This window comes from Saccostrea cucullata, unplaced genomic scaffold (genome assembly GCF_032062105.1).
Source record: "Saccostrea cucullata isolate Sc308-1 unplaced genomic scaffold, CSIRO_AGI_Scuc_v1 ctg955, whole genome shotgun sequence".
Classification (NCBI taxonomy): Eukaryota; Metazoa; Mollusca; class Bivalvia; order Ostreida; family Ostreidae; genus Saccostrea; species Saccostrea cuccullata.
Window position 1 is genome coordinate 137,377 of NW_026928431.1, and position 72,089 is coordinate 209,465.

Genomic DNA, 72,089 nt, shown 5'->3' on the forward strand with positions numbered 1-72,089 from the left:
AAAACGATTTAAGGGGGGGGGGGGGGGTAACATCTGTCTTCAAGTAGCCAATACCGGTTCCTTGATAAAATAAGACACTTCTTTGACATATACGAGCCTTTTTCTTGCTTTTAACGATATTATCGCTCTTTATCATTCATTTTATTAGGACAATAATAGGGATCACAAATAAAAGTTTCAAATAAAATTTTGAAGCGAGGGATCGTGTCAAAACCGGAAGTGCTATTGATAAAGCATCTACCCGTTGATAAAGCACAAGTTTATCCAATGACCTGTATCGCCCACACGTATGTTATATATATATATATATATATATATATATATATATATATATATATATATATATATATATATATATATATATATATATATATATATATATATATATATATCCAAAGTTTTTATATAATAAATTATATAATTGTCACAGTGTCCGGCAATTATAATTTAAAAAAAGAAAAAACGACAACACAAATTGTAAAACGTTAGCGCTTTCATTCAAATTCTTCAGACATTTTACTTTGAACTTTTGACGTTAAAATGTTATGGTAATGACGTTGTCAACAATACAATGACGTCACAATGAATGTTTGGGAAACAAGCAAAAGCGTATTATGTTGAACATATGAGAAATAAACATACATGTATATAAATTACAATAAACTATGCTAAACTGTTCAAAGTTGGTTTAAATACTTAATAAAATGTTTCTCTTTTTCTCTTCTTTCTACCGTACTGTCGGTAAACAGTTTGTAAAAGGGGAACACGGTGAAATGTCCGTTACCGCATTGGTCCAGGGTCGCGTCTTACAAAACTATCGTAAGATTTGTCCTAAGATAGATCTTACGATAATCTTAAGATCAGACTTATGACAATCATAAGATCTGTCACTGCTGTTTCACAAAACTATCTAAGTATAAGAAATCTTAAAACAAGTCTTAAGACAAATTCCATTCTTCAATTTCACAGGGATATTCTTTTAAAAATATGTTTTCACGAAGTCTTTCTTCAATTTTCTTTGAAATATTGAAAATGTTTGTCTCATATAGTTCTTTTTTGCAGATATACCCTCGGAAAAAACATTTTATTGCATCAACTTAGTGTGTGTTGGGAAGAGGGTCATCAAAATTAAATTTCAATTAATTTCATCACAAAAAATTAATAAATTAAATTTGTTTTAATGTCTTTTAACTCAGGAAATAGTTTTATTGCAAAATGCATGTGATTACTTTTAATTAAGACCACTAGTGTATCTAAAGCTTTGCAAATAAACGATTTTAACAATGACTCCTTTTGAAACACCAAATCCTGTTCATAAAATTAATTTGATGCAGGTGTCTTTGAAACGGTTCAACTATACTGCAACAAAATATTAATGTTAATAGATGAAGAAGAGAAACGAAAGTAAAAATTTCAATCAAAATTTTACGGTTTAAATACTATTGTAAAAAAGCATAAAGAAAGCATGTACATACAGCACAAAATATTACAGCATACTGAATTGTCATACACATTCCGATAGATTAATGAGGATACCTCAGAAATTAAACTTTTTGATTTTCATCTAATTTTGTACAACTGAATAAAATAAATCACCACCAATAGAGACATATAAAAACTATTTATATAGTGTCTGCCACAATGTAACAAAAGAATTAAAGAAAAATTCGTGGACCCATCAAATCAATAAAAATACACATGGTCCTTAGAAGCATTTTTTTTTTTGGTGGGGGTGCAATTTCAGTTGAAAGGGAGCAAAACCAAAGAAAAATGTCTTGACATGAAATGAATAAAGTGGAAAAACATAAAGTAGGTACATTTTAATTTAGTTTTTCTATCGAACATTTTTTTGGCAAATTATTGGGGAGGGGGGGGGTGGTTATTGTTCTGACTAGCCGGATATAGTCCAAAGTATTGTTCTATCTCTAAAAACCATTTTCTTTAAATATCCTTTGGTTTTTAGCCAAAATACATATTATCACAAGTTTCACTTTAGACTTAAGACAAGTATCTAGTTGTCTTAAGATTATGATAGATCTTAAGATTATCATAAGATATGACAGTTTTGTGAAACGGCTATGGTGCAATCTTACGATAATTTTCGGTCTTAAGACAGATCTTAGTAATAAGATTATATTGCTATGATTTATTCCTTATGTTACATACTGTGGGACTGTATCTATAGAGCAATATAAAAGTTCAAGATATATTTGAACCTGTGCCTCTATCAGATTAATTCGTCTATAAAATTATTTTATAAAAAAAAATCATGAGTTAATGCCAGATTATTTAAATTAGGCCTATTGACATCAATTGTTTTAGTACAAATATAGATTTTAATTTCAAACATCGAAACAATTCTATTTTCATTATTTTGACTCTGCAGAAATCTCCGCTAGGATCCCCGTGTGTTTACACTGTTGTTTATTCATAACTCAGACCAGCAGCAATAGCCTGTGCATGGCTATATATAGCCACCGAAAGTAGACTGAAATGTCATTAAAGAGGTTTTATTTCCGTTTTGAAATAAACTCAGCATATTTTGCTTTTTTAAGCAGGTAGTTTTATATTGTGACCATTTATTTGTTAGATTTTATAGTGATATATAAAGGACAAGCTTAATAAGCTTATCAATGTGACACAGCTTCTGTGTAGAAAAACTGATCAAAAATTGTTACTAAATTAATCCATATAGAAATGTTAATGGTGAAAGGTACATGTATATTATTGTTTAAGAAATTTTGAAACTTGAATATTTTTTACTTTAAATCTGACAGAAGATGTCTTCTTTGTAAGCACAGCACTGACACAGACAGTTTTAACAACCCTCAAGGTCAAAGGTCAATGGAATTAGTATCAAATAAAAGGTCTTGCCACATAAAATACTTTTGTAGAGCATGAAAGCCCTAGCCCTAACCGTTCAGAAGGTATGGTCAACGTTCAATTTCTTAAAAAGTAGGTCAAACTCCAAGGTCAATGTCAAAGGGTCAAAGTTATTGTTATCAAATGAAAGGTCTTGTCATAATGATCAAATATGTAACGTATGAAAGCACTACCCCTAACTCTTTAAAAGTTATGGTCAAGGTTTGATTTTTTAAAGTAGGTAAATCTCAAAGGTCAAGGTCAAAGGGTCAAAGTTTTTTTTTATCCAATAAAGTGTCTTCTCACAAGGATTTTATGTTTGAAGCATGAAAGCCCTATCCCTTACCGTTCAAAAGTTATGGCCAAGGTTAAAGTTTTTTCACAAGTAAGGAAATCTACAAGGTCAAGGTCAAAGGGTCAAAGTTGTTGGTATCCAGTGAAAGGTCTTTTAACAAACATTACATATGTGAAGTATAAATGTCCTGGTGTCTACTGTTCAAAAGATATGGCCAAAGTAAAATTTTAAAATTTTCATGTAAAAGTGGGTCAAACTCCAAGGTCAAGGTCAAAAGGTCAAATTTGGTGGTACCCAAAGAAAGGTCTTGTCACAAGGAATACACATATGAAATATGAAAGTCATAGCTTTACTAAATCAAAAGTTATGGGCAAAGTTTTTGAGGACAAACAGACAAACAGACAAACAGAGAGACAGAGAGACAGACAAACAGACAGACACGACAAAAACTATATGCCCCCGAAACTTTGTTTACGGGGGCATAAATATTAGTAGCATTACTCATTATATCTGTTCAAAGACAAATAAAGGGGCTAATGTATTTGTAAGGTTTTACGGTGAAATTATTTCAAGAATGATGCCGAATGACTTATCATCAATCAAAGCCTTTCTGACTAGTAGAAAAAAAATCCCACTTTTGACGGAAGGACCCGAGATGAGAAGATTGAAATTTTTATCAGTATTTAGTAAGGAGGACCATGATAATGTAAATTCAGTGAGATGTGAATTATGTTTAAAATGTTGATTTCTACTTTTTTATCAGTATTTTTGATAGTCATAATATACTTTTACAGTAGTTGGTCTAAAGCAGTTGCAGTCAGTTCTTTGAAACTATTAAAATTGAGACAGTGCTATTGGACTATTTCGAGAAGCGGTAACTTTTACACTGGGACATTGTATGGAAGCTCTTTTACGATATAGATATTTAGCTCGACTTTTATTTCAATGAATATAACGGATTTTTTAAATGCACAAAGAAGATGGGGGAATAAGGCGGACAGAATGCCTATAGCGCGAAATATAAGAAGTGAAAAAATTAATCTTAATCCAAATTTTATTTCATATTTCATCTAATATTAAAGTATAATTAATGTAAAATCTCTATAATTTACAAAAAGCTCACAAAGACTTAAAATTTGCCTATAAAAAAGCATACACAGGCTTTAAAGAACAGAAACGATCTTTTTTCATTCTTTTACAACATTTTTCAATTTGAGTGGGTCTTAGCTCCATTTCTTTAAAAGATAATCCTAAAAGTTTGCGATAAAATAAATATTTTGGGTTTACAAAAAAATAGAGCGAAGACCCACTATATCTTAAAAGTACATTTTTATGACAAAACATTCGCATCTTTCCAAGTCCATTAAGTCAATGGTCATATCACAAACATGACTTAAATGCCTGTAATCACCACGAGCCATGTAGCATAGTGGTTAGCGCCTTAGTCTCAAAGCAGTACGATACCTCGGTATTTTATTGCCGGGGTTCGAATCCCACGTATACCATCTTTTTTTCTAAATTAATTTTTTTAGAGATTCATTTTCTCTGAGAAAACGTTTTTTTTCTAATTTAATAAATTTTAATAATGAGAAGTTAATTTAAATACTCAATTTACATATCAAATGTGATTTGATGTAATATCTGACGCTATAATCATTCTGCCCGCCTTATCCCCCATCTTCTTTGTATAAGTTGTCTTTGAAGGAAACGACAAACACCCATGTACGCTTGTATGCTCTTAAAGCTTAAACATCAGTTTTTGATAAATAAATAATTAAAAATAACAAAAATTACTTGGAATCTAGAAAAAAAACAACATAAAAATAATTGAAAATCAAAACATAAAATACTGACCGACGTTTTTCACATTTATTGATAGACAATTCATATTTACAAGTGTGCCGAATTGTCGACAGATTTTTCCGTTATTTCCCGATCATGACAAGGAGCACACGGCGGGTGTGATCGGTGTTTGTTCTGCTCCTTATTTGTATTCTATTTGTTGGAATGGACTTCTTTGACCTCGGATCAATATATTTCATGTTTGAAAACTGCCAGCAAAGTTAATTAATATTACATAATATTAATATTATTAATATTTTTTTTATTTTAAATTGTAAAGATAGTACACATTACTGATAGTATTATTTTCATATATTATATTGAGTTTTATAATAATAAGTTCCTTTGAATAAGACTGTAAAAACTATTGAAATGTGGATAAACTGGGTCTTTCTAAATATATAAACTTTAATTGATCAAGGCAAGGACCTATATACTACTTAAAGTACATACGATTAGATCCCTGACATACATGTATATATGGATCCTCTTCACAAAATGTCTATATTTGTACATGTATATATAAGTGATTGAAAAATCAGTAATGTGTACTATCTTTACAATTGCTATCTTAAAATAGTAAAATAAAATGACAGAGATGAAGAAGTAATGTGAACAGATGGAGACTTCATATTTATTATGCATACTCCACTAATTAAGTTCTTAGATAGCAGTTGCCAATTTAAATTGTAAAGACCATAGATTTAGTCCATTTACCAGTTTCTATTCTATTAACTTATCAGTTGTAAATTTATGTCCAGTGTCTGTACATGTGTTGTTATAAGCATGTCTTGCAAGTTTTTCTAGTATGTAATATGAAAATCTGACTAATAACTTGTAATGAACATACTCATATTTTATATAAGAGTTAAAAAAAACAACTTAAGTTGCATCACTTTTAAAAGTCCGTCCTCTTTAGAGACAGGCAGGTTATATTTTATGTCTTCATTATGGTTATTAATAAGAACATTGGCATACTATTAAAAAAAATAATTCACTCATAATGGAAGAAATATATAACATTTCAGATCTGAAAAAAAATTCTTGTGTGATATGTATGATCTCTCTCAAAATTTTATTCACCTCTAAAAACAGCTAGGCACAACTAAAGGGACTTCTAGTAATTTCCAGTGTATTAAAAATACTGTCATTGCTACAACTATAGCTTCAGCATCACTCCTTTGTCAGTTTGTACTTCGATCTTTGGTTGTCCTTACACATGGAAACATAAAAAGGGAAAGAAAAAATAAGAGCTACAATCTTTTATCGCTGGAAAAGCCTTGTATTTATACATTTATATATAAACATTTTTTGCTGATGTTTTAATCTACTTGGTTATTTCCTTTTCCATGTATGGTCATTTAAACAAACTAAAAATCTGTATAAAGTTTTGGTTTTTTATTGTTAGCCTCCATATTTTCTTGTTCTAATTTCAAATTGATTGGTTTATGGTTAAGTTAGAGTAGATGTATACTTATTTTAGGGGGTCTGTTGTTGCTTTTTAATTTATTTTTTGCATGGAGTTTCAGAGCAAATTTTTAAGTAAAGAATTTTGTAAAGAAAATTTCTATAATACATTTGAGTTTTTTCTTCATTCTTAAATATGCTTGTGGTCTGTTGTTCTTAAAGAGATTTTTTACACCCTCCACTAAGTTTATAACTACTTTTACCAAAGATTTTAAAATTTGATCGCATTACATGGAAATTCATCCATATTGACTGGAATTTCAACTTTTTTAGTCCAGCTCTAGTAGTTAATGGGTGAAATTTTACATGGTTTTATACTTTGGTCATCTTTGCTACATGTGTAAGTATTCTCTTTTTTAACAATGACTTTTCCTTCACGTCAATCTATTGATTGTCCCAAGTTTGCTATTGTAATAATTGTTCGAATTGAGTTTATGGTTCTGAAAAATATGTTGGAAACACAATTTTTTCACATTGGGAATGAGGTTATAAATTAAAATAACTACAAGGCATCAATTTAAGGATCAGGCTATATTAAAAACTTTAATTATTTCATTGAAATTTATACGATGTTATACAAAACTTAAATTATATCTACAAAAAAAGAAAAAGAAACAATATGAAAAGAAACAAAGCAAATACGTTTAAGTATGTTTTGAAAAGTGTTATACATATATTATATGTCAGCAGGAAACACTTAAACATGAATAACAAGTTGTATCAAGTTACCAGTCATCTACATCTTATCCTCTGAGTATTATCTAATTATGTAAGAAATCCGGGGAACAAAATTTCCTTTCGCTTCCTGTGCGTAATCCGAAAGTCAGTAGTTTTTTAACAGATATGTGATTGTTTATAGATATTTAACAACCAGATAGATAGTTAAACAAACTTCTATACACTAGGTATACCTACAGTCTACTTCTTCAAGCCTCTACTTACATGAAGTAGTACTTAATATGTCCTTTAAAATAATTTGCGTATATCTAAAACATTCTATTTTAATTTATAAAAGTTCTATACCGGAGTAAAAAAAAATCGGAAACCTTGTACATACCAGACAGACAACCTGACAATATTATTACTACACCCATATGCATGCAATAGAGGTTGTTTTAAAATATATAAATATAAATATCATACTTTTTATTAATATTTATTAAAATTACAAATACTTAAAAAAAAACCACACAAAATACAAATATATATATATATATATACCGAAATTACGAATTAAAACATTAAATTAATTTCATGCATGAATTGCTGATGCTCATTGGGATTTATCACTGCCAAAGTTATGATAATTTATACGGCATTTAACGCGAAAATTATCATTGAGAAAAAGGTATAAAAAAAATCTTTACATGTTCTTAATTCGCATATGTCTTTTCTTCGAGACAAAAGTATAAATAATTCAGTTGGGATATTTTGGTTTTAAATCAGAGAGATAAATATTGAATATTTACGAATTCTGTAACGGTCCATACAGATATAAATGTCATGATATACATACAGAGAGAAGTATCTTGGTGTACATACAGGATAAGTACCGGTATCGTTATTTACATCAAATAAACCTAAAAAAAAATATATGCTTAAAAGAACAGAAAAATGTCACTTTATTAAGATAAAATTTATTTAAGGATATCCGATCCTCAGCCAGGAAGGATAACTCCAAAAATTAAAATTTAATTAGAAATACATCAAAAGGAAGCTTGAAAATGAAATTGGTTCATGCAACAATTTTCATTTTATTCATCTTTATATTAAGATTCAAGGTCTTTGGAAGTCTTAGAAAAGGTCTTATAAAAGCTGACATTTGTACCCTTTAAAAGGAGAAAAAATTAATACAGTTTTAGAAAAATAAGATTTTCTTGAATCCAGCCTTAGATACCAATGATTATTAACATGATATGAAATGAGGAGTGATCTGTGGTGTCTTGCAATGATAACAAAAGCCTTTTACACTATGTATTATAAAATACATGACGGAAATAGAGGATAAAAAATAAGAAATAAGTATGAAAATCATGACAATTTCCCTGAATGCCTGGATACCTATCGTTTTTTAACCTAAAATATATTTGCTGATCAGTTTGCAATTAGAAAATGCATTGCTGATATTCCAATTTGCCTTTTCTGCAAAACTATTGGAGATATGACAATTTTCACTATATAATATGATGAACTTTAACCTAAAAGTTTAAAGAAATATTGTGGATAAATTTACTTAAATTTATGGATTCAGAAATACTGTTATGAGTATTTTTGATTACTTAACTGCTAATTTTATATACCTGAGGATCGGACTACCTTAAGTATTGTGATAATTTGTCTTGATGAAATTGATAAATTAAGTTTCCAAGGAATATTTATAGTTACTTATATTGAAAAAAGAAAACATTTATACAAAGAGAATTAATCTTTTAGAGAAAAAGAAACCGTAACCGTCATAGGTTTAACAAGATGTGTTTGTGAAATACTAATGCGCCCGACGGCAACAAAGTTCGAAAAAGCTATTTTTCGCATATTTGTAACAGTTATAGTTGAAAGCACTTCATTATTGGAGTATGCATTGTTGCAACTACTGTTAAAATATAATGTTCAAATTTGAAATAATGTTATCAATAGTATTTAAATAATGACCTCAAACGTGATTTAAATAATTATTTTGATAGTTGCTGATGATTAATACTAAAGCCACATTGCAAGACTTATAGAAATAACTTAACTATTAAAAATACAAAGCTTAATGTTTCCTTATGCACTCCAACATTTTTAATTCCTTTATTGGGTTTACTATTAAATTTTTGACTACTTGTGAAATGATTCTTTTAAAAGAAGTTGATAATACGTTTCAAAACACTGTACCACCACATTTTAATCACTATATTGAAATAACACCCACCATTTTAATAAACCTAATACAAACTTCCCGAGAAATTTTGCTTTTTAATATCTTGACGAGTCGACATTGGTTTTTTATCCGTATTTGTAGTGTAGGTAATCCCATGGATATGAGCGACAGTTTAGTTCTTCTAATTTTTTAAAATTAAAAATATCCATATTTTCATCAGAAAGTTTGTACACAACATTAACAGTCTTCTTCTTTCATTTCAGTGTAGTCTACATATTCTAATTTCTACATCTACATGTATTTATGATCCTTTCCTTTCAAAATCAATGACAAAAATGAACTTTATATAACAAATTATTTCAAAATTGCATATGTTAATAAATTGCAATTGTCTGTTGGTTTTAGTCGATTCGGACAGATTCAGTGGGAGTTTTCTTATAACATTTGCATACATGTTTTGATTATAGGTAAGTCAGCATTATAAAAAAGGGTCCGTGTATTAATTTAATTGAAATTTTTTACAAAGAAGGAAAACAAAACAACTTTAGTTATCCAATTATAAACTTTAATTAGATTAAATTTAAATTAGTTTAAATATTGTGTTAGAATACAGAATGTGTTATTCATCCTTATATTTGTTTTAATATTTGGGATACTTCTATAGAGCTTGCAATGTGGTTTTGGTATTTAAATTATTGTCAGCGACTATTAATTATTTTTTTTATCTACTGGAATCATTATTTAAAGCCCCATTGAAATCAATATTTCAATCATTTCTGAAATCTATACGTTAATCGCTATTCAAATATTTATTTCAAAAGTGAATATTATTTCAACAGTTGTTGCAACCTATGTTTTGGTATTGAAATGCACTCCGCAGCAAGTTAATACAGTGACGTTTTATACGTCACTGGTTAAGGTAACAAAAAGGAGGCGGAGCCTAATTTGTGCGGGGAAACTTTGACATCATACACAATATACGTCATAGAACATTTCTTTAAAATACCACAAAATGAGTTTATCTGCTAATATAACCAGGAAGAAATCATCAAACTACATAAAAACTTTCTACATTGTTTTGTTTTGTCGAACAGTTAAATCCCACATAACAAGTTAAAACAAGTCACTGATCGCAATACACTTGTCAATATGACGTCATTTCTTACAACGTGACGTAGTTTGTATGCAGTGAGAGACAATCAAGCAACAAAATGTGTATTCTCCAATTAAATAAAATATTATTTACAGATATTCTATGGGCCAATAACTTGAATTTAATGACTATTTTATTATGCATTTTCTTCACGTATTTAATTGACACTGCCGTATATTTGTATGCAAGTAGGGTAGTCTTAATAAATCGATCAATAGTGCAAGGGCATACACTATAGATCAAAGTAAGCTTTTACATTTCAACTTGGAACTATAAGGTAAATGCATCTTAAAATCAATTTAATTATATCAATATTTCATGCCGCTTTCCAGCAAAAAATATAGCATTCAGTCATACAAGTATAACTTTATCAATGAAATTGCAGAATTTAGACAGGATCGCAGCACATTTTTGAAACTACAATGCGTGCTAAAAATATTTATATACTAAACTTGGAAATTTAACATGGTTATGCCCTTGCACTAGTGATATTTATATGTAACATCAATACTTCAAGTCAATGTGCTGAAATCGCGTGACTTCAGCATCACGTGACTAGTCTAAATATAAAATATAATCGTCCTCGATATGTTGTTATTAATCATAATTACAATTATCCGATATATATAATGTACTAAAAATAATCGCCATCCCGATAAATACATTTTTAAATACAAAATTTATTTGATATTTCCATTGCGCACCTTAACTGTACTGCGTGTCAACCACTATTGAAATAATAATTTCAGTAGTGGTCGTATTTCAATAGTAGTTGCATACTATATTTGTTATTGACATGGACTCTCAACCACTTTTGAAATAATTATTTCAATAGTGGTTGCATACTATGTTTGTTAGTGGAATGCACTCTCAACCACTATTGAAATAATTATTTCAATAGTGGTCGTATTTCAATAGTGGTTGCATACTATGTTTGTTATTGAAATGCACTCTCAACATCTATTGAAATAATTATTTCAAAAGTGGTCGTTATTTCAATAGTGGTTGCAACAATGGATACCAAATATGAAGCCTCTATCCCCTATGGTTCAAAAGTTATGACGAAAATTCGAAAAAAACTATTTTAAGCATAAATGCTACAGTCAAGTCACAAGGTCATTGACCTTGTTGGCATTTGAAATAACTTAATTAGTGAAGGTCACAAGAAAATTGTCCTTGGCGTTATTTGAAAGACCTTAATTATCGAAGTTTGCATGCCAACTATAAAGTTTCTATCTAATATGGTTCAAAAGTTAGTAAATGGCAAAAGTTCGAAAAAGCTATATGTTTAGCATATAGGTCACAGTCAAGGTCACAAGGTCATTGACCTTGGTGTTGAAAGTGCTTAATTAGTGGAGTATGCATATCAAATATGAAGTCTCTATCTCTCACTGTTCAAAAGTTATGGCGAAGAATAAAGTTGACAACAGACAGAGAGACAGACAAATAAACAAACAGACAGGACAAAAACGAATCTATCGATTCGGACGCATAAAAATCCAAAATCAAAAAGATTTAACCCGAGGGATTTACACTGAATAACCTCCAAAACTTGTTTTTCGGTACACATAAGCATTAGATGCAAGTGTTACTTTTATCCAGACTTTTGATCCACTCAACAAGTTATAAACGACTGAAAACGATACAATGTTAAACACATTATCACTAAAACAGGCTGTTTCTCCAACTCTTCTGTCGTCAATAATGAGACTAATATCTACACGTTCAACTTTGCACTCGAGTGAGACAAAGAAAACGAACATTCCGGGTCTGTCGCTCTGGAATACCCCTGTATCCTTGTCATATAAGCCTCCAATATTGCTTCTAACATCTGTATAAACCAAAATGTCATTTGCATTTACGCTGGGTTGACTACCAATATACGCAGTAAAGCCAACCTTTGTCGAATAGTTTTTACCTAGAGAAAAAGAATTTAAATTCAAAATACATAAAAGAAATTATTTTGAATTATGAATTTGGTGACAACTATTATTTATAACTTGAAAATTCGTTGAAGTTAATAAAAGCAAACAAAACTGGAGGTACTGTGAGCAACGAGGCCACTAAAAAATACATTCCCCCCCCCCCCCCCGCCTCCCATATGATTATAAAGACAAAGTCCATGTTTTGCTCTGGGAGACCCAAAATAATTGTCAGATTGAAAAGTAAAATCGAGGGTGCACAATGGTATTGTGTAATAAAGAATCTGTGAAAGTATCATGAAATATTATTGAGTGGTATAGGAGGAGTTGCGGATAAGAGATGGGTACCCTTCAATGTTATAGATAAAAATGGCATTGTCTTGCTCTGGAAAAAACAAAATATGTGTCCGATCAAAAAGTAAAAAGAATACATATTTGCAAAAACACATGCTGATGTCCCGCTTTTCAAGCGGGGGGTATTATTATATAATGTGTAATGAAAAAAGTTGAAGATTTATTATTTACGAACAAACAATACATATTTGTGAAAACACATTGTCTAACAATGTGATACATTAATAACTGTAAACAGAAGAAAAATATCTTATTAAACATGTTAAACAAGTTACACTTACCAAGAGGATGGTAACTTTTTAAGTCATTTATTTCAGTCCTTAGTCTCGTTACTTCCTCTCGCAATCTCTCTGTGTCTTCTACGTTGCAGCCATCGTTTGGAAAAAGAGCTTGGCAATTAGCTCCTCTCTGTAGATTCATCACGCTCATTATAAGCGCGTATGTAACAATGTACATCCTCATGCTATGCCTGATTGTTTACATATAATGTTAAAAGAATTTGACTGTTTCTTAATATAAAGCATACAGTATAGGCAATCAGATCAGTTTCGCGCATGCATTCATCAAGTGGATCACAGTTAAAAATAGACTAAATGTGGAAAACTTTTGGAAAAACTCTGGAAATAGACTTTAACATTTTCAACTCTTAATACATATATATCAAATCAGAAATGCTTTATAGTAAGATGTTTTATTAAATGTATATATATTTTATTTATCATTTGTCAACATACAGTGAATATATATATATATATAACAGACAAATTACATTACAAATGTAGCGGGAGCAGTAATACAGACAATATTCTAATTCACTGGATGATGTTTATTATAGTTGAATAAAATGATCATATAGCATCATATTGTAGATTATGCAAAATAATATAAAATACATTTACTCAATTTCAAATCACATATAACAGCAGAATCTACTGTCATCATAAAATCAGATAATTACTATATATATTTAATTAGGTAATAAAATAATAAATATTGATTTGACACATGTCAATGAGTTACATGTATATCTCTTGAATTTAAATACAAATGATATTTCTCTTTACACATTAACTTCATAATAGTGGATAATAACTATTTAAAATAATATAGATATACAAATAGCTACATGGGTATGAATTCATCTATATTGTATAGGTCTATTATACAGTATTGTCTTATGGATTATCTATAATTCATAAATAATATTCATACACTATATACATGTATTTTGTGTCATATAATACATTCATTAAAAAGTTTAAAATCAACTAGTTCATCAGCTTTTGACAAACTTAAATAATTAAATAAATTCTTTTATATGCCTCTTTCATTCAGTAATTAATAGGAAAGTATTAATATGAAATAAAAATGTCAAAAAGTCAACTTACTTCAGTGGTCATAAAATTTTCCAAATACTAATAAACACAACTAAACACTGTGACTGTTCCTGGGCTAGTAATTAGCTGGACAGACAGGAAAAAGGGGATCAAAGGTTTTGGCGGGAAATATTGACCAAAGCCTATTTTCACTTATGTATTTATTCATGGTTAAAAGTTAAGTTTTAAGTTTAGGGCTCTAGAGTTTTCTAGACTTTAGGTATAGGAAGTTGTTACAAATTCATTTACATGTTTAATGTTTAAATGAAACATTTTTATTTTAAATCAAGTTCATTATTGAAAGTTATTATATATAACTTTCAATGGCATCTGAAAGAAAAATACAATAAATTAAAATCACTATAAAATCAATACTATCACGCAAACATAAAACAATGTGACAATTTTACCTTAAGACCATGTAAAGCAAATGAAACATGTATTAAGAAATATTTATGCAATTTTTTTTTAAAAAATCTGTATTCTACAAGAGAGTTCAAATTTTACAAAATTTTCATAGTAAGAGATTGAACAAAAAAATTGGAAAATGTTTTTTTTTTCAATACAATATTATTGACATTGATTACATTCTCAATAATGAATGTATTGCATATCAATTTATCTAATAATTAAATAAGACACGGGAAAATACAGATTTTTTTCTTTCATATCCATGGCTTTTGTTTACATTCCTTTATTAAAAGTCCATAATATAACAATGGCTTTATTTTTTTTTCGTTCGAGAACCAAAACAAAGCTTAATCACAAATGTTAAATTACCTTGTATACTAGTATCCCAGTGGCTTAATATATTTTTCTGTCAATTCACAATAGAGTTATTTCCATTCATATGTCGACACGACAGTCCAAGTGAGCTTGATAGGTATACCAACGTCTAACACATCCGTTTCACACTTGTTTTTTGTTTTACCAGAAATACCCACAGGTAACAAAAAAGCTTTACGTTAAACGTCAACTAATGAAGCAATATACCCTTATCACCTGCATATACGGTTTATATCTCTCAGCTGATTCGAGCATGCTCTACGCATGAACATTCAAGTTGATGAAACGAGCATATCAATATCAGTCTCTTTTAAAGTAATTCTTTCGTAAGTTCTTTGCTCTAAAAAATGACCTGTCAGCAAATATAGCTCAACAAGCTTTTTAAGCTTACATGGTTTTTCGCACAAATAAGGTCACATTGTTAAGATGTAATATTGTGTATCTAGACAACAAAAATACATTTTAAAAGTATTTGCTTCCATAATTTGAGTTTTATTCCATTTACTGAAACATAATTCACATAAATCAATTGGTAGAACTTTGATATACTCATGGCTGAAAAATAACAACTATTCTCATTGGAATTTATGTGGGTTCTTGTCAATTGCAGCTGTCTTTTTATCCGTTCTTTTGAAAGCAATAGCTCTTGGCAGAAACGTAGACATGGGAACAGTACAGCTACTGTAACTTGTATTTTCTGTACATTTTGCCTCTTTAACTCAGAGTGGTAATTTAGTATTTTTCATCTGTTTGACTGCTTTCTATGTTAATAAAGTGGGCGAAAAGAATTGGGAATACATAAAAGAAATCAGAAAGAACCCAAAGCACAGTATGGGCATGCGAAGAAGTTAGAAGGAAGGTAGGATAAGTGTGTGTTCATTTATCTTGGAGATACATTTACACAGGTCCTCGTGCCATCACGTGACCTTGATACGTATCTTCAAGTTTGTTTGCTAGAAATGCGGATAAAAACACAATATTTTACTTATATTAGGTTAAAAAGGAAATAATACGAAAGCATTAGTACTCGTAGATTTCAAAATGCTCATCTTTCATCCCCAAATCCATATTTTGTCTTTTCTGGAAATGTACATGCATTTGCCACATTTTTCACACCAGATTTCAAATGAGTCCAAGTTCTCTTTAATTCTTGACATTTTGTTCAGGAGATTCGAATTATGTTTTTCAACAAATTCACAGCGTTTTTCGTATAACTGGGCCTTGTCCTCTGGCAGAAGCATTTTGAAGCTTTCTCGGTTCTTATAGGTGTTAACAGCAACGGACCTCAGATTCTCCAGCATTCTATTGTAAAGCTCATCAAAATTGTAAACTGCAGCGATATAAAAACATTTTAAATGGAAGAAAACGTCTTTTGTTTGAGATTCTGCATCTACCAAAAGCCTCTCATGGAAACTTTTCATCAAAGCGTCCATTCCATACTCTCTTGCCAGAGGTAAGATTCTCTCTATTACAGAAACTACAACAAAAATGTCAGATTTAAAACAAGTTAAAACCTACATCACTTTTAGTTTATTATTTTGAATTGTTTTAAGTCTTTCTGGTGACGAGGAAATGCGCTTATAATGAATCAAAATCATTCAACTTAAGTGATACTAGTATTATGTTTCGTATATATTTTATAATGCCTCTTCTTATAAGATTGTAAAGTGGGACGTGGAGACCGGTCCTTCAGATGAGAAAGAAAAACCAAGGTTCCGTGTCGTAATAGGTGTGGGCACAAATAAGATCCATCCCTTTTCAAAGGCCCAAAGTGCCGATTATAGGGCAAAAATCGTAGGTTTCCATCGGGAAGTGGCGGCGTCTCCATATGAATGAAAAATTCCAGAAAGGGTCGTTAAGAAAACATACAAATAATCAATAAATATTAATCAAACTTTTATAGGAGGTTTTTTTTTCAATTAACCTAGGCAAATTCTTGGATCTATGGTGACTTGTCTGCTTGATGTCAACAAGTAAAGTATTTTTTAAAGAGGGCATTTCATAGATTTCATCCCATTCCTAGATTTGAAATAAAAACCCAGACTTTTAAAATATGTTGTCCTTTTTACCCATACACCACAAACACTGCAAATTGATAATAGCTCTTCCTTGACAAGATTTTTGAAAGATTTTTTTTTATTTACAGATTCTAATACATAATTATACAATGCAAATATACATTTTCTGTAAATTTTTTATAAGAGAGAGAGAGAGAGAGAGAGAGAGAGAGAGAGAGAGAGAGAAGTAGAGCAAGAGAGAGAGGAGAGAGAGAGAAGGGATAGTAAGAAAAAATTACAAAAACAGATTCTTCCAGGGTTTCCAGGCTTCGTCAAATGTCACCTGATTATTGTTCTTATATGCAATGTACTTGTTTGTTTCATGCATATACATTTGATGGAGGATATCAGTCCATTCAAGGAGAGGTATTTACCACTACATCTCATTCTATAGATAAAATATTTAATCTGAAGAGCAATGAGATATTTAATTTTGTCTAATTTTGCAAAAGATCCCAATATGAATTCTTTCTTCGAATATACAACATTAATATGAATCTTTCTAAAGCAATAACTATCAAAACTATTCAATAAGTTTTGTATTACTTCACATTCCCAGAAGATGTGTTCAATAGTTTCTGTCTCAGTTTCACAAAAAGAACACTCATATGTACCTATTTTCTTAATTTTATGTAAAAAGGAATTTGTTGCTGATATTTTATGATTAATGCGGAACTGAAACCACTGAAGTTTTGTATCTTTTGTGAGCTTAAAAGAAAATGAAAAAACTTTTTCCCATTCACTATCATTCAAGTTGAAAATTCTATTCCAGTTGACCTAATGGCTTAATGTCATTGCTTTTCAAAATTTCATATAAATTTCTTGATTTCTTCGCATTTAATAAACGGAATATTTTTTGTGTAATATATGTCATATACACAGTTGGCATAGAAATTATATTTTTGGTTTTCATCCATTCTCTGATAGCAGCTGTAAGTCCATTGTACTCAAGAAAGTTTGTATAGATTCCATATTTCAATTTAAACATATCAAAATCCATAAAGGAACCGTCTTCTCTTAAGAGATCATTTATGAAAAATACATTATTTTCAAACCATTTCTTATAAAAAATTGTTTTCTTGCCAATCAGAATTTTTTTATTAAAAAATAGTGGTTCCATAGAGGCACTTTCTTCAGGTTCTGGTAATTTTTTAGAAAAAAAAATAGCCAGGTTTCTAAAACATTTTTCTAAAACATATTTTTTACATCTTTTATTTTCTTGAGAATGTATTCTTCTCCACAAAAAACTATTTTTTTTAAAATCTAAAGTTAAATATGAATATTTACCTTGCAGTATGACATTTTTCATCCATACAAGTTTCAGAGACATAATAAACTCTTTAATACTAATCATCTTTAAACCGCCATCTTTAATATCTTTAATACAAACTCCTTTTTTAGTCTAAAAGCATTACTTCCCATTACAAAAGAATAAAAGGTGTTTTCTAAATCTTTTATATATTAATCAGTGGGATTTGGAAGGGATGCAATAATATGATTCAATGTTGACAATAAAAGTGTTTTCAAAACCGTTAATCGTCCTAGTGGTGTGAGATTCCTACGTTTCCAATGTCTTATCATTTTCTTTATGTTTTCTTACTTTGAACTGAGATTCCTCGAAAGTATCTTTTGCAAATCTATATCAAATTCAATACCAAGTAACCTAAAGATTTTCTTTCCCCACTCAAGAGGTTGATTTTTACATAAAACCTCATCACTACCTTTTTTGCTACCTATCCATATTACTTGTGTTTTATCATAATTTATATGTAAGCCGGACATTTTTGCAAAATCTCTAAGGGTACCTAAACTTGATTGTAAAGCTTTCTCACTGCCATCTAAAATAAGAGAAGTGTCATCAGCGAGCATTGAGATTTTATTTTCTTCATCAATGAAATATATACCTTTGATGTCTTTGTTATTTCTTATCTTAATAGCAAGGATTTCAGCACATATCAAGAATAAGTATGGGGATAGTGGGTCTCCCTGGCGACATCCTCGATGCAAAGAGAATGTTTCTGATAAATTTCCTCCCTGATTTACTGCTGATGTAATGTTTGAATGAAATAAACTAACCCATTTCCTCATAGACTTTCCAAAATTAAAGAATTTAAGTGATTTTTGAATAAACGCCCAAGAGACAGAATCAAATGCTTTTTCAAAGTCAACAAGAAGAAGATTTTTGAAAGATGACCCAATTTTTAAATCGGTGCACAAGTCTAAGGATGAATTACGACGAAAAAAATGAATAGATATTCCAGTGATTCAGGTGACCTGAATCATTTAACACAACATGAAAATAATATCATATATCCAAACCGTTAAGCTCCAAAAGTTCCCCAGGATAAAAACTTCGTAGAAACAGTACAAAATCTTCATAGGATTTTCCTGGAAAGGTAACTCTGCTTTCGCTTTTCTCTTTGAAATCATCAGTAAACATGGCCCGGAAAACAGGAGAAGAACGCATGAGAATTACTTTTGTCACATGGATCTCTTTGTCTTCCACCGTGAGAATTACATCTGTAACTCCAGAATCCTCTCGAAAGTACTGAAGTTCAGAGGAACATTTCATTTCTTCTGCCTTGTCCGCCATTTCATCGGCTTGTTCCTGGTAGACTCTAGCTGGTTTGAGTAATTTACGGAGTGGAGTGAATTTACTGAGTGGAGTAAGTAAACAAATCTATCCAATTTCTATAAATGGCAACATTTAAGAAGAAGGGTGAACAAGGCGAGCGGAATGCCTACAGAACAACAAGAAGGTGAAAAAATCTCAATCATTACAAAATCTCCTTTCATATTTCATCTAAAATTAAAGTATACTTTAAATAAGATATCTCCAATTTCCCCTCTCGAGAATTTTTCACTCATATGGATATGCCATCACTTTCAAGTGGATAGCTACAAATTTTGTCCAATACTCGGCACTCAGGGCCATTGAGCAGCGGGGGTTCTTTATCGTGTCAGCACCTACTGCGACATGGGACCTCGGTTTATACGGTCTCATCCGAAGGACCGGTCTCCACGTCCCACGGTGGGATTCGAACCCGTGACGTAAGGATCAACTCCTCACTTCGCGCCTCTAGAGCAGACGCTTTAGGCACTGCGCCACGCGGGCGACCACAAACATTGAAATTATTTGTCTTTGAAATATGAAAGAAAAAGCCATCGTAGAATAACATTATCTTTGTCAAATCTTGACATTTATTTGGCTACAAGTTTGATAGTTTCCAGAATGAGAGTGGTTACCTGCTAAATAAACTAAATCGAGCATTTGAAACCTTGGTTAGTCAAGAGGAGCAGTTATATATCTGTGATATTGAATATCTCAATTTCCTGGATCATTTCACAGTATGCATTGATGAAGATATATATTATACTTAGCTGCAGAACTGTATCTCTCTGGTTGAGAAAATTCGGACAGATAAAGCAGAGAGCTACAGATCCATGCGTTGTGAAGAAACCTTTGATTTGCGCCGAGGATTTTTTGTCTCTACTTAGGTATTTATTTTGTGTAAATTAATTAAGCTTTGTCTGGCTTTTAGAATGGTACCCTATAATTAATCATACATTTAACTTTTTAATAAGGCTATACTTTATTTACCTTTTAACGGTCCGAAACAATCCTGTATATATTTTTGTAATGTCGGTTTAAAACAGTCCCATTTCAACGTCCGTAACCACAAACAGCCATTTGTTAGCCTTAAAAGGTAAGTAAATTATCGTAAATTGAAGTTAAATGTATGATTGATTATTAAATACCATTTTTAAAACTGGGGAAGGTATAAATTACAAGAAAAAACACCGAAAGTTTGCAACAAAAAATCGTCGGCGTAAATCAAAGGATTTTACAACGCATGGATCTGTAGTTCTCTGCTTTATCTGTCCGAATTTTCTCAACCAGAGAGCTACAATTTTGCAGGTATATTATACTGACAGCTTTGTAGAATGATACAGATTTTATTTAATTATTCCGCTCCACTCTATTTCACGCCAGTGCCCACTCTAAAAAATGGCAAATAAAACTTCAAATTACCCGCCCCTGAATATAGGTGGCGTATGCACCGTTAACGTTCAAGACTCTTTTTACCTCTGCGATTAGAGATCACTTTCAATATCTCAAGGTATCAACTGTTTAGTCTCGTTCAACCAGACCCTCGGCTGTCTCCGTAAATCTCCGACCACCCAGAGGGTCTGGTAAAGATACGTGATATCGATTGTAACGCCAAAGCGAGGCTTACCGAAATTCTGGTAAAGTTTTTGATTGGCTGAAGAGAACACACCTACAAGATTTAAACAAATACATGATAAATCAACAGAAAAATAACTTAAAGATGTAAAAGTTATATGTCTAAAAGTTAAAAGCGTTAGAGAGGAATTGTTTAAGGCAATGCCCACCAGTTATAGGTAAGTGTGTTTTATAATGTCTTGCAAATATTCTGCACGAAAGCAAAAGTGAAAGTAGTGTAGCCTTACCTGCGTAATACACATTCTTTCGATTGATATTGTAATTTCTCGTTTGGTATCCCTAATTAAAGACCAGTTTATTAATATAAAGTAACAATCAAGCAGAAGAAACGTATATAACGTTTGCTTACAAAAAGGATTTTTAAAATGAAAACAAGAGAGCGCCCTCTGACGGTTACAAACGCTTACGTGATTCTTTACCAGACTCTCTGCTGGTCGGAGTTCACGGAGACAGCCGAGCGTCTGGTTGAACGAGACTATCAACTGTTGAGAAAATATACGTAATAGAATGACTGATTACGGTGTTTCGTGTCTTAAAGTATCAAAAATGAATAACATCGGCGACGTGCACGATACTTTGATCGAAATTGGAGCTTGTGGAAAGGTCTGTTCCCTATTTTGAGATTATAATCGTAATTTCCTCAGTCAAATAGCTATCGCGTTTAGCATAAAAAAACACTGATAAAGGAAATAAAATAGATCGGAAAGAAATACGCCTGCATTTACAATGTTTTATAAACATTAGAAAGTAAATCCACTGTATTGTTTTAGATTTTTATTCGTCTTACATTATTTTTTAATGGGAATAACAAGTTATGTAATCATGCACATTACACATACGTAGCAATCGGCTGTTAATGTCTGGGACAATGACACTGAGTGCAGTGTGTACGTCCCTAGAATCTGAGTACTCAGTATATGAAAATAAACAAGGAAAAAAATTATTTTGTGTACATTTTCTGAGATGAAGCGTTTCATATAAACATAAACATTGGTAGATCTAACCGAACATGTTGAGAGAGAGAGAGAGAGAGAGAGAGAGAGAGAGAGAGAGAGAGAGAGAGAGAGAGAGAGAGAGAGAGAGAGAGAATAGATATGGGGGAGAAGTGATTTCAAGTGAGTGCTAAGATTTGCCAGATTGGGGCTTGCTCCCGACGTGTAATAATTATTTTTAAAAAATCATATACACTTATAATAAAACAACACATTGTATATGATTTTTTTAAAATTTTACACACCGGGAGCAATGTAAGCCAATGACAACTCTTTGTCGATTTCAAAAGTTTATTAAATTAATCCAATTTACAATTTTCCGTGATCGTATAGTTTTCTAATTTGAAAAGTGATTCGTATAGACCAATGTACAATAATGTTCACTATATCCGTCCCGGAATGTAAAGAGTTTTAAGACTGAACTCTAAATAGCAAAATTTATCAAAAGTCCGAAATAATGATTACCAAAATAATAAAATGCCAAAGAGGTGTAATAATTTGAGAATAAAACCGGGAATGAAAACGGGAATAGAAATGAGAGCGGGAATAAAAGCGGGAATAAGAACAGGAATAGGAATGAGAGCGGGAATACTCTTTTCTGACCAAAACAGGGTATTTTGTGTTCGGTGGGTATCCATGGTCCCGGATATAAAAATGCATTTCAATGACTAATTCACCATCACTAACCACCTACGCTTTGTCCGTAGGTCTGTCCGTTGACCTATGAACCCCAACATGGCACCACCCCCGAATACAGGTAAACACTCATTGCTAATATTTATGGGCCTTAAGCTCTTTTACTTATTTACTTCAAAGTTCCCAATTTTATTGCGCTTAGTCAAAACTCTTAATAATACCATTGTATTTCCGTTCAAATTTTATTACATACTATCGATGGGCTTGATTGGTCTATTCGGATCAATTTCATTACAAAATGATCTACCAAATTATGGTGCATTTGAACAACAACAAAATCCAATTTGTTTCGACAAGATAATAATTGTTTACAAAATTAAAGTCCAATTTCCAATTATAAAGTCAACGAATCTGCGTCACTAATACTATTCTAATACTATTAATACATTCTGATTTAATAAACCTTTATATCATTTTATTTTCACTGCTAAAAACTAAAAATGATTATGATATTAATAGTGTCTAAGTTTAAAATGTTCAAACAATATATTTGTGCTAAACCCTATAGGTTTACAGCAAGCCCCCTTGATCTAGTAAAATATATAAAGATGACAAGGACATCTTAAGTCACTTTATCTAACTGTCTTATGCAAGATTCTTCCGATTCTTACCACCAACTTAATGAAGAAAACCCTTTATCAATTAGAATTTTCGACATGAAAATTTTTTGAATTGAAGACTTTTGAGATTAAATTACACGTAGGGTAATAAAAAAGGTATTTTTACAATATTTCATTATCAGAAGTCAAGGTCAGATTATTTATTTTCTCTGTAGTGGAGGACAGATTTATTATTATTAACATTTTCATGGACAGATCATTTATTTCCAAAATCTGCCAGCCCCCCCCCCCTCTCAGAATCAAATGGTCGTCCCCTTAGTCACATTTCCCGGCCGGTAGTAATCGGTGATATTCTGTGGTTGAGCAATGCCCCAATATTGGTCCACATCGGCCTCGAAGTCCTAAAAGTATATCAGTCACATTATCCAGCGATGAGGTATACGATGGGCAACCAATGGTTTAAAAAAAAAAAAAAAAAAAAAAAAAGAGGGAGTGGTTGCTTATGCCTAGGTCACATTTCCCGGTCGATAGCCGTAGACCGGTGGTAATCGGTGGTAATCCGTAGTGTTGGCGATGCCCCAACATCGGTCCACATCGGCCTAGTAGTCCTTAAAGTATCAGTCACATTATCCAGCGATGGGATATATGATGTGCAACCAATGCGATTTTTAATAAAAATGGCGTGGTTGCCGGCCGGACTTACAAGGGCCCAGCGATGCATTGCTAATCAAAAAGCGATGTTCCAGGATAATCGGCCGATGTATATTACATCGCTCATACATTGGTGAACATCGTTCGTACATCTGTCGACTACGGGCCGATGTTTGGTCGAAAATCGACCGGTGATCGGCAGTTATCTGTTGAACACCACTCAACCCCCCGATGACCTCTGATTCAACGGATATTGGACGATGCTCCGCCATACATCGGCCGATCCTTGAAAGATGTGTTAGTGATGGGTTACCGATGAGGAGCGATGTGAGGCAGCGTTGGAGACATCGCTGAATTTTAACTACGAATTATTTCTTACCGATGACCCCACCGATTCGCAAAATGGCCTCAGTCACCGTCCAATCACTAGTGGTGCCCGACCGGCAACCATGCCATTTTCATCAAAAAACGCATCGGTTTCTCATCGTATACCCCATCGCTGGATAATGTGACTGATACTTTATCGGACTTACAAAGACCCAGCGATGCATTGCTAATCATAAAACGATGTTCCAGTGTAATTGGTCGATGTATATTACATCGCTTATACATTGGTGAACATCGTTCGTACGTCGGTCGACTATGGGCCAAAGTTTGGTCAAAAATCGACCGATTATCGGCCCACCACTCACCCCCCCCCCCTTGACCTCAGATTCAACGGACACTTTACGATACTCGGCCCTACATCGGCCAATCCTTGAAATATGTGTTGCCGATGAGGAGCAATGTAGGGCATCGGTGGAGACATCGCTGATTTTTAACTACAACATATTTTATACCGATAACCCCCACCGATTCGCCCAATGTCCTCAGTCACCGTTATATTACTATTGGTGTCCGGCCGGCAACCACGCCATTTTTATCAAAGAACGCATCGGTTTCTCATCGTATACCCCATCGCTGGATAATGTTACTGATACTTAAGCCTCTACCGCTGACCGGTACCGCCCGCTGCAGACCTAAAGTGTCAGTCACATTATCCAGCGATGGGTTAAACGATGAGAAACCGTGGCGTTTTTTTGATGAAAAAGGCATGTTTGCCGTCCGGGCACCACTAGTGATCGGACGGTGACTGTGGCCATTTTGCGAATCGGTGGATCATAGGTAGGAAATAATTCGTAGTTAAAATTCAGCGATGATTCCAACGCTGCCTCACATCGCTCCTCATCGGTAACCCATCATTAACACATCTTTCAAGGATCGGCAGATGTATGGCGGAGAATCGTCCGATATACTTTGAATCAGAGGTCATCGGGGGGTGGAGTGGTGTTCAACAGATAACTGCCGATCACCGGTCGATTTTCGACCAAACATTGGCCCGTAGTCGACCGATGTATGAACGATGTTCACCCATGTATGAGCAATGTAATATACTGTATATCAGGATTTTTTCGCGTGTATCCAATTTCCGCTTTGTTCGCAACGAGTTCTGAATCGCGGAAAATAAAACAGCGTAAATTTAATACAAAGTTTTCTTCTTGTAGTAGGATTATTTCTTGATGCTTATATCGTAGAGGGTAGAATAGCGGGATCAGGGGGAAAAGCGCAAGATACCGGTAATAGGTACAAGCCCATTTTGTTTGTTTACTAATTGACAAGCTAGCTAATTATATATATGGGTCACGTTTCTTGCGAGAAGCTATTAAAACTAATTATACCTGAGCTGCTAGTCAGTTTGGAACAGTAAATGAATTATAATTGTTTAAATCTTAAAAAATAATATCTGTGCACAGTGGATTTGAGAGTTAGTACGCAACACAGGTGTGTAATCAGCCGAGCGGGTCTTCCGGAATTGACGAGGTGAAGGTCGATAGATCTATTTATCACCCGTACGAAGCTTTTAAAATGACATTACATTTTACATCCAATTCCTTTATAGGCTTAAACAATTGTTAATAATAAAATCACTGGGACTTTGAAATAGTGAAAATTTGATTCGCGTAAATCTAATACACTGATTTAGGTTCTGATTCGCGGAAAAAAACATGACGCGGAAAAAACCTGATATACGGTACATCGGCCGATTATCCTGGAACATCGTTTTTTGATTAGCAATGCATCGCTGGGCCTTTGTAAGTCCGGCCGGCAACAACGCCATTTTTATCATAAAAAGCATTGGTTGCCCATCGTATACCAATCGCTGGATAATGTGACTGATACTTTAAGGACTACCAGGCCAATGTGGACCGATGTTGGGGCATCGCTAACACCACGGATTACCAACGATTACCACCGGTCTACGGCTACCGGCCGGGAAATGTGACCTAGGCATAAGTAGTGATTAGCTAAACTTTATAGTCCGTACATTCAGAATGAAATTGTACGTGTAGTGCAGAATAAATCATTTGTCTAGCAAATAGTATAAAACATTTTCAGTATGAAATGCCTAAATTTATCCCTGCGATAGAGAATATTCGCAAGAAAGGTCATAACACGATCTTAGATATGAAACATATGGATGTAACAAACAGTATTCAAGATCAAAAGTCCATAAAACAATACAAAATAGGAGCAGAGCAAACATGTACCTTAAACACATTGGAGGTGGGATCAGGTGCCATGGAGGAGTGAGCATCCCCTGACATCCGGTCACACCCATCGTGTGCTCCTTGTCATGATCGGGGAATAACGGAAAAATCCGTCATCAATTCAGTAACTTTATCCAGCGATGGGGTATACGGTGATAAACCGATGCATTTTTTTTTATAAAAATGGAGTGGTAGCCGACCGGACACCTATAGTAATAGGACGGGGACTAAGGCCTTTGGCGAGTCGGTGGGGGTCATCGGTAAAATATAAGTTAATTGTCGTTAAAAATTAGTTATGCCTCTACCGATGTCCCACATCGCTCTTTATCAGCAACCCATCATTAACATATCTTTCAAGGATTGGCCAAGCATCGTCAAGTGTCCATTGAATATGAGGTCATTGGAGGGTTGAGTTACCCTGATTACCTTGGAACATTGTTTTATTATTACGCCTAGGTCACATTTCACGGCCGGTAGCCGTAGACCGGAAGTAAAAGATGTTAATCCGTGGTGTGAGTGATGCCCAAACATCGGTCCACATCGGCCTGGTACTCCTTAAAGTATCAAGTCACATTATCCAGCGATGGGTATACGATGGACAACCAATGTGTTTTATGATATAAATGTCTTGGGTGCCGGCCGGACATTCAAAGGTCCAGCGATGCATTGCTAATCATAAAACAATGTTCCAGGATAATCGGCCGATGTATATTACATCGCTCATATATTGGTGAACATCTTTCATACATCGGTCAACTACGGGCCAATGTTTGGTCGAACATTGACCGATAATCGGCAGTTATCTGTTGAACACCATTCAACCCTACGATGACCTCAGATTTAACGGATATTGGACGATGCTCCGCCATACATCAGCTGATCCTTGAAAGATGTTTTAATGATGGGTTGCCGATAAGGAGCGATGTGAGGCATCGTTGGAGACATCGTTGAATTTTAACTACCAATTATTTCCTACCGATGACCCCACCAATTCGAAAAATGGACTCAGTCACCGTCTGATCACTAGTGGTGCCCGGCTGGCAACCACGCCATTTTCATCAAAAAACGCATTGGTTTCTCATCGCATACCCCACTGCTGGATAATGTGACTGATACTTTAGCAATGCATCGCTAGGCCTTTATAAGTCTGGCCAGCAACCACGCGGATTTATGAAAAAACGCAATGATTGACAATCGTATACCCCATCGCTAGATAAAGTGACCGATACTTTAAGGACTACTAGGCCAATGGGGACCGATGTTGGGGCATCGCTCACACCAAGGATCACCACTGTTTACCACAGGTCTACGGCCACTGGCTTAGAAATGTGACTAAGGCATAAGCAGAGTTTTATTATTAGCGGTTACTACATAGCCCCATCCTACTCCATGGTATATATGATTTCATTCACACAGATGAGCAAGTAGATAACTTTTGCACTTATAAAGAATAATATACCCATATTTAATATTCCTCTACTTTATTTCATATCTGTAAATAATAAATACATATACATGTGTGATATATATGATCTCTCTAAACAATCACTTTTATCTCAGAAAGGACAGGCTTAGGTATATCTAGGAATCCAAGGTAGAATAGGCAAGGTTTTAAAAATAATGTCATTGCTTCAACTATTTATTGTTTTAGTTCTTTGTCAGAAATTAATTTGTGCTCAGGTCTTTGGATGCTTACATAATAGGCTCTTTCTTAATGAAACCACAAACAAATGAAAAAGGAAAGAATAAATCTTAACAGAGCAAACAGAAACAAAATATTCAATTTTCAAAATTTCTTAAACAATAATATACATGTACCTTTCACCATTAACATTTCTATAGTGTGATTAGTAACAATCTTTGATAAGTTTTTTCTACACAAAAGCCGGCCACAGTAAGCTTATTAAGCTTGTCCTTTATATATCACTATAAAATTCAACAAGTAAATGGTCACAATATCAAGCTACCTGCTTCTCAAAAACCAAAATATGCCGAGTTCATTTCAAAAACAGAAATAAAATTCTCTTCAATGACATTTTTGTCTACTTTTTCTTTAGTACATAATTTTGTTGTTTTATTAATAAATGCTATGAGAACCACAGGAGCTTACATTGAAACCACACATAAAATAATAAAATCAAGATATATCTCACAATTAAAACAACTTCAGCAAAAAGCAACATCTCAAGGGAACAAGACAGCACTCTGTACTTATCACATACACAAGTCATCCTCTCACATTGATTGATGTGTAAACAATGGTAAATAGGGGGTCACACAACAGAAACATAATAAAGAATCCATACATTCACTTAAAATCTCACTCATATTGGGAAGGTAAATAATTACAGAAATAACGAATTTAAACAAGAGAGAGAAAAAAGAAGTCCACTGTATCCAAAGGAAGAACTTTCACAAAAAAAAATCTATATGTCATTTACTCAAATACGCTTTCTCAAACAAAGAGCAAAAATTGTCCATAGAATTGAAAATATTACAGTCAGAACAAATCCACAGAGAAGCAAAATAAATTTATTTACATAAAACGCTCACATACATCAGTTAAGAACTCTATCACTTCTACTTCATTCACGCCAACTTTATACTCAATGCGAACAGGATTTTTCCAAACATTTTGTCAGTTATGCAGGGGAAATAAAGAAACAACAAATGAATGCAAACAAAACCTCTTCATAGAGAAGGCCATCTAATCTTCATTCATAATTGTATAATTATGTAAAAGTGAAATTGAAAGAAAAAACATGATTATTTTTCTCACTAAAAAATGACCCCCCAAAAATGAATTATTCCAAAACCACAGCATTGCTCAGGTCACAGTTTTTAGCTATACCATGTATTCCTGGAGAAATTTGAAATATACAGAACATGAAATATGTAAATGTAAAAAAAAAAAATTGCATTATCAGCTAGAATGTTGACTAACTAATATTAAAATATCAGTGACAATTTAATCCCTTTAGAGGTTACTGGTGTCCATCTGTTAACCAAAAAAATAGCTAAAATTTACTTCTCACTAAAACTGAATACTGATTTTTATAGACAAACTTTCTATATTACATAATAATCCAAGAAATTAACCAATCAGAAGAAAGAAAGTTTTTCAGTCCATTCCTGTAGATAGGCAATCAGAATAAAAATTAGCTTGTAATTATCCAATCTGAATGTGAAATTGATTAGCAATGTTGTAGAAACAATCCAATAAGACTGTAGAATTTATTAAGAGTTTTGTTGTAACTAATCAATCAGAATGTAGAACAGATGAGAAGTATTGTAGTAACTAGCCAATCAGAATGTAGAATTTTTGTGTTGTAAATAACCAATTAGAATGTAGATTTGATGGAAGTGCTGTCGTAACTAGCCAATCAGAATGTTGAACTCACGTATTATAGTAGCTAACCAATCAGAATGTAGAATTGATGTTCAGTGTAGTATCTAGCCAATCAGACTGTAGAATCTATAGAGTAACTATCCAATCAGAGGTCAGGCTGAGCAGTGCTGTGGAGGTGGAGTGAGGTATATATACACTGTAATGATGGCCCGGGGTTATAGTTCCATGTCCTGGGCTTCGTCCTCAGAGAAATCACTCATACTGGACTCACTGGAGGACGACTGCTGATCTTCATGTTCACGCAGTGCCTCTTCTGTCGCGTACTTCTTCACATACTCTGTAAAAAAAGCACAGATAATTGTACACATTTCCTTTAAAAAAAAAAACAAGTGGCATAACACTATCCAAAATGGCTTGATTGAAACCCAAAACAGAAATTGACCTATATATTCTTATGATAAACTGTATACCGAATTTCATTTCAATATAAGCAACCTCTGCAAAGAACAGAAACTGCAAATTATTGGAATTTTTCTAAGTCCAAGGGAAATAACTCAATCCAAAATGGTTCAATTGTTCCCAAAACAGAACTTGACCTATATATTCTTATGATAAATCTGTATACCAAATTTCATTTCAATATGTGCAACGGTTGTGAAGAGAATGAATGGAAACCGATGATGGACCAGACAGACAGACCCAAAGAGAGCATCAAAGCAATATGCCCTCCCTTCTATGAAGGGGAGCATTAAAATCACACAAATTGTACAAATACTTTGTAAAAAATTAGATAACTGTATGTATCAGACTATTTGAGTTTTTTTTCTAAAATTTTAATCCCTTATATGTTCTTGGAAATTTAATTATATATATTCTGAAAAGCCAAGATATTTAATTTGATTCTGAAAAATACTTTTAATTTAAAACACCTTTTGTTTATATAGGAATGAAATCAGACTTTTTCTGTTAAAAAAAATCTCTGACTCTTGAGAACAATTCTCAGTTAACCTTGGACTTTCAGTAAAGCTTGGCATTCTCAGGGCTACATAATTAGCTTCTGTCAAATGGGGCATAGATTCTCATTGGTTATGATAATAATATCAACAGGAACTTTAAATTGTTGTTGACAACGGTGAGATGACTTACACCCTCTTTGCAGTATGAGGCTTTGTTATTGGCTATTTGCTACACTTGTTGACATTCAGCCAAATTTCTATCCCATATTTCAACAGTGAAAGAAAGCTGTGTAAATTTCAGAAGCTAATTATGTAGTGTTGAGAATGCCATGCTTACCAAGGTTAACTGAGAATTGTAATTATTTTTTAACCTAAAACTTTCTGGTAGATACTCGTAGAGTGGATTTCTCATCTTACAATATGTATATAATTCTAAGACCGATTTAATACTTTACAGACCTAAGACTTTCTTTTTGTAGTCCTCTGGCTTGTGGAGGTACATTGCGGCAGCGTCCCCGTTCAGGGGGTCGATGGGATTGGGATATGTCAGGAGCTGGGGCAGAAAAGCTTCAAAGATGTTGGCCAGATCTGGAAATACCAGAAAATTATGTTCATATTTCTTTTACAGGGATAAAACCATCATATAATCTATCAATACTTGAAATGCCAGCATCTAAATTCTGAAATCATGCAATATTTCAACAATAATTTCAACAATGTGGAGTTGCTGACAAACAAATTAATGTCAATATTTTCCCTTAAATCTATTAATCATTGTAACTACATGTATATAATCTTAAGCTACTTTCCCAACAAAAACAATTTCTAATGGAAAACTTTCAGCCATATCTGCAAGACATGAAACGGTTAATGTAATGAAATTCATTACATCATTGACATGAATGACGTCCCAGATTATCATTAAAACTGTACAAAAATTAATATTATATAACTGTATATGTAATGCATATATTACATTACAAAAAACAATAGTCTGAATGTAATTTTCAATTGACTCTGGTCAATTTATAATCATAAGAAGATGCTAGCATACCATAAATAGCTGTCCATGCTTGATTGATCACATCTAAACAAACTGTACCGGATCTGAAATTATAACATTTTTCAGTAGAATTTTACCTGAGAAGAAAATAAAGGTGCTTTTTTCTCCATTTATTATGTCTGAATAGTATACTTAGTGTGTATAAATCATCGGCAAAGAAAGTCATGCTTAAGATACTGTATACAGGGAAATATTCGCCCCCGTTTTATTTTCGCCCCTTTTGCCCTTACATCCTTTGGGCGAATTTAAAAAGGGCGAATTCAAAATATACAATATATTTTCTTAACCAAAACTGTGACTGGGCGAATTTAAAACGGGGCAAAATTGGTTGTGAGTGTGAAAGGGCGAAAATAACCCTGTATACAGTAATCATTCATAAAAATCTTTTGTTTCATAGTTGCAAGTACAATCATGTAAACCATTTTTTAATCATTTAATGTCTCATTCAAAAGACCTGAAACCTTCACTCCAAAACACCAAATACATGGCACAGGACAGATATTCTCTTACTTTATTTCGACTTTGGTCAGTCGCTGCCCTAAGCTACAGGTCATGAGACAGGTGCTCTACCAACTGAGCTACCATGGCAATTTTTTAATGAGAAATTACTGATACAATAAAATTTTTATCCAAATATTTAAATACTCACACTTCATCTATGTTGGGGTGGTATATCCTATTCATGAAACCTGTCAGAAAATTAAAAATTATAATCATTATAACAGCACAGACTGCAGGACAAAGTTACATTTTGTAAAATAGATGTAGTAATTTCAAAAACAAAATATGTCTTTAATTCCTATATAACTTGTAACATGAGATTTGATTGATTAGGAAGCTGGCTGTAAATTTCTGTAAACCTGACTTGAGCCAGGGGTGCATTGTATATTGCACAATGCATAGTTTTCCTATGATGAAAAGGAAATAACATGACATCAAGACGCATGATCAAGGTGCATTGTAGTACATAGTAAATTTAATCAGTAGGTTGAAATGCAGTTGGTTGAATTTATGCTCACAAAGATTTTTGGGGGGTACATAAGAAATAAATTCATTATCCAGGTCCAGTCAAGGGTGTACAGGGATTACCCCAGGTTTTATTCCATTCGACCTTTGGCCTCAGGGTATGTGGAATAAAACCCGGGGTACATCCCTGTACACCCTTGTTTGAACCTAATATTGTAAAAACTGAATAAAAATTTGTACACATAATAATTGATTTTTTCAAAATTCTCTAATTTAGTATTAGTACTTTACATGTAAAATTGATGACTTCCTTTATTCCATGTAGTGGAATTTGAATTCTTTAAAATGCAATACATAATGCAGACAGAGGGAAATATTTCTAAATAAAATTCATACACATACTGTATAAATATAATATAAAATACTAGCTAAAAACAACTTGATCTCAAAGAAATGTCAGCCAAAAAAAAAAAAAAAAAAAAACTGAGCAAATTTGGTTCAAATTCCCTGATGATCCTGATATTCTAGACAGTTTACAAAGGACGAAAACCTGTAGTAGTAATTGAGTAAAAATTAAGAGGGGATCACAATGCCTGACTAGTGATCTTTCAGTGATAATGGGACTTATACATATATACTGATGTATACTCAATGCAGAACAATGACTTTAATGTATGCATTAGGTAGAGTAAAGAAAGAACTGTGAACATATTGTAGGTACATACCTATAGAAGGTGACTTGAATGGGTATTTCTCTGGCAAATCCACTCTAACTTTCCAAACTCCGCCTTCATATGGAGCTAAAACAATGAAAGATATTAAACATGTTTATATTAAACATGTTAAGGTATACAAAACTCTGAGAATGACATCTGGACAGAAAACTGAATGACATGGAAAGTTTATTTGAATTTACAATGTATCCTCATTCAAAGAGAATTCTAACAAGTATTGTCTGTATTAATCATTTTAATGAAATATTTTAGACATTATCATCATTATTTTAAGCAATTTTAATAAAAAAAAAAAAAATTAAACTTAATATTTGATGCTGTAGACCGGTACATACTTCCCTGTGGTCCATGAAATTTAACGATGAACTCGTTCAGTCCACCCAGAATCGTGACTTCATGTTTGCTTTCTATCCTGGGACATGTTAAGGAATTGTAAACAATGAATCATAAGTAACTTATTTATGCTAGAAATTGTTGATTTCAACAAGCATAAACTTTAACATTTTTCAACCAGTTTCTAATTTTAAGAGAGTAATGCTTAGTTTGGAAGTATATTGCTGAGAAATGTAACAATTTCAGCCTAGTAACATATATTTCTGACATAGGGCCTATGTATGATTTTAACTAATTAAGCTTTTTTTTATTAATAATACCCAAAACACAATTGCCTCTCTCTAACTTTTAGTGCAGTATTTTTAATGGTATTGTCTAGGTTATTCAAATTGGTATGAAATGAAGTATGAAATGAAATCATATTCAAATCCTATAATGATGATTGTACCAGACTTCCTTGTATGAATTTTCACTGTTTCTTCCTTCATTAAACCCTCCCCCTGTTAAAAATGTTCATACAATCAAATACACATGCATTGTATAGCCTTAGTAGGCCAATAGCTGACACTCACGGATGGAAAAATACAAGCATTATTGGTTTTTAGAAGGGGGTAACATTAAAACATGTGAAGACAAATTAACTGACATTTACCTAAGTGACATTGGTTTCCTTTTATAGGTGGATTTTTTACTGACATGAGAATGAGGTGCAGATAGACATTTTACAGGCTTGAATGATCATATTTTGCATTCAAATGTGCCATTAAAGAAAATCATCTACAATAATAATAGCAGTCTTCTACAAATTGGTTTCATTTTTTTAGAATGCTACAAGATTTATAATTCATTTATCATCTTTATGTCACAATTTTTTAAAAGTACAAATATTATAATGAATGCTTTTATTCCCTTTCTGTCATTACTGAACATCTTAATAAAATATATGTTTTAAGCATTCATCACAGTGAGGCCACATAGTATTGTGATACAAGTTGCAATTGCATCAGAAAATGAAATACAGTTTAAATGTAGAATTTATTAACAGTAAACTAAATATTTCACAGAATTAAAAATGAAAGAGATTGATGGTGCTGTTTTAACAAAAGCAATTACAGGACCAAATAAAAATTATCAATGAAATATCTTGGGGGGGGGGGGGGATTTTAATATATATACATCTTGAATCTCAAGTATAACAGTAGATTTAATAGTTCTTTTATTACCAGTATATGTAACTCATTAAAAAAAATTGCTAGCCCTAAGCCTGAATTTTTAGAATTAACCACAATGCACAATAAAATTTGTTAATGACTAAACGTGTGTTCAGTCTTTCACTTGCAACTTAAAAAAGAAGGGTTTTGTCTTATGTAAATGCTATCTTCACTGGCAATCTCATAAACACCTCTTATTGTATTAGGTACTTTACCAGCTATTAAATTTTATGCAAGATGAAATTGTTAAGGTTCATAACCCTCTGCTCACTCATATAAAATGTTGCTTGAACCTTAATGATTTTCCAAAAGAAATGTATTTTATAATTCTAATGCAATTGTTTTGTAAAATACATTTTGATTGGCTAATGCACTAATGTTTGAAGCAGTAAAACGAGCATTATTGAAATCATTGTGACGTCATAATAGAGCGACGCAAAAACACAATGACGTATTTCATGTAACAAAATTCATCAAAATAAGACGTAAACAACAAACAAATTGCATGGATTGCATTAGAATGGGAATGATACCGGCTCCGCTTACGCGTCGCCACAATTGCGACCGTTAAATCAGCATTAACGGTCGCAAATACCAAATTAGAAGATAGTTATTCCCTAAGTAAAATAAAACAATTATAGCATAGCTTCATAATTTTCAGGAATAAAGCAACATTTTAAATGAATTGCTATTTATTGGAGTATCAAATACTAAAAATTTAATATTATTGAAATCTTTTTTTGCAATTCTTCAGTTCAGAATCCATCAATGACTCATAATTTTCAGATGCAACATTTTACATGAATTGCGACAAGAATTATTTCACAATATTAAACAGATGACAAAACAAAAGTTAAAGATTTCTTGAAAAATTAAACTCGCTTTACCATAAAGATGCTGAGTGTCCATTCAAAGCATATATTTTGCAATGTATCACTTAATTGACTTAACTACTTAAATATCATGATTATAGCTCCTTACTGAGACTGATGTGCAGTATTTATCTCATCCATGAAAGGAGGGTCAGTCATGTTGGTCTACAATTTTGTGTTAGAGGGGGTCCTACTATATTTAGGAGGAAGGGGTCTGCGTACTTTCAAAGTTCAATGCAGGTCAAAGACAATGAAGAGTGGGGGCACAGAAACAAATCCAGCTGTATTCTCTGAGAATACTGAGCCTTTGTATTAACTTTTTTTTGACACATACTTCAATAACTGTAATTATGCGCCCTGATCGAAAGATCCGAGGCGTATATTGTTTTTGTCCTGTCTGTCTGTCTGTTTGTCTGTTTATCTGTTTGTCTGCAAACTTTAACCTTCGCTACAACTTTTGAACCATGTATAGTTGAGACTTTATATTTGGTATGCATACCCCACTAAGTAAGCTCTTTCAAATGACACCAAGGTCAATGACCTTGTGACCTTGACTGTGACCTATATGCTAAAAATATTTTTCTGCAAACTTTAACCTTCGCTTTAACTTTTGAACCATAACAGATAGAGACTTCATTTGTGGTATGCATACTCCACTAAGTAAGCTCTTTCAAATGACACCAAGGTCAATGACCTTGTGACCTTGACTGTGTCCTATATGCTGAAAATAGCTTTCTTGAACATTCACCATAACTTTTGAACAATGAAACTTCATATTTGGTATGCATACTCCACTAATTAAGTTCTTTCAAATAACACCAATATTAATTACCTTGTAACCTTGACTATGACCTATATGCTAAAAATATGTTTTTTAACTTTGTTGCCGCCGGGCGCATAGTGTTTCACAAACATATCTTGTTTTAACTATACAACTGATGTACAACAGTGAAAACTTTATGTAAAATATTTTTTTTCTTCTGTGTGTGTGTGGGAGGGCGGATGCAAAAAAGCCCCTCCCTGAATTCACCCCTACATGAATATTAAGTGAAATGGTTTTGGCCCCATTGAATATTGGGTGACTTTGTTCGTAGAGATCTATCTAGTTTTAGAGGGGGTCCTAGACTCCAATCCCACTACAGCTAGGTTTTCTCCTTTCCTGTTACAGACTTTGGGTCACTGATCAAATTCTGCTTAGAAGGACCGCCCCCTAGACTTGCATGTTAAGGACATGCCTGCAGGATCAAATAATACAATTGTTTGTGCCTTCATGGGCAGACAATTAAAGGATGGAGGAATGATATGGTTTGGGCCGTGGATATAAGCCTAGACTGCTCAGTTGGTAGAGCACCTGACTGGATATTCAGGGGTTCCGGGTTGGATTCCCAGTCCAACCATACATTTCCTCCTTTCCCAAGAATGCACATCTTCGCTAACCAAGGGTGACCATCCTTTCCTCTTTTCACGTGAAAAGAGAAGACGAGCCGATCATCTTCGGGTTGGCTAGGGAAGATGAAGAATGCATGGCAAATACTTTTATACTGAATTTGTGCTTGTGGGCATATTCTCACTTGAAAAAAATTCCATGTTTTCTGACTTTATGACAACACCACTGCCTTAGTTAAAACAAATTCTATGAGAAAGCAATTTAAGAATCTTGATGCATATTGAATACATATCAATCTATAGTTAAATTTTTAACATGCAAAAAACAAAAGCTCCAAGCTTTTATCAACATGAAAACAAGCAACAGAGCTATCATTGATTCTGCTCCATTGTAATTTTGTGTTTTCATCAATCTTATTTTTAGACTGCGCAGCAAAACGTTTCCGCTCGACAATATTGAGGTCATCATTTGACATGTAGAAAATAATAATAAACAGACGACCCAAACAAAGCATAGAATTGATCCAAAAGGTAAAAACATGAAAACCCCATGGAAAACATTGATAATTTCCTTTCTGCATAATATGAACAATATATTTCGAAGTGATATACTTTGTAAACAAAGCCCTGACACACCAAAACAGGCTGAAACCAATCGGACGAATCGCGCAGATCCCAGATGTTAGTACCCTAAAATTATACTAAATATGGGAGGATATGATCGCCCGTCATAATATTAATCGCCAAAAGGATACAGTTTTACGACATCTGTATCCATCCTCCGCTTTCCTGGGCTGGGGGACGACATTTTTATCTGATTTTCCTCAGTGTATTCTGTTTACGTATTCGACTTCTGAAAAACAACAATAATAATGGCGGATATGTTATCCTAATGCATGACGATCAATCACGTGATATTTAACTCCGCCCTTGTAGAAAAAATCTTTCGAAAAGCATCATCTAAATTAAAAGAAAATGTAATATTTCAAAGAATTTCCACAAAAATTTAACATTGGAGTTGAAAAAATATCCACGATTGCCTGCTAGACACATGTTTTCTATTTATCAACGTAGGGGTTAAAGGTCAACTATGTATGGATACTGGTCACATGACCATTTTACCACGTGGTTCCTCGATCAGCTGTCGGATGTAAACAAACGATGCTACGATGATGACATCATACTCTAACAGTAATATACATCGAGGGATAAGAAATTAATAATATCTCCTTTTTTTTTGGATGAGTTAAAAGATTATTTAAAGGATATTAAGAATGCAAACTGATATGCCTACATATCAAGTTTTTTTCTTCTTTCTTTTACGTCCCTTTAATTAGCATGTAGGTCAAAGGCTCCAAAGGGGTACTGTCAAAAGAGGTACTCTGTCGGAGAGAGCTATTAAAGTGATTTGAAAACAAAATTTAGCGAAAATTCCAGCGAATTGATCATTATTTATTTATATTAAATAATTTCTACACTTTTATATATGCATACCGTCAGTAATTTACAGGTTGCTGCAGAACTTCTAACAAAGCTAAAATCCCTCAAGTGCCTCGTATGGTCACGTCTGGTCACGATTTGTGTGTATGATCCAACGGCATTTATGGATATTTTCAATATAGCATAAAATAATGATTCCTTTTTTTTTTAGTTCAACTTCTTTATTTCTTTGCATCCTACGAAACATCATTTTACATATAACAATAACTATAAACATAATATATTATAATATATGTCAATATGAGAGTGAGCATAATCAAGTGGAAAAATTGAGGAGAGGGGAGGACAGCCCCCCCTCCCTTCCACCAGACACTCGTTTGAACTTTCGGATTTTTTTTTTTAAATCCATATAGTATGATGATATGCTGTTAAAATTATTATTATACTATGAGCTAAAAAAATATTTCCGAAACAAATGCCCGTGTACCCCCATATGGTACTCTAGCTATATAGCTGCCTCTGTAACTACATTTTAAAGATTGAATTTTAACCGGCTAAATCCGCGTATGAAAAAGCAAATAAAACTCAAATGTTTCTTAAATCACCAATACGTATTTTTTTAAAGTGCATGTGGGTTATCTTTCTTTGGTCAATAAAAAAGAAATTATATATAGATTAAAAGCAGGCATGCACGTAGCTAGCGTAAGTATTGGGTGAGGCTGGGGGCGGGCTATGCAGGGGGTCTGCCTTCCGCACCTTTTCAAAATAGTATTGAAACATTAATAAAAACGGTTTTTCCCTGTACTTTTTTTTTTATTGCAGTATATTCATAGAAGGGTAATATAGTATTGTATGAATAACATGAGGTACTGAAAGAAATTGTCCACATCCTACCTCAGATTTAGATTTTTCGGTCAGTTCGGACATTTTTTCTTCTTTTAAATTTGTTTGTTTGTTATGTTTTACTTTCAGGTAAGGTTAATTTTATAAACCCGACAACATCCCTACACTTTCGAAAACGTTGCAACATCTCTGTAAAATACGCCAGTGTGCTTACAAAACTTATCACATAACTCTTCAAGAGATTAATATTAAGGAAATTTTCTTACCGTGCCCTTAAAAAGAGGATGTCACACAATTTTGTTTTCACATAAAATTTTGAATAATTAAACCCACAGTATAAATTAAATGAATCACACAATTTTGTTTTCATATAAAATTTTTAATTAAAACAAACGTATATATATAAATAAATCCTTTATTGTCATTTCATTCTGGTTTGTCAACAATGATATAAATGGTTTTAGAAGTATATGTACATTGTTTGAAGATGCTAATTTGAATATTCAAACCACATTACTGTAATTGTTCAATACAATGTATAGATCTAGAATAATTTCATGCAAGATCAAGCAATGTTACTTAGTAACTTTTCCGTTTATTTTTAGTTCCTTTAATTGTTTTCTACAAAAGGTACTCATGTGTATATTTTTTGATCAAACAAAATATGCTTCTACTGATTATATAATACAGGTTAAGAGAGCAATATATGACCTCAATTATACCAGGATTTGGGTGTGTCTATAGAGTATTTGTGTTTTTCTACGTAGGATAGCCATTCAGTAATCTTATTCTTACTATATGACTATTGATTATACATATGGACACGAATACAAAGTATTCCAAAAATTGTTGGAAATGAGCTCGAGACGTTTAATCACGACGTTTTATATCAAGTTTTTACATTTTTAGTTTACGTACGTTGCTATGATGATTCCCTTGCACACTATTGAACTGCATGGAGGAAAAAAGTCTGACACATTTAATTTGTTTGCTCTTTAAGTTTCATAATTTTATAGAGAAAGAAATCGATAAACAACATTTTACAGTTTCACTTTTTTGAGAAACGTGATGCTTTTAATTTTTTCTATCGTCAGGTTTCTTAATTTATGCAGCAGTAAACTATTTAAGCCATATCACGTGCATATGAGGTTCAGTTTATAGGATACACAAGGGTATATGTTCTATCACATGTCAGGTACCTAACGCATGGAGTATACATGTACCCCCTCCCCAATTCTTCTGAAATTTTTTTTATTAGACACGAAATCTTGCAGAAGTTCATCAATACCTGGCCTATCATACCTTATAATCTAGAAAACTGACCTGATCTGCTTTTGTTTGGCTTTAGAAATTGACCAATTAAGGTAAAAATCCATTTGAATGGAAAATGGTAAATATAATGTATAAAGAGCAGTAATATGTGTCATAAAAACTCCAAGTGATTCACATCTTTAACAGGGCATAAACAGGTGACCCTGAAAAATCCGGAAATTGGCTCAGGTGCCTGGTTGAGTTATAACTATTGAGTTCACCGGTCTTATCCGCCGTGCCGTTGTGATTTCTGTGTACCGATCAAGCAGATGGAACATTCGCTAGTGAAGTTTAGTCATAAAGAGATAGGTCAAAGAATTGATACGAATGAAGTCTGCCAAATACTACAATTTGTGAAAGGTTATAATATGAACATGAACATATAGTAAGTATAATATGAACAAGGTTGTTGTATTCCCTGTAACCTCAACTTCAGTGTAAGTAGTTTGTATCGGTTTAAAAATTGATCATATTCAGAGTGTGGTCTTGATCGAAGAGCGAATAAATTGAAAGACATATTTACCATGCAGGTGATAGCGGAATATTTCCACATAAATTAAGGAAGACGCTGTAAACAGAAAGATGACACTTTAAAAAAAAATCAGTTTACTATTTAAAAAAAAAATATTTCTATGACATATTTCTCAATAAAAAGTCAGTCAAGATGAGAAAAGACGAAGATAGAACAGTTTTATGGTTCACAGGTACATATGAAAAATAAACACACTAAAAAATGAGATCGCCAAAATAAAATAAAAAAAAGGTTTCATCTCATTCAAAGATTAAAGAAATGAGTGAAAGAAAAAAATTGTATTATCTCATTTCTAGAAGAGAGACATAATTTTTCATCTTAAAAGATGTCTTTTAAATCTAGGAGTTTAGCTGAGCAATGTCAGTCTCTATTCCAGAAGTGGGTTAAATACGATATACATTCTACATTTCTACATCATTAACTTCTTCCGTCTTTGAAATGGATCTCTCTGAATTTTCTGTGCACCTGCGGCTAATATTCTAAACCTTCATTGACAATGTTATCGTATTCTGGAAAAGTAATTTCATCTTTAGGTTTAATTAACTAGAGCTTTAAGTTATATTACAGGAACACTTGTTTTGCTTTTGTTTTTATGCATCGAAATTAGATCAAGAATTATTTTGTGCAAAACACAAAAATTATTTTGTGCACATGAAATTTTTTCTTGTTCCTTGCAAATAAAGATGCATTGCCTCTTCAAGGAAATGCTCAAAATATTTAAAAAAAATAATAGCGAACTAACTGTGCTGCAATATGTTCCAGAAGTAGTGTAAATCAGATGTGGGATTCTCCCAATCTCCGAAGTACTAGTACTTCTTAAAAATTTCATAAAAGTCAAATAATTTTCCAACAATTAATACATGTAATATCAGAACGTACGACTTTTCCACATTTTATACTATCATTCCTCGTTAGATTGGAAAGTAACCTTTTTGGTATTACATGTACTAACAGCTGCTTTTTCAATAAAAATGAAAGTAAGAATATTGTCATATCTTGAGATTGGACATTAACAACATATCTTTTAAAGAATCAATGTTTCTTAGAAAATAATATCAAAATCATACCAGATTTCCTTATTGACTGCATTTATGTAGTCTTCAGAGATAAGGTTCCACAAACACTTTTGGAATTCCAGTGGGCACTTATTGTGCTCCTTTATATGTCGTGTATTCGTATTTTCATGATGAACTTACACAAAAACTTTCACACGAGAAGAAGAAATCATTACATTTAGATACGTCAACGATTATATTAGTAATTTCCATTAAAAAGTCGACTCGATATATCTTCGATAATTTGAAATAAAAATAAAATATATTATACAATTGCCACATCTGTTTAATATTTAAATGGGTATAAAAGTGGAAAATACTAAGTATTAATAATGGGAGAAAAGGTCGTCGATGAAAATGAAGAATACGACCAGTTATTATACTCAAAAGTTTATTTCAACAATACAAACCAAGAGCAGAGCAAATACAGACATATAAAAATATCAAAGGTGGAATAAGGGGTCATATATTTGAATGATTGATTAACTGAAGAAGTGGATTCCTTGGTATATGTAAATTTCTCTACACCCATTTGATTCTCAATAAAAGTCAAGATATCGTGTTCGAAAATGACCATTAATTTAAATAATTTTACTTGTGTAGACATCAATAAGACAATGTAAAACGCGATTTAAATGAATTTACATATCATTGATATATCATTCGAATAATAAAAAAGTTCTTAGTGTTCATCATTTCAAATGTGTTTTATCAATTATTATTTTCAAATTTCATACTTTAAATTTGAATTTTTTTCGGATCGTTTCAGAGCTTAGAAAATTGATCAATTAAGGTACCACAGACATTCAAACATGTTTTATTCTTTTTGTGATATACGTGTTCTGAACAGTGTAGTTTCTTTAAAAATAAAAAAAAGATACACAATTTTCTAGTCTTTCATCAAATTTCCTGTTTACGTTTGATGACAAGATTAGGAATACTCGGTATTGGTAATTTCTTCTATTCTCACCAAAATGCAAATTCAATTAGAAACACCATTCTTTCTTTCATTGTTATGTAGTTGTAATGTAGTTTGGAAAAGGAAACCAGGGAAACGGCCGCTACACATAACGAGCGAACTGTCAGACGGCCATGATGGATCCTCGGCCGGAAGGAAGAGTTCATGCTTCTGATCACAGCGTCATGGTAAGCTCCCTACAGGTGATTATTCAGCAAATTAAGCTTTAGTAGCTACTTAAAAGCTTTTGACACTTTACTCAAATTGAGGGAAATCAATCCATTGTCCATTTTTGAAACCACAATGTGAGAAACGAATTTGTAAAATTGCTATCACTATCATTATTATCTTGATAATTAAAGTGTTTTGTTACAAAGAAGCAAATACAGAGAGATTTTTGTTGAGACTTAAACATTTTTGTATTGTGTAAACGAAAAAGGCAAAAATATCAAATAGTCGATCTAATTAAAAAAATCAACATAAACACACATCCGAGGAAAGTCCAATTGTGGGATCAGGTGATAGGAGGTGTACTCCTCCCTGGTTACAGTAGGTCACGTCCGACGTAAGCCCTTATTGTATTAAAGTAGGCGAAACATTTAATTTGTAGTCAATTTAAATATAATAAAAATTAAACCAAGTCAGCCAAAATATGACCCAGTGACAGGTTATTTTTGCTAATAATGTCATAAAGACGACCATATATTTTATAAAAAGTTGATTTTAGACAAGATTAATTTTTGAAACCCCTGTAACATCAATTTATGTTTGAGTAGCCTGCCTTGGTTTTGGTTGTGCTCATAGCATGCTATATTGGACAACGAAAACGTAAACGTGATATGAGAGTGATTAAAAGTTACTACACGAATAAAGAAAGTTGACGATGGAAAAACTGACTGTACCGACGCAAACCGTCCTAAGTTCATTTTATAAGACATAAGACATAAAGGTTTTGTTTGTTTATTTTACTTTGTAGAGATTATGAACATTTTGACGCATAGTATATTGTTATGTCACAGAAATGAGTGGGAGGATACGATTCCGGGGTTGTAAATATGAATCCGCTGAGTTAATGTATAAACAACTAGGAGCCTGCGTGATGTTTTTTAAAGAACATATCACAGGAAAAACTTGCAAGTCCTACAGACATAGTCTAAATATAGTACTGATAATTTTTCATGGTAGCCTTAACTACCATAAAAGTAAAAGTTGTCCTTGGATGACTTCAACATTGCGTGCAGGAAATGATGTATAACATGGTTGTTCACAGCATAGATCTGTGCTGAACGTCATGTAGTGAAGGAATTAGTGTCACTTCCGTAATGTCAGAATAAATATATGTCAATTATCGCTGCATTATATAGTATTTTCGTAATCCAAGAAAATCAGCAAGTTCTCCTTACACTCGTTAATTACGGTCCTTATACTAAAAAGAGGCTCTCCGCGACAGCAATTACTTCGGTTTACAACAGGCAGCATATGGGGATGTTCCCACAAAATAAAATAGTGAAACAAATCAAATTCCATGTCTACAAATTACAAACAGGTACCATAATGCACATTATACATTCTTAGAAAAGATAGTAAAGAGTTTTAAGAATTTTAGGAAAAGTCTATTGAATAAACATGATAAATATAAACATATATAGTATTGATATTCTTTAATATCTGGGTTCTTTTTATTTTTGATTTTTATATATTTCCATTTCTATTTGCTTTCTCTGTGATAACTCTGTGCAGTTACGTGAGTTGATTTCTTGATAATTCAACCGGAATGTAAATTTCGTCAAATGAAAGGTCAAGAGCAAAGGAGGCCTGATTGTTTTTAGTTTCTATTGCCAATATTTTCATTCATTATTTATAATAGTTTACCAAAAACATTTGTACTCAGTTCCTTTAAACGTTGTATGTTGAGATATTTCCATCTCTTAACGAATAAGTCATTTAATAGTTACAGAAATTTCAGATGCAGAATTGTTTACATGTATAAATATTTAATTAATATTTTGTTTCACTAAAATATTTTCAATTGCGATATTGGAAAGATAACTCATGTTTATGGATGCGTTTTATTTTACAAGAACAGAAAACAATTCGATTAAAAGAAATTCTTTTGTAATAATCAGTCAGGATTTATCTCCGGCGACTCAACAGTCAATCAATTATTAGATATATCGAACGATATTGGTCGAGCATTAGACTCGGGGAAGGAGGTGCGTGCTGTATTTTGTGATATAAGCAAAGAGTTTGATAGGGTTTGGCATAAGGGTTTGCTTTATAAACTTCAACAAGCTGGGGTAGGTGGGAAACTTTACCATTGGTTCGAAAGTTATCTTCAAGGTCGTAAACAACGAGTTGTTATAACATGTATAAATTCATCTTCATCGGGTTGGTGCAATATTGAGGCTGGTGTGCCCCAGGGCTCAATATTGGGCCCACTGTTACTCCTTGTCTATATAAATGATATTGTGTTCGACATAAGATCCATTATTAAATTATTTGCGGACGACACCACTTTATATATTATTGTTGAAAACCCGACTATCGCAAGTACAATTTTAAATAGTGATCTCGACAAAATCCATAAATGGTCTAATCAATGGTTAGTTACATTTAATCCTCAAAAAACTGAAAGTTTAACAATCAGTACCAAACGTAGCCGAGTTTATATTACACGCTTAGCACCAATCTAACATATTCTGAAATTTGTTTTCATCTGTAAACCTTTACTGAGTGTGTTTTGTCCATATTTGTAATTTTATTGAAATATAACTAATATTTTCCAAGTCTTTTTCATTTTCCAGTTCTTAGGAGAAAAATTTCTAAGAATTACCCACTCTTCTTAACCTGTGGCATAATAAGTCTTATCTAAAGAAAATGTGTTTGTATCATCTGACCTTAAAAAGTAAGGCTTCAGTATGATTTCTAATGAGAATTACAAAGGTATGAGAGTAAATATTATATTCATTTATACCTCATATTTCTAATTTTATTCTGAGATAAAAAATGATTGATTCTTTCTATTTACCATGTCAAATTTTCTTCACATGATTTGACATTTTATTCATTACTGAAAAAGTAAGCAACGCTTCATACTTCAAACTATTTTCCGTTTGAATCTAATGCTATTGTTGATGATGAAAATGAATGTTTGGAATTAAAAAAAAATGATGAAATTTGGAGCAGAAGAATATTTCACCTTAATCTCGCACATCTGTCTCTGAGTCGGATGTAAGTGGGCAGGGACTATATTGAAATTGACATGAGAGGCTTCGTGTAATTCAAATCTTTTAGAAAACTACGGAAGCGTATTAGTGCCATGCAATATATTTTTTTTAAAGTTGAAAATTCCAACTTTAAAGTTGGAATTTATCAACTCTAAAGTTGGAAAAATCAAGATTAAAGTTTGAATTACCAACTTTAAAGTTATTAAGCTTTAGAAAAAAAATATTTGCATGGCACTAATACGCTTCCGTAGAAAACATTTTTTAAAAAATTTAATTCACAATTTGATTTCACAATGAAATGTAATTTTTAAGATAAGGAATCGCCGTCTACATAAACGCTAGATGGAAACGTGGGGATTATTATTAATTATTACCCGTTTTCAAACTATCTTTGATGCTCTGGCATACCCGACAAACTAGATAGTGATACCTTAAATAGTATATAGCGCATTTTCCGATTACATCAAGAAAATTCTTCCATGACCTAATTATGAAATTGCAACGAGAACGTCCAATATTGTTAAGTTACAACACAGGGGATTATAGATGTTCTCAGGGACGTCACGATATATATCCGATTACATTAATACCAAGATATTCCTAATCTCCACTGAGCAACTTCACATACTACCCCATTCAATGTCAAACATTATTTATAATACAAATATAGATACTTGATTTTGGCATGGATTTTAATTTTAAAATCACGTTGTGCCTTATTCTAACTTTACAGTTAATTTTTGTTTTCAGCAACTAATTTTGCAGTTTGAGATAAACAATCCTTTCTTCTTTCCTGTCCAATACATGTAAGACAGTTATTTCTCTGAGTAGAAAAGGTTTTGAGCCATATCTTCCATTATAAGATCATATATCTTACGTCATCTACGGTTGTCTTTAATTTTTGAAGTGTTTTATTCATCATCATGATTTTAAACCTTTTTTTTGCAAAATTGTAGGAGCAAAATAAGGAAAATATATGTGTGACGGAAATATTTTCAGATCACAAATTCTGCCGATCCAATATTTTTTAGAATGCAACAAATTGGAAGGCAATATGATTTAAATGATTTATTCCCAGAAATTGTGATGCAATGTCATATGGTATCCCTTACGTTTTGTTTGATACAATTTATGTTATTACTATAATATAAGCTTTTTATTTCATTATAAATGGTATTGTTTTATGTGTTTCCTGAATATGTCACATGGGGAACACAAAACGGTCAATATCCTCAGATGAGTGTTAAATTTTAAACATTAATTATTTCGTAACCACCAGATATCAGTTATTATCCTACATAATCTGCTTATAATAAATTTATGATATCTCTCTTATAACTAGCAATTTTCTTTCGTAATTGGATTCTAGCACATATAAGCTATAATCTTGCGACTGTCGTGCAGGATAGTTATAAACATTTATGCTATGTCACGCAACTGCAAAAAAGCACGTATTAAAGAATAAATCCCATAAATCACTTATTGTTTTGTTGTATGGAAGTCAGTTGAGCTTTTTTCCTCGTAATACGCAAGAAGAAGACTATATGGAAGATAAAATAAATAAACTTCTTTTTCAGTATTAAAACCTTGTACTATTTAGACCTGTCTAACCGGTACCTAGATTCGAAAACGTTAAAGGTACACAAGTCAAATGAAAAAAAAATAAATAACTACACTATTTTTATAAGAATAAGGTAATTTGCTCATTGATAAAATAGGCTGCCAACTGCCAAAATGATTTTATAAAAATAAAATTTAGAGATTTTAGAAGCTGTAAATCAATTATTTCCCGATAATTATAAAAAAGCACACGGCTGTTGTGACTGGTCGGCAGGGGATGCTCATTCCTTCATGGCACCTGATCCCACCTCTGACCTTTTGATGGTATGTATTTAAATGGGAATGCTGTTCGTTCTCTCCATATATTCTCTCTATTTCAATAGACAGAATTAAAATGGGAAAGACAACATAAAAATATGTTTCGGTATTATGCGACAACTTTATTATCACAACTCCATGATAGAAGCTTTCAATACCGTATCTGGTCATCCAAACCAAACTCTCACTTCTTTTTCAAAAAATGAAATTCTTAGAAATTTTAAAGGAAATTCTTTAACATCAAATATATCAAATATTGCAGTTATTAGAAGATGTTCCGTATCTATACTAATAGCATTTTTAATTTCAATACTTCATAAAAATCCTTGTAAAGAAGTATCTAAGGGTTTGCAATGATCAACGAAAACCTTATCATTTCTTCTCGATAAAATATAACTGATAAGTTGGAGAATCTTAACATTTTTCAGTCATGTCTGGATTTCACCACTTGCAGTGGGAGAGTTGCAAATATAGACCTACATACTTCCCGAGGATAAAGAGATTGATTAATAGATTATGTTTACATTCAAAAAAGGATTAAATTCAATTTTTTAGACGAGTAGCAAGATTAAGAAATCAACTCAATATTTACATAAATGGACAATTAAAAGTAAGGTAACCATGGGCATCACGGATTTGTTTTATTTGTAGAGCTTTTGCTTTGTGATCGGAAGGTCTAAGCTTCATTCCAGGCCCTGTACCGTTTAACCTTATAAAGCCAATAAAAAAGCAACTGTTTTTAATTGCCAAAGAATATGATTTGAAAGAGGTGGGTCTTCTAGATGAGACCTGAAGTCCCGTGTCTTAGATATACACCATCTGGCTAAAGATTTATAACAAATATCAACTAATCATAATTAAACTTTGTTATTATATTCTTTTAAAAACTTAATTATTCCGTTGATGTCTTGTTATGTGTAACTTTTTAATATGTATTAGTCTTTTTTTTTTTTGTTTATTTAATAACATCAATAATATCATACACTGCATTTTTAAAAAAATGTATCACATCAAAATCGGATAGAAAACATGAAACTGTCAAAAGCAAGGGAAATTTCCTAATTTTGAACAAAAATTTAAAGAAAAGAGTCGTATATTTTACTAATCAACAAAGAGTGAAATTTCAAAAAACCTGCTTATTTAATAATTATTTTTACAAATATAAAACATGATGATGGCTTTAGTATACATTTATTTATTTTTTTAACAATGCTCTCAAAAAGATATAATTAAAATTTCTATATCCTTAACTGTGTTTCGTCTTGATGCTTAAAACAAGAAAAACTTAATACTAGTATACTAATGAAGAAAAACAATTGATGTTTTCTAGGTCCAGTCGGTGATTATTTCTCCGTATGATGTAGTTTACCTTGAAATAATAATGTTATCGACTTTTGCTGTATCATGCCTGCCTATTCTTAGGTGGTCACATAATGGCATTAGTCTTCCAGAGTGTTACCCACTGCCATTGGTGCAAACCATAGAAGACGGATAGGTACCCTAGACGGTAGGTGTATGTCAATCATTTTTTGAATTTATGGATACACGAATAACAATGCATGGAAAACTGTATGAATTTTTACACGTATATATTATGCTTTCTATTAATATTTCTCATTCTCTTTTTCTTTAATTTTTGTCAACAGAAAAAATTATTTGATTTTTTTTCAAAATGGTCCCAATTCTGTAACGCACTTTTTTTTCAAGACACTGAATACAACTTGTATCAAAATTATTATATGATTTTGATAATTTATTACCAAGTTTAAACTTGAAAAAGTACCGGTAACAGAATGTGCACGTCAGTGAAATCTCTAGGTAAAGCAATATTATTTGACTTTCCTACGGAAATGCCAATCGGATTAGTATTGTGTTAAAACCTATAATTATTGCAAAGTATACAATTTCCCGATTCCCGAAGCTGACTCCAGTTATATAATATTAATAACGATATTTAACGGGGTATTTAACATCACTTTTCATTATTCAGAAAACTGCATGTGATATGTTCAAGATTCAGCATTTTTCCATAAAATCAATACCATAAAAAAACTCTAATTTCTTGAAAGCCAAAAACAAGTGATAAAATATTGATATGCTACGGGTATAATTGATGGCGATGAATGATAATGTACATGCTCATCGAAGTATAAAGATATAACGATCGAATGGGAAGGCATGTGGACCACGCAGGGGTTTTATTGTAAAAAAACACCCTTAAAATAGTGTTTATTATGTATTAAGTTTTACATTAAAAAAGTTTCTGTGACATCAATTATCAGTACTAGATGCTGTAACAATCCGGTAACCGTAATTCGATTTACCAGGGTATTTTTTTATCCACATATACTTCTGTATGTATTTAAGAAATAAACAACGTTATTTAGTGAGATATGTAAAGTTAGCTACTAGTAACTGGCTACTAGTAGCTGGCTACGACAAGTGGTAAAGTTAGCTACTAGTAGCTGGCTACGAGAAGTAAGTAAAGTTGGCTACTAGTAACTGGCTACTAGTAGCTGGCTACGACAAATGGTAAAGTTAGCTACTAGTAGCTGGTTACGATAAGTAAGTAAAGTTGGCTATTAGTAAATGGCAACCAGTAACTGACTTGAACATTCTAGTACCTTTTGTATTAAATTATGCTAATTTGGGAGAAATTATCTGGCACTAAAGTTACCAAGATATCGTTATTAATAAACTCAGCTACTAGTACCTTTAAAAGTGTGCAATTTTGGGAGATAAATGTTGTTATTATACAAGTAACTGGATTTTTACACCGCTGATATCCACTGATATTGTTGATAAAAACAATCTCTGAGCTTTTCCACATGATCTGTCAGTAAAGTTACTAAGATATCGTTATTAATAAACTCAGCTACTAGTACCTTTTGTTTAAAATTATGCAATTTTTTTAGACAAATCTTGATATTCCGGAAGTAGCTGGATATTTAAACCGCAGATATCAACTGATATTGTTGATAAAAATAATCTCTAAGATTTTCCACATGATCTGTCAGTAAAGTTACTAAGATATCGTTAGTAATAAACTCAGCTACTAGTACCTTTTGTTTAAAATTATGCAATTTTGTGAGACAAAAGTTGATATTCCAGAAGTAGCTGGATATTTACACTGCTGATATCCACTGATATTGTTGATAAAAACAATCTCTGAACTTTTTCACATGATCTGGCACAAAAGTTACAAAGATATCGTTATTAATAAACTCAGCTACTAGTACCTTTTGTTTAAAATTATGCAATTTTGGGAGACAAATGTTGATATTATAGAGGTAGCTGCATTTTGACACCGCTGATATCCACTGATATTGTTGATAAAAACAATCTCTGAGCTTTTCCACATGATCTGGCACTAAAGTTACCAAGATATCGTTATTAATAAACTCAGCTACTAGTACCTTTTGTTTAAAATTATGCAATTTTGGGAGACAAATGTTGATATTATAGAGGTAGCTGCATTTTGACACCGCTGATATCCACTGATATTGTTGATAAAAACATTCTCTGAGCTTTTCCACATGATCTGGCACTAAAGTTTCCAAGATATCGTTATTAATAAACTCAGCTACTAGTACCTTTTGTTTAAAATTATGCAATTTTGGGAGACAAATGTTGATATTATAGAGGTAGCTGCATTTTGACACCGCTGATAACCACTGATATTGTTGATAAAAACAATCTCTGAGCTTTTCCACATGATCTGGCACTAAAGTTTCCAAGATATCGTTATTAATAAATTCAGCTACTAGTACCTTTTGTTTAAAATTATGCAATTTTTATCCCAAACTAGCATAATTTTAAACAAAAGGTACTAGTAGCTGAGTTTATTACTGACGATATCTTGGTAACTTTAGTGCCAGATCATCTGGAATGACTAAGAGATTGTTTTTAACAACAATATCAGTTGATATCAGTGATGTATAAATCCAGCTACTTCAAGAATATTAAAGTTTGTCTCCCAAAATTGCACAATTTTAAACAAAAGGTACTAGTAGCTGAGTTTATTACTAAAGATATCTTGGTGACATCAGCACCAGATCATGTGGAAAAGCTCAGAGAATGTTTTTATCAACAATATCAGTTGATATCAGCGGTGTAAAAATCCAGCTACTTCAAGAATATTAAGATTTGTCTCCCAAAATAGCATAAATTTAAACAAAAGGTACTAGTAGCTGAGTTCATTACTACATATATCTCGGTAACTTCAGTGTCAGATCATGTGGAAAACCTCAGAAATTGTTATTATCAACAATATCAGTGGATATCAGCGGTGTTGAAATCCAGCTACTTCAAGAATATCAAGATTGGTCTTCCAAAATAGCCTAATTTTAAACAAAAGGTACCAGTAGCTGAGTTTATTACTATCGATATCTTGGTAAGTTCAGTGCCAGATCATGTAGAAAAGCTCAGAGATTTTTTTTTATCAGCAATATCAGTTGATATCAGCGGTGTAAAAATCCAGCTACTTCAAGAATATCAAGATTTGTCTTCCAAAATAGCCTAATTTTAAACAAAAGGTACTAGAAGGTTCAAGTCATTTACTAGTAGCCAGTTACTAGTAGCCAACTTTACGTACTTCTCGTAGCCAGCTACTAGTAGCCAGTTACTAGTAGCTAACTTTACTTACTTCTCGTAGCCAGCTACTAGTAGCCAACTTTACCCACTTGTCGTAGCCAGTTACTAGTAGCTAACTTTACATATCTTATTTAGTGAACATGGCGTTATGAATAGCAATTGCTCTGCTGGCATATTCCATGATGCGGGTGCGTTCAATCGTCACAGTCTGCTTACCACAACTGCACGGACTGACAATATATTGTGTGTTTGTTTTGCTTTCGAACGTGTCTACTCTGAATTTTCTGGATTATAGTATTAATATTTTTCATTTATACAAAACGAGATTGCCACTTTTCCTAAGGATTAAGAATAAAACTAAATTTGTGAGACTGCAAGGATATGTCAATCAAACCCGCCGAAAAATTTGAAATTTCAATATCTTTTAAACGAAATAAGATTTTTAATTAATTTTTGTGTGAAATGCTATTAAAATATATAAGTCGTAATATTATAGAGAAAATAATAACTTCAAATCTGTGTCCAAGTACCTTTAAAAAAAATCTTCCTTGACCTGATTAAAGATAGAAGTAAATAAACCATTCTGACAGAGAATGCCAAAGGCACCCAATATATGTTGCTAAAATCCATGTTAACAATGTTTTCACCTAGCTTTGACGTCTCAACCGCTCAACTGTGACGTCATGTAGCCCATGAATCTAGGCAAAGATAAAAACCACAGAAAATGTAATACTAGTAAACAGAAAATTCAATGTTTTGTAGTTGAATATGGAATTTATTTCACTCGTTAGACAGGAATTTGGATATTTTCACTCGTGCTTCGCATTTCGTACTCGTGAAAATATAAAAAAAAATCCTGTCCCACTCGTGAAATAAATTCCATATTCAACTACAAAACATTGAATATCCTCTATGTACTAGATGGGAAGGTCAACGCTCTAATTCTGATAAAACAAGGAATGTCATTACTTATGGTAACAGGTGATAAAGGGACAAAGTCTAATCTGTTCATTTGCTATTTTATATGTACGTCTACTTAGTTCATTAGTTACTTTGCATCAAACAAGTTCATTGGCTACTTTAGGTCTACTAGCTACTTTAGGTCTACTAAGTTCATTGGCCTCTTTAATTCTTTTCTGTTCAAAGGTTACTTTACGTCTTGTCTGTTCATTGGCTACTTTACGTCTAGTCTGTTCATAGGCTACGTTTGTCTTCTCTGTTCATTGGCTACTTTACGTCTAGTCTGTTCATAGGCTACTTTTGTCTTCTCTGTTCATTGGCTACTTTACGTCTAGTCTGTTCATAGGCTACTTTTGTCTTCTCTGTTCATTGGCTACTTTACGTCTAGTCTGTTCATAGGCTACTTTTGTCTTCTCTGTTCATTGGATACTTTACGTCTAGTCTGTTCATAGGCTACTTTTGTCTTCTCTGTTCATTGGCTTCTTTATGAGGATTACCATCGGGAGACTTGGGTTTGATTCCCATCAATTCTCATCCGAGGCGCCTCGTCAGATCTAAAACATGGTTAATGAATCGTGACTATTCCTTCATCAAGCCCGCCTCAGCTGCAGAAGTAAATGTCATGAAATACAAATGAGACCTTAATAACCAAGGTCCCTTGTCACGGTAGGCGTTGGCACAATAAAGAACCTGCACTGATCAATGGCTCTGAGTGTCTAGTATAGGTTTACAGTGCAGGTTTTTGAAGCTCTACACAGGCATTTGTCGATGTCTCTATACAAGCGCAATATTGTAGATTTATATTTATTTCAATGATATAAGTTACATCAAGGACAGTACAGCCTAGTTATTGACCGTTATAGACTCAATTAAATCGTCTAGATTTCTTCGAGTTCATAAAAAGTTCATCTGAAAGATTGCAAGTATGACATTTCTTAGATATAAACTGTTAATTGCGTTATTAAAGTACGTTCAGGCTTACAAGGTCGTAAAGGGCAAAACAATTTAATTTCTCTATGTGAATAATTATTCTTTTCTAAGCATATTTAACATCAGCATTTAATGATGACAATTTCAGTTTTCATAATGATAAAACGTTTAAAAAGGAGATATAATGAAAAATTGAAACAAAAAAAAAATCAGGTAAACGTACGTTATTGGGTGAAAGCAAATGTTAAATCCATCTCTTATAGCGCCAGAAACATTTTTTTTAAATAACCGACCCATGAGGGCAACACGTCTTTTTTTAAAGATGGTTAAAGACGGATTCAAATACATCACTGTCTTTCTTGGTCTTAAATGAATTCAAAAATCAGTTCTCGGACGGTTACCTTGCATTGTAAGAGGAGATTAATACACGTAGTTTAACGTCGACCTACATCCTTAACATTTCTTAACGGATGACAAGCATTTTCTTCCTTGATCTTCCCTTTTTGTGTTGAGGTGGAACTGTCATTAAATGTCTTGTACAATTGAAAAACTTCTTTGCTGCTTATGTTTTCTCACTTTTGGACATCTTTCGTCTCGGAGGGTCCAAACCATATCCAGACTCATTGATTATACCCCCGTACGCTGGGAAGCCGTCCGACGATGTCGCTTGCAGGAACCTCAATTCCCAGAACTCTTTGAAAATTACGTCAGTGCTCATCTTTTTCTGAACCATTAACCTAAAAATTGCACATACTATACAGAATTTACAAGATAGCAAAAAAGTAAATTCACATGCAAAAATTACAAATGTTGTTTTGATATTTTTTCCAGCCTTTTTGGACCATATCAGCCCTCTTTTGAATCGTCATTAATATATTAATATGCAAAGGATATTTATTTAAGAATTTCCAATTTTAAATTTAAAACAAATCTTAAATAATTTATTTAAAACTTTTGCACAGTCCTTGAGTTATATAATTTGGTCTTACAAAGCATCATGCTTTAGAATTATTTTGTTACATAATATAATTTATAAAAAAACATGCTCATAACATTGTCCAGTAAATGTTGGTATAGAAATGTGGAAAAACCCAATTAGTTGGACGAAATCATTGTCACCTGTATCTACTAGGATAAAGAGTGGAACTGAACCTGAGAATTTTTAATAAAAACAACAGTCACCTGAGAATGATGAGTTCATTTAGCAGCTCCAGGAATATCATATCTTAAGACACATTGTCAGACAATTTCCTGGCAAGAGTATCGGGTATAAGACTTCGTTTCTAATCGCCATTTCGCACATCATGTGTGTCTGACAACTAATGATGATTAAAAATTTTATATGAAAAACACAAAAAAGTTTTTTTTTTCCTTAAGGACGTTTGATCCTGTGCTTTTGAGTCACTTTTGGTGTGGACCTTTATTTCTAAAATTCTGTATCATTTTTAAGTTTTAACATTGATTTTAGATTCTACAATGCAAGAAGGATTAAGCCAGGAACTATCTTTTCTGGCGGAATGTTTTTTAAAAGTCCAGGAAAAAATTGAGCCAATTTTAACATAAAATTGACACATTTTCAATAATATCTAAAAATATACATCATGTACCCCCACTTTTGATGTTCTGTTCTGAATATATAAGATAATTTTGATCATCTGCTTAAATTCGGCAAAAGTTTAAGACTTTACAATAATTTTCTTGTTTGTTAAATTTTCAATGCCAAAAAAATCACATTTTGTGAGTGCAGAAAGGACAAATAATTGAATATTCGAAGCAATTTTCCTAGGCACAATTTTAAAGTGTCTTTTTTAAATAGACTTATAGTTTAATTTGTTTCATGCTTTATTAGGATAAAAAATATTGGAAGGAAAACGTTGAAGATGTAATTTTTTCTTAAGACACAGATTTCAGCGCAAAAAGGTCATATTAAATGTGCTGTGGCGCAAAAAGAAGCAAAAAGAAGCATATTGACCCCCATATTTCGATTTGATTTTAAATTGAGCTATGTGTGTAGAAAGTGGAAATATACTTGACAAAAAAGTTTGACTTTAAATATCAAGAGCCAACCTCGTTCAGGAGAAAGTTCTATTACTAGTATTGTTTTCGTAATGGCAGAGCTTTGTTACCTTAATGTTAACTATACATTTTAAATTAAATTTTGTATAAAAAGAAGTCGAAAGTAAGTTTCTAAGCCAACTACAAGGAAGACTGTTAAATACGATTTTTTGTTCCTTTAGTAAAAATATGTATGTTTGATGAGTTTTTATTTTTTGGCAGAAAAAAGTGTAAAAATGTCTTGAATTTGAATGTTAATGTTTTTTTTTGCGGCACATAAAATTACGAGTCTATTATAATTCCACAATAGATACGACCTCAGGATAAACCGATGAAAATAACTGTTTTCACAATATGAAGATGAAAAGTAGACAATGCATCAGCAGTTTGAAATAAAACATATTTGCCATCAGCCAGTCATGATCATATATCATAATCAATTTCTTTATTAAGTGTTAATCATACATCTTTATTAAAACCTGGGTTTTCCCTAATCGGTTTGTAAAGTTATTTCATAATCAGGTGATTAAACTTAGTAATAAAAGAAAGAAAAAAATATGTTAACTTCGATCTTAATTACTGAAAATTCAAAACTTTTCGTGGGGTCAAAATTTCGAGATTTGAGGAAAATATACTAGTTTGTTGTGTCTTCATTTCGTAGTTGGAAAATGTTTACTAGTTTTGCATGTGAAATAAAAACATTTTCTGATTGTTATAAATTCTTTTTTCTCCAAACCTCGAAAACAACAAAATTTAACCCTCCTAAAAACTTATTGATTTCTCAGTATTGCAAGATAGGAATTTCAAAGCAAAATTGAACTTCATTTTGAGAGAATTCACAATATTAATCATAGACAGTAAAACTGTATTATGAAAACTGCATAATGAAAATAAAACAATTTTTGTTTTAATTATTTATCATGTGTCAAAATCTTAGCTAGATATTACAAACTGCATTGATAAAAAATATAAACAATGTTTATTTACAATCTTGCGTTTTATTCCAGGATTAATCATGTTTGAACTATATTTATCTACTTGATATAGCTTTTTGTAAATGTCATACTACTTGTCTTAGACACTTGCTTATGTTACAATAGGGTTTTGTTTTAATTTACAAGATCAAAAAGAAGAAATACCAAAAATTTATTACGGAAATTCATGCAAATTCCAATACAGAAGGCCTTTGATTTCTGGTATAAAATACAGTTAGATAAATTACTGTAAAATCACATATTTTGGAGGGGTAAAATTTTCGGAGTTTCATGGGGTTTCATGGGGTTTCATTTTATAAATTACTAGTAGTGAGTCTCTTCATGTCTCGAAAACCACGAAAATAAAACCTTCAAGAAAATTAGTGATTTCGCAGTACAATTTTGTTTTTTGACTTTGATAGATTATATGCTAATGATTATAAGGTATTTAAATACTTATAATGATGGAAAACCCATTAAAGATTAGATATTAAAAAGGCATGGAAAGCCTGTGAAGCGAGTGCTTTGAAAAAAATCTTCGCTTATTTGCTAGGCATTTTAAAACTAAGTTCACATTTTGTTACATGACATAGGTAATAAAAAAGTACTTAAAAAAATAACCATCTTTTTGAGTTCTATATCTAATTCATTATCCTGACTTTTCATAAATTGACGTTACTGCCAATCTATACATTATATTAACATCGATATAACAATACTGTTATTAAGTCCTTTTGCAAAGACATACAAAAAAAATTTATTGGATGTATTCACGGAAACATACCTCACGATATAAAGGTTAGATCAATTCTAGGTCTGACGGTTTCAGATTTGACGACAAAAATGGTATTTTATTGCCCGCCTGAGGCTTAGCTAAACATAGCTCTATTTCAGCGCTCTCGTATGCTGTTCGGGTATATTTTCAGCCTTTGTTTTGTCTTGAGAAGAATCCAATAGGGGCGTTGGCATGTTATGTAGGTTGTGGCTTTTGGATCTTTATAACATATGAATATCATGCAGAGATATTGATATTGTATCAGAGTCGGATTTGTCCTTGTTTCAGAAAGTAAGACAATTCGCTACATACTTATTTCTCTGATAAGATTTAGTATTACATAGTATTGTTTTACTTTTGTTGGATGTTTTTCATATTTAATTAACAATAAGTTTTTTCTGCATTATTTATTGATTGTGTTTAATATACCGCATTTACATGTTACTAAAATTTATATCCCACGCTTGAAAAGTGGGAGGATATATGGTGATCGGATGTCCGTCCGTCTGTCAGTACTTCCGTCCGTCTGTTACGCTTTGGGGTACCAATTTCTTATCCGCAATTCCTCTTCTAACACTGAATGATATTCATAGATTCTTAATTACATAGTGACATTGCGCACCTTCTATTTTACTTTTTAAACGGAAACATATTTCGGGTTTCCAAAAGAGAAACACTGACACTGCCATTTTTATGATTTTTCAGTAATATTGAAGGGTTCCCATCTCTTGTCCCAACTCCTTCTACACAACTGAATAAAATTAATAATACTTTCACATACACTTTATTACAAAATGCCATTGTGCACCTTCTATTTCAAAATTTTATCTGACACTTATTTCGGGTCTCCCAAAATATGGACTTCAACATTATAATCATACGGCAAATCTTGGGCTAGCTTCACCATTATAATCATATGGGAGGCGGGGGTATCATTTATATATAATAAGTGAGCTAAGTGCTCACAGTACCTCTAGTATGTCCTATGTTTATTTTTTCCTTGAAAAGTCATTAGGTTAAATCTTGAATATAAAAAAAGTGTATAACTTTGCTTTGAAATATTATATTTCATAATGATTAAATAAAACTTTTGAAGTTACCTTATTATTCAGGTCAAAATGCAGTATCATAATGGGATATCTTGGCACCTGGGACCTGATCCCACCTCTTATGTTTTGGTGGTCCGTGTTTGTTCTGCTCCGGTTTTGTTTTGTTTTATGGACTTTTGATCTTGAATACTGTTCGTTATCTCTATATGTTTCATGTTAAAGATAGGTTGTTTATAGTAGAGGAAACTATTTTGCAATCAGTGTAGTACATCCCAGGCTGTTTTCGTTCAAATTTGCAAATACATCAAGGTTTTAATGTAGTTTATAATTTTTCTGCGTCATAATTATAAAGCATGCTTTCGTAATAAAAAAAAAATGTCCTGGTTTATGGTCATGATGTTGCTGCGGTTGGGTTTTATTTCCCATTAAGCATACAAGCTCTACTTGTTGTTTTTCTTGAACAACCGAGTCCCCGAGGATGGAAGTATAATGGCGACATTGTTATTCAGGTTTGAAATTTGATGCCATTGTCTTTAACTAAGTAGTTTTTTAAAAATAGATTTAAAATATCTTGTACAAAGCCGAATCTTTTATAAATATCAATTATGGACGTATTAGTAAATGATATTTAATCGTTTTTTCCTGCTTTGGAACTAAAATTGATTGGTTTTTGAGAAAATTGAAAAGATAATTGTGAAGTACGTACCATTTTTACTCGGATTGAGAAGTTTAAGTAAACTAACCTTAAATAGAAATAACAATTTTGTAGTATCAGTGAAAACAAGTAGAAACTTTCAACCAGATGACATTTATTTAAGATGTTTATTTTTCTAAAAGTGTTTTAATACATTTATTATTTGTTCAAAATTATCACAACGAACTGCTCGACTTTTAAAGGAATTGTGAAACTAAAATCAAGGAAGACACGTACACTAGTGCTTGTTCATATTTTAAAAATAAAGCAACCGCATGTGTTTAGCAATATCACTTGGCCAATATGAATCTAAGTAAGAGAATGACTTCTTAACAAGACGTTAACCCATTTGTGAATAAAACTTTACTGCGATGTTATCAAATAACGGAAACTGTAATCGAGCTTCAATTTGTCAATCGATCGCCTTATTCCTGAAAATTGAGAAGTAGAGCAAATAAAGGACCAAAAACACCGATGTTTTGATGTGCTTTGATATGCCTCTTTTAATGACTAGAGTATTTGAACAAGCACTTAATATGTGTTGCTGGTACACATGGCTTGTTAGGTAATTACTAGGTGACCATTTGCATAGAAATTCACGTCCTTTTTGATTGTTAATCAATAATGAGATTGAAATCACAAAATGGTTTAACTGATGTTACAGCTGAATTGGAACACTATAGAAATAGAAGGGCATTGCTGTATGCACGATATTGTTTGACATTTTGAAAGAATTCAATTTCTTTACAATTTCTTTACAGGTAGAACCCGTGTGATGACGTCAAAACACTTCTAAGGAATTGTTTGGATACAACATCAAAACAGTGAAGACCGTCGGCATATGATGAATGTTAACGTTACTTTTCATAATGACGTCACATATTCATCAGACGATAAATATTTATTTGATACAGACATGGTGATATTGTGTTGTGACGTCGTGATAATTCTAGCCGCTGTACTGGGAATTATTGGTAATACACTGCTCTGTGTTTGTATTCTGAAAACTCGTTCTCTTCGGACATTCATCAACGCTACTTTAATGAGCGCCTTGATAGGTAATTTAATCGCGTGTGTCACTCTACTTCCGCTGCGTGTGTATCTCTTTACAGCCTCTTTATCAACTGTGAACTGGGCCACCATATGCAGCGCTGCAGTGTTTTTCAGGACTTTTTGTGACATTTTGCAACTCTTTATGCTCGTAATTGTTAGTTATGAAAGATTCCAGTGCGTTTCGAGTCCGTTCAAAAAAGATGGACGCGCTAAGAGAACGGCGCTTCTGATTGGTTTGTCGTGGACTCTGGCCAGCGGATTAAGTTTGTTATCGGCCTTTATCTTTGTGGATTCGCCACTCTACGACAAGTGTCTGATAAACACGACATCAAACCATTTCTCCTGGGGAACACATGATTTATACTTGATTTTTCCATTTGGTATTGGGACTTTATTAATTATCATTGTATTTTATGGTCTAATTATGTTTACTCTTTTCAAACATAGAAAGAGAATGATAGGCCATACTGTTCATAGAAAAAACAAAGTAGTTCCACACATGATGAATGAAGATTTCAAAGGGGTGGATAAATCATTTAGTAACACAGATTTGTCAAGTATCCTTCCAAGAACACCCCTTCACTTTAGCGTTACTAATGTGGAAAAGTCAAGCAAATATTGTGAAACAAACCTCGACCGCAAAAACAATACTGATGACACACAGAAAACTGAGACGGTTCAACATGAGAATACAGATAAAAAGTTGGTTACAGTAGAGCGACGTGATATTAAAACCACATCTATACTAAAACATGATAAACCTGTAGATAACTATGCTGTGAAAAAATCGAGACTAGATGTTGTTAAAGCACCTCAGGCAAAATCAAATAATATAGAAGAAAATATAAAGAAGAATGAATTAGGAAATGACAAAGAAAATGATGAAGAAAATAATGAAGAAAATAAATTAGAAATAAGAAGAAATGAAAAATGTTTGGAAGAAACAGTTGTATCTAAAAAGGAAGAAAATGAAAACAAACAAATGGAAAGTCAACAATCTCCTGATAAAGTGTGCGAAAATGGTTCTAGCTTAAAACAAAATCAAGTTGCAGATCAGACGTTAAAGGTCTTTCTCACCAACGCTACACCGTCCTGCTCCAACAAAACAACAACGTTTCATCAACAAAATGCAAGCGATGGTGCTAACACTGACAGCCTTATACAAATATTTGACATTACTGGTGAGGTCAATAGAGTTTCCAAAAAAGAAACTAACTACTCAGGTTCAGTTTGTGTAATGAACTCGAAAAGCAAGGAACTCGGAAAACGAAAAGTAGAAGCAAGGGCGGCTAAACGTATCGCAATTATGATTGTGTTGTTTATCTGTCTTTGGATGCCACTTCCGCTCACTGTACTAGGAACTTGGAATGGGAACCCGTCAAAAGCGCAGGCGCATCTATTGGTTGTGACTGCGACTATTGGGATGTGTTCGGTTGTCGTAAACCCATTACTTCATAGTATTTTAAATAGGCAGCTTCATGCGTCATTAAAGAGCATGATAAGGCGGAGGAAATGCGGAAGTTGTCTACGTCATAATGACCGCTAGAGAGTGACGACAGCCATTGATGTGCCATAAAAGTGAATACCTCATTATAGATCGTCAAAACATGATTTTACCTTTCCGGTTTGTGTTAAATGAGTATTAATTGAAGTTTTATGTTTGCTGGCTGTTTTAACTTAACTTCTAAGAAATATATATAAAGACGCCTTTATATCCAAAGGTTTCCGTCGTACTAATTTTCTTCGATCTTTTATTTTGTCTTTTAACTTTTTCAAACGCTTTGAAAGAAAACATCATTAACAAATGATCTTCCGTGTAGAAGGTTACCAAGAATTTACTTCATTTTTTGTTGATCATATTTAATTTCTTTTTCATTTTGAAAAAAGATGTTTGAATTTAATTGCCATCATTGTTCTTGCATTGTACATGCATTTTAATGTTACCGATTTATTGATTTCAGTTTTAATTTCACCTCTTAAATGAATTTTAGAAACCAGAAAAATAATACACAAAAATGTCTTGGTTGCTCAAAATTGTCACACAAAAAGTTGCAGTTTACGCCAATATCACTAAGGTGTCCGTGGTCTTAAATTTGACCGTTTTATATATAGAGGCAAGGCAGGTCAAGGTCATTTTTTTCCAGGGGGGGGGGGGGGGACATTACCCCAGAATAAAAAACTATTTGCCGTTGGTGGGAAGCTACTTCTATTTCAAAAGTTCCTAAAATCTTTCTTTTTCATACCCATTTCACACATATCACGTTTACCAGGGGGGGGGGGGTATATCGTTCTCCTTTTAACCTTGTAACTTTTAGGGGGATATTACCAAATTTACATAAATAATTAATATTGAAAATGAAATTAAGGTTAATCCACTATTTACAAGTCATGTTTTTTTTTTTCAGAAAATATATTGAAGCATTAAATTTTTATAACACTATATTTAACTTTTTCTTTACAAAACATTTTAATACAACACATAATAAATAGTTAGAAATGTTACTAATAGGCTAACAAAAGCAAAATGTTTTAAATTTGAAAATAAGAGAGAACATGCTGAAAATGTCTTTCAAACAAAACAAATTAGGAGCAGAGTAAAGGTGGGCTTTTAAAAGTAAACGTAGTTCTCATTTCTGCAATGTGCAAAATCATATCAAACAAATTTGATATATTTCGTTGATAAATGTGTAAAGATCTTAGTGTGTAATGAAACATATGAAAATAACGAATTGTATTCAATTGTGTAAAAATCCATAAAACAATAAATATATATTGTTCTATAATTTTGAGAGACAGAAAAGAAGATATTTTCATACGCCACCAATCCGCCAAAAATATAGTCCCTGCTATTTTTCAAACGCAGTTTACCATTTCTATTTAAAGTCGTACAACTGTGATGAGGAAAGAAAAATATGGTCTTTTAAATCCCTTACACCTCAATATATAAGACATATAAGCAAATATACTTTGAATGTTTCATCTAGTCAGAAACCAGAGAAGAATCCTACCTTAAATGAATTTTAGAAACCAGAAAAATGATACACAAAAATGTCTTGGTTGCTTAAAATTGTCACACAAAAAGTTGCAGTTTACGCCTTTTTATACCCCAAAGGTGTCCGTGGTCTTGCTTGCGTTCGTATTTCAGTGAATATTGAAAATGGAAATTTAGAATGTTCCGTCCTTTATTTACAAGTCATGTACTTTTTCATTTTTGAGAAAATATATAAAAGCATTAAATATTTACTATCATTGAATATTTTCTCTTATTTCTTCTACAAAACATGATTGTAATACAACACATGAACTCTGAAATAGTTAGAAACGTTACTAGTAGGCTAATTTTGAGGAAAATTTCTTACTTAAATTTGAAAATAATGAACAGTAACATGCTGAAAATTTCCTTCAAACAAAACAAATTAAGAGCAGAGTAAAGGTGGGCTTAGTTGCGACTGAAAAGTAAACGTCCCCCGTTGACAAATCATTTCCGCAATGTGCTCGAACAAAACGGAAAATTTCGTAGATTTATGTGTAAAGATCAGTGTGTAATGAAAGATATGGAGATAACGAATAGTATTCAAGATCAAAAGTCCATAAAACAATACAAAATAGGAGCAGAGTAAACACGGACCTCCAAAACATCAGAGGTGGGATCAGGTGCCAAATGATGCCATGTAAGTAATGGCTTAACAAATCCTGAAAAAGTCGACCTTCTGTCAGAAAGAACTTGCGAAATGAAAATTTAAAACAAGATTAAACAAGATTGTTGATATAATTGATAAATGTTTTTGTGAATAGTTTGACTCGATTTAGAAATTGTTCGTACCTAAAAACACGTCCTTGAAGACATAAATATCATAAACAGATGATAAAGTACATTGTATATTGCTTCATTAGTAAGGGAGGCTGACAATAAAAAAATATTGATATTAGATTACCATTTACATAATTTTTTTTTGAAATACCCATATATGGAACAGATATGCTAGACTCTACTTTTATTTCAAGTTCACTGGGATATATATATATATATATTTCCATTGCTCATTTTTTCTCTTTGATAACTCTTTGAAAGTTAGCGGAGCTATACCGGAATGTAAATTAGGCAGGTCTTTAGGTCAGGAGCTAAGGAGGAATACGCATGCAAATCTTGCGCATTTATTGACAAAAGAAGGCCAGCCTATGCATTTCTCATGCGGCTGCATTTGTGTTTACGTCAGTGGACGAACTATTGTAAACATGGCAGTCCTCGTGTAATTTAAATCTATGTCTACATTTTTAAAGTCGATATGATTTTATTTCACAATGAAATGGAAATATAAGGAATCATGTCTAGTTATATACATATGCCAGGGACATCAACAATAATGGGAAACATGGGAGGAATGCATAACGGGCTTCGCCCGTTATGCAAATTATCCCATGTGAAACTATTGTTGATGCCCTGGCATAGTTATCAAACTAGACAGTGATTCCTTAAATATATAGGTAAATCTTTTTTTAAAAAGATTTACCTGTATATGCAGAGCACTGTGGATTGATTTCTGTTTCAATATATATATATATATATATATATATATATATATATATATATATATATATATATATATATATATATATATATATATATATATATATATATATATATATATATGAAAGCTGAAGATAACGAAGATAACGGATAGTGATCGAATTCGAATTCTTTATAAATGCAAATATATTGAACTCGTAAATTTACATACGTTTTCATTGGTCAGGTAATTGACTGATTGTATGTTGTTTTACTTCCCATTCGAGAATTTCAAACTCGGTGAAGGGATTCAAATTTTGACCTTAACTCTTCACCGAGGGCCATTGAGCAGTGAGGGATCTATATCGCGGGACAAGGGACTTCGATTTTTAAGGTCTTATCCGAAGGATCTGCAACTTTCACTTCAAGTTCCGAGCGCATGGCGAAAGAATAGTTGCTGTCGATTTTTTTTTTACCGACTTAGGTCAATTGTGGCCGAGTTACGAACTCATGACCTCCTGATCACGCGGCAATCGCTCTACCGAATGAGGTACAGTGATCGGTCACTTGTCATTTCAAATATTAATTAATTAAAAACATTCTGATCGTACACACAATTACTCTGAAGATGATATTAAGATATGCTTGAGTTTCTCATTGTCAATATCTATATAGTTTTTGGAGACCATGTCTTCCAACAGTCTATTGTAAATTTCTTTACATTCTTATGTTGATATGACGTATATTCCGGTGAGCTTAGGGTAAAAGATACTTCAGAATCTGTCATCTGTTTCATATCTAAATACTTCACGTGAAAAAGACGTTAATGGTAATCTAACAACCAAGCTTTATGATAAACGTGATGACTTTGACTTTTTAGTCGTCAACGTCCCTTACTTATGCAGCAAAATACCCTCATCACCTGCATACGGGGTTTATACCTCTCATTTGATTCAATACGTAAGAACATGCTGTACGTTTGAACAATTTCTATAAAGAAATATGTATTGAAAACAAAAAAGTATGACTTGTGTGTAAAATAAGAATGGTTTTTAACAAAATAATTTTGCAAATGATCAATGACAAGGTAAGTCAATTTACCGATTCCATTTCTATTTCAAAAGCAGCTGTCAATGATATAAAAAATCCTGAACTTTAATTTACCGTCGGGAATGGTTGTGTATAAAGTTGACAAGTCGTAACTTGTAAAGCTTAGCTAAATATAAAAAAGTTGTCGCTTTCATTGCATGCACAGTAAACTAGTCAGAATTGTATTTGAATCCATGTTTTAAAATTTTCCTGAAAAAAGTTTTTAAATGGTCTAGAAAAAGACCAAATGCTTTTCATCAGTGGCAACTGACTCTTCAAATAAAAAGTAATTCTAAAGTAAACATATCTTATCATTAATCTAAGAAAACTTTATCTCTTAAAATTGTCTGATAATGTATGAAGTACTGTAATGTTGAAACAAAATTATGATTTTTTTTTTGTTGCCTCTTATTTGTAGTCTTGTTTTTGTTGGCAAAAGAAACAGTATTTTTTTATATAAAGGCATATGTACATGCCAAGAGAAAGTGTTGTGGCTTCCATTTTTGAATACAGATAATTTGTCGACGACTTTTAATGAATAAACAGTATTCATTTTAATTTCTTTGTAAATTTCCTACATCTCATTGTTCATGAAATTAAAACAAAAACACGGACAGATTCTAACACATCTTTTTCAATTCTGGGTGTTTCTTAGAGAAGGACATTGTTGGGAAACAAGCAAGAAAGTGTTAAAGAAAATTGATTTCATCAATTCTGTCGTTTTTTGTGCAACAGTATTCTACCATCATCTGCTGGATTTATGTTCCCAAACTGATTTAATATATGCAATTAAGCATGTCATGTTTTAAAAAAAATCTGAAAACAGGAAGGTTTATGGCCATTAATTTCATAAAACAAGGATAATCAACACTTTCATTTGAATGCAAGGTTGTTAAAAACACATTTTAACCTGAAACTGGTATGCTGATTTATTATTTTTATTTTGAAGACATTGGTTTTTTGAAATCCCCTTTTTTCTGTCGTCCACAAAAAACAAAAATTCAAAATATTACAGTACGTCACATATTTTAAATATACTTTTTGAAGTGATTGAAAGTTTGAGTTCTGTAGTACTTTGGAAGTGAACTCAATAGTACTCGGGAAGTGCTGATGCAGTTAAAATTGTGTAATTAACAGGAATTGTTGTATGTCTTTGATGTCATATACAAACTGTAAAATTTCTAGTAAGGTGTCATGCGAAAGTGTGGAATAATTAATTCTGTGATAGGAGAGTGGGATTCTCGCGGCTCATTTCATTACCCATAGATTGTTTTATATAATTATTTTTGCACATAGAAGTGAATTATTGTCGAAGTAGTGTTAATCTATAATTTTTTGTTAATTCATTTTTTCTATTTATGGAAGGATATGGAGATAACGAACAGTATTCAATATCAAAGTCCATAAAACAATACAAATTAAGAGCCACGTAATGACGTCTAATTATATTATTTTACACAGAAACATTTCTATTTTTAGTCAAATTAACGTCTGTATAGTGGAAAATATGTTGTTTTTCAAATTCTATTCGTGTTCCATTTTACAAAAAAGTATGATTTTTACAAATACCGGTAATGATTTGAGTGCTGCCTTCACATATACCTGCAAATTCAACAACTCGAAATTATTGCGGGTAATGAGGACAGCTTGAAAGTCGAGTGAGGTCTTTCATGTTTATTTTTAAATTGATACAGAAACATTTACGAATTTTCAGTTTCAAAAAAAAAAAGATTTTGAAACATAAGCATAATATAAATTTTTGTGATTTTTGTATACATGTACTGTATAACCTTTTGAAAAAATAATGTTGTTCGACAAGGATTGACTTATCACGCAGGATTCAATGGAAAAATATTAAATTTATCGACAGACAGGAGCACTGCTCACACGATCAGCAGTTATTACGTGTAAATTACAGGTTATCCTTAACAATGACCCACACTCAAAAGGTGTAGTGCATTAAAAAGTGTGATAAAAATGTAATATATCGGTCGTTATTGTAAAGGTGATTATTGAACTATTTTCTATACAGTAGTCAAAATTCGTCTTTCCTAACTTTAGAAACCCCAAGACAGATTTCAAAGGAGATCACTTTGATTTTGTTCAAAATCGCTTTTGGTCTTCACTCTGTAATCAACCTGAAGCACTGTCTAGAACGTTAAGGTTATGAAATGAATATTTTGTTTAACATTATTCTAAATCTCCGTCTGTACCTTGCCTGAGTCTATGTAATGTTTTAAATCAAATGAATTCTTGATTTGGTCTTTTGCTGAGGTTTAAAAATATCTAAAACAGTGATCGAATTTTCTCTTAATTAATCAAATCACCTGACAGTTCGATATGTCTATAAATGTGAATATAACTCATGGCAAGTTGTAATTTTTTTTCATCTCGCATTGTGATCCAAACATAACTATCATGTTTAAAACAGTTTCTTAAACATCGCTTGTAAAAACTGCGTCAATATTATTCGCAACACCAAACAAAAAATAAAATTCATCAATGTTAGTTTAGCCCAGGAACTTTCATTGAGATGTGAACCATGGCATCATGAATTTTTTAGCTACGTCTTATTGATTTACCTGTTATAATTTCAGGAATTACGGATTAGAAATCGGATTTGACTTCAATACCTCTGATTCGATACACGTGCCGAGGAAGTATCAATTTCATTGTCTTACTTTTTACAACTGTTATTAATATCACCAATACGACAGCCTTAGACGGATACTATCAACATTTATATAATATGATCTTACAGAAGTTTTTTACCTTAGAAAAATGAACGTATGATTTTTTTTGGTTTTTTATTTTTTTATTATTTGTTCATAATGTAACATTTACTAATAGTTTCTTTTCCAAGAAAATATTTTCAACAAATTGTACCAGTATAAAGTATTTTTAATTTTTCCGAAACTCAAAATGAATTTAACTTAAGATACTACTTTACTCCTCAACAAGCTACAGATACTGTTAGCGATGAACTCCACGTCTCCCATATATTGTATGATTATAATGGCAGAGTCCAAGTTTTGCCATTGGAGACCCGAAATACATGAAAGTGTCAGATCAAAATGTATAAAATAGAAGGAGCACAAAGCCACTATGTAATACAGAATTTATTCAGTGGTATAGGAGAAGTTGCGGATAAGAGATAGGTAACCCTCAATATTTTAAAAAGAATGCCAGTGTCAATATTTTGCTATGGGAAACCCTAAATATGTTTCAGATCAAAAATTAAAATAAGAGGTGCACAAGGAATCTATGTAACAAAGATTCTGCGAAAGTCTCATTAAATTTCGTTTATTTGTATAAGAGGAATTGTGGATAAGAAATGGATACTCAACAAAGTAACAGACGGAGGGACATCCCGATCATCCTTTACCCTCGGCTTATTAAGAGGGGGTTAAATATTTACAGAAGTGAAAGAAATATCAAATTACTGTATTATAATATAGTTTAGAAGTGTAAATTAAATGAAAATATTTGAAAATTCTAAAGAACTTTTTAAAAAGCCGAAGTCAATATGTTTCCAAAATTTCTATGTCATAACGTTAAACTTTTCAACATCATACAACTATTCCTCATGATAAAATCCAACCTTTTTGACATCATAGACGGATACCCTTGTTTTTAAAATTCAGTTTTTTAATTAAGATACCTTGTCGTTGGTTAACCAGCAAAAAAAAATTCTTCTTGTATATTTAACTCTCTCCAAAGTTGAAATTTAATAGAAGCTAGAGTATCTTACTGACAACGTCCATCTAGTTTAATATGCAGATCGTATTCAAAAATAATTTTTGGATTTTTCTTGGGTACTTACTGCATACCGTCATCATACAATAAGCAGACCTACAAAATATGCAAAGCTTCACAGAGCTTTTAAATATGCTTATAGCATAATATTGGATTGCAAGGTCGGTTTCAATTATAATTTTTATCTTATGAACTTACGAGTAAAGTACGAACAATTTATATAGAGTTCTTTCTGCTTTATACATGTATAAAGTTAACTTGTTTGTGATATCACATGACTTTGTTCATCACGTGATGGTCATTTAAATTTTTTTGGAAGTGGTGGAAATAGCACAGCTTAGTAAAACAAAATAATTACCGCTTGTTATACAAATAAGCTTATCGTTTCCTTGTCTACGTGAATTGAGCCTGCAAAAAGTTATAGTTGCTGTATTGCTTACGTACAAATTATATCATAAGGTGTTTAATTTACTGAAACATTTTAGGGTATATCCCGCTTAAAATCGTCATCTTAAAAATCTATCAGGATTCAGTTTAATAACAAATTCGTCTTACAGCTTTTTTCACAAATGATATCAAATTAAATCGTATTTATCGCCTGCGCCAGACTCATTTTCTCCACACAAGTTCTACCTAAACCATGGATGTGAAATAAAGTTAATCCTAAAAGTATATTTTTCGTTAGCTTTCAAGCAAGCTAAGTTTCATAATTAAACATTATAATTAAACGTTTAATTAAGAAAACAAATTATTTTGCATAAAACTCATAAATACAATTCAGACAATCCAATTTTTGTAATAGCGTTCCAAAATGCTCATGCAGTTTGAAATCA

At 32.3% G+C, this 72,089-nt stretch overlaps 4 protein-coding genes across 4 annotated transcripts; 1 reads left to right on the forward strand and 3 right to left on the reverse strand.

Annotated features, from left to right (window-relative positions):
- Nucleotides 1–11,635: 11,635 nt before the first annotated feature.
- On the reverse strand, nucleotides 11,636–13,225 carry LOC134277540 (uncharacterized). The gene is made up of 2 exons (XM_062759865.1): nucleotides 13,037–13,225; nucleotides 11,636–12,397 (listed from the first exon to the last, which is right to left on the reverse strand). The coding sequence occupies exons 1-2, from the start codon at nucleotides 13,215–13,217 to the stop codon at nucleotides 12,009–12,011; spliced, it is 570 nt and encodes a 189-aa protein (XP_062615849.1). The 5' UTR covers nucleotides 13,218–13,225; the 3' UTR covers nucleotides 11,636–12,008.
- A 2,744-nt stretch (nucleotides 13,226–15,969) lies between these two features.
- Nucleotides 15,970–19,567, reverse strand: LOC134277544 (BTB and MATH domain-containing protein 36-like). The gene is made up of 2 exons (XM_062759869.1): nucleotides 19,294–19,567; nucleotides 15,970–16,394 (listed from the first exon to the last, which is right to left on the reverse strand). The coding sequence occupies exons 1-2, from the start codon at nucleotides 19,565–19,567 to the stop codon at nucleotides 15,970–15,972; spliced, it is 699 nt and encodes a 232-aa protein (XP_062615853.1).
- Nucleotides 19,568–28,171: 8,604 nt separating this feature from the next.
- Nucleotides 28,172–38,477, reverse strand: LOC134277549 (ubiquitin-conjugating enzyme E2 H). Its single transcript, XM_062759876.1, has 7 exons — nucleotides 38,333–38,477; nucleotides 34,111–34,187; nucleotides 33,767–33,841; nucleotides 32,725–32,764; nucleotides 32,067–32,119; nucleotides 31,472–31,600; nucleotides 28,172–30,393 (listed from the first exon to the last, which is right to left on the reverse strand). The coding sequence occupies exons 1-7, from the start codon at nucleotides 38,383–38,385 to the stop codon at nucleotides 30,272–30,274; spliced, it is 549 nt and encodes a 182-aa protein (XP_062615860.1). The 5' UTR covers nucleotides 38,386–38,477; the 3' UTR covers nucleotides 28,172–30,271.
- Nucleotides 38,478–59,209: 20,732 nt separating this feature from the next.
- LOC134277541 (uncharacterized) lies at nucleotides 59,210–63,711 on the forward strand. The gene is made up of 2 exons (XM_062759866.1): nucleotides 59,210–59,399; nucleotides 61,613–63,711. Exon 2 carries the CDS (start codon nucleotides 61,693–61,695, stop codon nucleotides 63,448–63,450), a length of 1,758 nt encoding a protein of 585 aa, XP_062615850.1. The 5' UTR covers nucleotides 59,210–59,399; nucleotides 61,613–61,692; the 3' UTR covers nucleotides 63,451–63,711.
- The last annotated feature ends 8,378 nt before the right edge of the window (nucleotides 63,712–72,089 follow it).

What these genes read in the sequence shown, in the direction of transcription:
- LOC134277540 (XM_062759865.1), bottom strand. Translation starts at nt 13,217, where the DNA reads ATGAGGATGTACATTGTTACATACGCGCTTATAATGAGCGTGATGAAT. An exon ending in AAAAAGTTACCATCCTCTTG is followed by an intron (nt 12,398 to 13,036) that starts GTAAGTGTAACT and finishes CTTTTTCTCTAG; the next exon opens with GTAAAAACTATTCGACAAAG.
- LOC134277544 (XM_062759869.1), bottom strand. Translation starts at nt 19,567, where the DNA reads ATGGCGGACAAGGCAGAAGAAATGAAATGTTCCTCTGAACTTCAGTAC. An exon ending in GGAACTTTTGGAGCTTAACG is followed by an intron (nt 16,395 to 19,293) that starts GTTTGGATATAT and finishes TTTTTGTTGTAG; the next exon opens with TTTCTGTAATAGAGAGAATC.
- LOC134277549 (XM_062759876.1), bottom strand. Translation starts at nt 38,385, where the DNA reads ATGTCGTCCCCCAGCCCAGGAAAGCGGAGGATGGATACAGATGTCGTA. An exon ending in CACCCCAACATAGATGAAGT is followed by an intron (nt 32,120 to 32,724) that starts GTGAGTATTTAA and finishes TTATAATTTCAG; the next exon opens with ATCCGGTACAGTTTGTTTAG. An exon ending in AGCATGGACAGCTATTTATG is followed by an intron (nt 31,601 to 32,066) that starts GTATGCTAGCAT and finishes TGGTATTTCCAG; the next exon opens with ATCTGGCCAACATCTTTGAA.
- LOC134277541 (XM_062759866.1), top strand. Translation starts at nt 61,693, where the DNA reads ATGATGAATGTTAACGTTACTTTTCATAATGACGTCACATATTCATCA.